Consider the following 72089-nt stretch of genomic DNA (forward strand, 5'->3'; position numbering starts at 1 on the left):
GAATGAATTATTAACAGTGGCAAATACAGGAGAGATCCCCTGATAACTAAACATATTTGTTTGACAATCAAGAGGCCTCTCTTTTATTTAAAGAGGGATGGGAACCAGATGGGAGATGAACAGGAAGTGAGGTGGTAAATGGAGAGGAAATGTACACAGAGTCTGGATGTGAATGGGAAAGGGAGACAGGTGCTGTTGTTATTAAGGGAGTTCCTTTTTTTCTGAAAGGATGGGAGAAACAGGAACATGTTTATTTATTGGCTGAGAAGAAAGGAATAGAAAGGGAGAGGTGGAAAGTAAGCGTTGTTTTTTCCCCAGGCTCAGAGATCTGCTAGAAATCTTGAGGCTATTCAGGAAGACCTAAATGAATTAAACCTGTAGTCAGTCCCTCAGAACAGCACCTCAGTACAATAGCTGATCCATGTGGGTAAAAACTATAGAACATCTTCTCTAGTTTAAATCAAAGAAGTAACAGCCCAGAAGGTAATTACAGAATTAAAAAAAAAAAAAGCAAGTCAGGATAACGGTGGTGGTGGTGGTTTAGTGGCTAAGTCATGTCTGACTCTTGCGACCCCATGGACTATAGCCTGCAAAGCTCCTCTGTCCATGGGATTCTCCAGGCAAGAATACTGGAATGGGTTGCCCTTTCCTTCTCCAGGGGATTTTCCCAATCCAGGAATCGAACCTGGGTCTCTTGCATTGCAGATTTCTTTACCAACTGAGCTATGAGGGAAGCCCTCAGGATAACAGTATATTTAATTATATTGTCAACTAAAGAAAGATGCTTTTTTTCTGGGGTGAAGATGTATCACTGTAAACCAAAATTATATTTTTCTGCAGAGATTATGCTATGAACTGGTAGAAAAGTCAATTGTCAGCTTACTCTACTCACCAAGAGGTCATGAGCCCTGAAGAGTGGTATAAGCCTTAGGTCCCTTGTTAATACACCCAGTAAGTCACCAAAAATTCTATATACCAGTGAGGTGAGGGGTCAACCAGCCCATGTGAGAGCATGCAAGGAAAATTCCTAATTACCAAGGACTCATTGTCATGTTAGTTTAAAATTTAAAATTTTGGTAAAGTTGTTAATTCAAATGATTCTAAAATTCCATTCAAGAATGTATTTCTCATTGCTGGAAGAACAAATAAGTATTTTAATACAATTTAATGGAATGAAGAACTGTGAATCAATTAAGATAGAGTTGTCTCTGGAGGGGGAACAAATTAGAGAAACTTCTGAATTAAATTAAAATGAGATGGGAAGAACCTGAAAAGAGGTGACTGATTTTAACTGGTGTGGAATGCTTCCAATGGTTTCTTTAAAAATGTAAATCTTAAAACATTAAAAACAACAAAAATTCAAGAAATGCATTTAAAGGTTGGAACACCTGGGACTAGTGGCAGTGAAAGGGATGTTGTGGCAAGCTACTAAATCCAAGAAATTCAAAATCTAGATTATTTCTTCCTTCTGTCCATTCATTGACTCAAATATTGCTTGAGCACCTGGTAAAGGACATTGACTCTGGCAACACACAGAGCACTTAAGCAAATTTTCAGTTGTCCACACCCGTCTGAACCCTTCCAGGAGGCTGAGCGCCTCCTCTTGCAGACTTGCCTGGGTCAGTGGTCTCTACTGCCTGATCCTTTGAGGTTCACACCCCTTCTCGTTGCTGCCTCCTGCTGACCTCCTGGCCCCTTCCCTTTGTTCCATGAGCACCTTGGCACCTTAGTTTTCCTCTCCACTACGACTCTGGATAATTATAATGTCTACCCATCAAACCCACTTATCTCTAGGTTTTATGACCTTGCTTTTGTCTCCAGTGATCTTTCTCTCACTTAGCCACTGCAAGGTCATTCCTTAGACTATACCACACCATAAACTTGCTCCTCTTAGATCAGGCGAGGGTTTTTTGTCCTTCCCGACTTGCTTAACAATTCCCAGTAGATCAGAGCTGCCATCAGACTCTACTGTCTTCACAACACTGTATGTTGCCTTCACATCCTTAACATATTCCATTTAGATACCACAGACCATTTTTCAACAACTCAATTTTAGTAATTATTCAATTATTATCCTTTGTTCTATCAGACTTAACTGGAAAAATCCCACGTTCTCTATTTTCTCTCTCTGTACCTAGGCACCAGGGTGTTACTAGGGAGAGGAACAAAAATAAAACCACCAGAGGCATATTTCACTGTAAGTTCTGTCACTATAGTTCTCCAGTACCTCTGGGCACTTGACTCTCCATAAGAATTGTTTTAAAACATCCATATTAATCTGCTCTGGTCTCAAACTTCAGAAAAAACCAAAGTCTGCGTACAGTCTGGTTTCTTCTCCTTTATCGTCTAGATTACAAACACTCCTAGACATCTAGTCAGTCTTTTCACCTGTGCTTTGGACTCCATGATCCTCCACCTTTTTTGGAACCCAATACCATACTGATGTTTTTAACTCTTTGGTCTTCAACTTTTCCCGCTTTCCCCCATCCTTCTCAGAGATAAAGTAGTAGCTACAAAGGGAAAGGGAGACATGCTGTTGCCTCATTTGCTCCTCCGCTATACATCCAGCACTCAGGAGTTGTGCAAGGTAGCTTCTTTCTGACCTCTACCTCCTCTACTACTGGGAGAGAATGTCTCTAAGCTGCCTATTGCTACCAGGTCAAATCCAGTAGCTGCTTTCACATCCCTCCCTGAACTTGATCTCTCAGTAGTATCCAACACCTGTGCAGGAAAATATCCCTCCCATGGGCTTTCATGACTTTCTCCTCCTGGCTTTAACCTCTTTAGCTACCGCTTGTCAGTCTCCTTTGCTGGCTCTTTGCTATCACTTAACTTTTGAGAATACTTATGCTTTTGCCCTAAAGCCCTCTTTTTTTTGTAGCAGAGATTCACGCATTTTTGTTTAAAGGGCCATACAATAAATTATTTTAGGCTTTGCAGGCCATAAAGCCTGTCACAACTAATCAACTCTGCCATTGTGGCATGAAAACAGCCATGAACAATAATTAATTGATGTGGTTGTGTTCCAATAAAACTTTATTTAGAAAACAGATGGTGGGCTGGATTTGACCTATAGCCTGTGGTTTGTTTATGCTATACTCTACACCCTGCCTAGAGACATATCCTCTTATGTCTCCACTGACCACCTATACATCAAATTCATGTCCAAATCTGTGTCTCCAACTACCTAAAACCCACATTTAAATGTCTGAGAGGGCATCTCAAATCTTATCTGACGAATTATGCTCTTTGCCCCCCAATCTGATCTCCCTCCAGTGTCTTTACTAAAAGGAACTGCCATATGCTACACAAGGTAGAAAGTAAGAGTCATCCTAGAAATTTCTCCCTCTTTCATTCTCTTAATTCTTTGAACTGGAAGAACACCTAAAAAAGATCTCTGGAAATGCCAGTATTTGAAGCACACAGTCAAATTTAACATTTCACTAATAGAGCTAAACTTTATTTCCATGTTTATTACATGTTTATCTTTGATGCTGAATACATATTAGATTGATTTAACATACAACTTGGGAGAAAAGCTGACGTTCTCCACTGAATGGGTTAAAAAGGAATGTAAAACTACAAAATACTTGTTTAAGTTTGAATTCTAAATTATGGCAAACAGAACAATAATTACCTTGCCGTTTTCTCTTTCTAGTTTTCCAAGATGGATTTCCTTATAAAATTTTCATAACAATTTATTTCAAGAAAAGAAATAAGGGATAATCATTAAAACCATTTTACTTTAAGTATAGAGTACAAATAAAGAGTCTTAATGCAGAACTCCTATCTTCTATTTAAAATACAAATACTTCATGATATTATGAATTGAGGGGGATTAACTGCTAACTGCAAATCTAATGATTTAGAGCAAACTCATACATGCCATTTGCTTTTGTCTGAAAGATTAGATTGATTTATGGGTTACACAACAGAGCTCTACTTGGTATCCATGTTAACCGGTTGCTTCTCAGAATGGAGATGGCCAAAATACTAAGTGCTTACGTGATGGAGATTTGGGATTAATCAATTCCAAGTGCCTGAAAGCTAACACAATTAATCATTCCATCCCCCCAATCATTGGCCATGTACAAATGTACAGATTTTACCATTCAGTGAAAAGTATTAAAATAAAACCCCTCTAGACACTCTGCAATTGCTGAAATTCAGTGTACAAAGACTGTTGTCTATAGTGTAATTCCAATGTTTAATAAAATCAAAATTACAAGTGGTTATCAAAGTTGTTATTGGTAAGTTTCCTTCCCTTTGCTGTAAGCCCCTTAGCACATTTTATGAAGAACTATGTGTTCTTCTTACTATTATTCTTCACTTGGATACATTTAAAAAATAGTAATCACTTTAAAATTATTTTCTACCAGGGATGGGATTACAGGATGAAAACTTCCTACAGTGGCTGATGCCTACTGTTCTCATTAGATGTGGTTAGAATCATCTGCAAAAACCCATCTTCTTAATAATGCTTATAAAAAGATGCTTAATAAAGATACCTCATCTCTAATTAGATTACTCTAGTGATAAAATACCTTCTCATGTAACTGTTTAGGACAAATAATATATGGCTTTTCAATTTGTAAAATTTCACTTTAATGTCATATTGTTAAAGCTTTTCTAATAGTCTTCTAATATCAGATTCTTAAAAGAAAAAAGAGAAGACAAAAGAGAAAAACTCTACATATCAAGGCACACTCTTTTTCTTACAACAGGGGTTAACATACTTTTCTATAAAGGGCCGGATAATAAACATTTCAGGCTTTGTGGGTTGTAGGATTACTATTGCAATGATTCAGCTTCTACTGTTGTTGTGAGAAAGCAGTCATAGACAATATGTATTTACAAAAAAATAGTCCGATTTCGGCCTGCTGGCCACAGCCTTGGAACAGAAAGGAATCTATAAAACCCTGGTCTCTAGTCAGGTGTGATGACTCACTCAGAATCTAGCAGTTTAATTATTCTAGAATATGTCAATGTTGAACACTTCAAATTCAGCCAAATTACCACTGTGGGTTCAGATTCTTCTTTCAAACTCATGTCATCTTATTTTTCATTTGGGATAATTTTTCTTCATTTAAGTACTTGCTTGAGCATTATTTATTGAGGGACTCAGTTTAAAATTAGTAAGTGATGTCCATAAAATTGAATATCCAATTTAATTTTTGAAAAACTTAATGAAAAATATAACAGTCAAAACATCTAAAATAAGTACACTCACTACCCATTCCACTAATTCGTTTCAGTCATAGCAACTATAGAATAGGAAAAATAAATTCAGAAGTGTAATTACTTTAAAATAACTACTTTCATATTTGTCAATATTTTACATTTATGTATATATTCTATAGTGTAAGCAGAAATTCTCTCTAAAAATCTCCTTAAAATCTTGAGGTGCAGAGCCACAGGCAATATCTGACATATAAAACTGCAGTACAGGCCTGTCAATTTGGCATTTCACTGGTACAATACATTGACCAACTTGTATAATCACTGTACAGTGCCTAGACACTCCAGTAAGAACCATTATCTTCTTTAATGTAGAATGATTAATACATAGTCTACAAGGGGCAGTGAGGTTTAGTAATTTCTGTTGGGTATGTCCTGACATAATTTCAAATTGTACAATAACACAAACAACTTTGTTAAGGCCATGTTTTATTTGCTGATTAATGGACAAAAGGCAATGTATTTTCAAGTATTTTCTTGAAAGTCTGTGCTCATAAAAATCATGAAAAGTTGGAAAGACTGTTAAATCACTGAAACTTTAAATATATCTTACACAATCTGTTTGTACAAAAATACAAGTTAAATATAAACATAAAGCAATCATGATAATTTTATGCAAATCTGTTTTTATGTGATCTTCAGTTATATATAAAAGTTTCTTGGTTGTTTGTGAAAAGATCAATACCAGATTGAATTACTATCTATTGGCAAAGGGCCCTAAAAAGCTTACTTTAGCAATTATCTTTTACATGGTTAAGAGCATTTCCTAATTTGAGATCACCTAAACACTGGAAAAAAGAAAAAATGAAAAGGGCAGTATGTCCATAAACCAACAAATAATTTGGCTGTAATGTATCATAAAACACAAAGAACCCCCACACATCTGTACAATAAACATTATGTATTACATACTCACACACACAGGGGTACACGTGTGTGCATGCACGTAAACACACACACACGCATACGCAGGCACACACACACACACCCAGTCATAAAACAAAGCCTAATGAGGTGCTGCTTCCAGTTCGATATTCAGCTGTGCATTTTTTCTTACTTCATCAAAAGAATAGCTTTTTGTCACCTTCCCATTCTTGAAGACTGTGTGAAGAAGATCCTGCACAAATATAACAATATTGAAATTTAATGGTTATATTAGGCTATCAAACAAAAATTTTCAGTAATGTTTAGATGAATTAGACTGAATAGTCAACTACAGAGATGCTGATAATGTTCAAATTATGAAATGATTTTATATACAAAGGATGCTGATGGAACAGGCAGACCCAGATCTAAAATGGAATGTAGACATGCTTAACTTTCTGAAAAGAAATGATGCAAGTATTAACATTCTTAAAACAGTTTTCCTTAAAGGCAAAACAAATCTAGTAGATGCTTACTGCTTTGGCTGTCCAGAAGCACTATGGCTGTTGCTGATAATCATGACGGACAGATCAGCAAGAAAATCCTGCCAGACCGTCCCTGTTTCTACCCAAGAGACTCAACACCGATTAAACTTATCAACCTGGAATTTACTGAACGTACTAATTAATCATAAGCTTTTGCCTTAAACAAAAAAAAGTCAACCCTAAAAATAAGAAACCAAATCCAAACAGAAACATTAATAGATACTGATTTCTTGACTAATACATAGTCACTGATTTTAAAGACTGTGTATATTCCAGAAGTAATCCATTTGACCCATGCAAGAATGACAAAGACAAATTAAGAGAATTAGGACTAAATTCCCTTTTGAGTCTGGCAAAGCATTCCTGTCTTAGTAAGGAATTATCTGCCTCTAGTTTTTCTTGAAAAATCCATAGAAGTAATCTATTGTGCCAAAGTTTTTCATCTCATCTGGGTGAGCACATAACATTATCTAATATTTTTGTCACTATGTTATTTTCTTTTTATCCTTTTCTATTGAAATATAGTTGATTTACAATATCAGTTTCAGGCGTACAATGTAATGATTTGATAGATTATAAACCATTTAAAATTATTATAAAATACCGGCTATATTCCCTGTGCTGAACAGTACGTCTTTGTACCTGATTTATTTTATACATAGAGGTTTGGACCTCCTACTCCCCTACCTTACCCCTCCCTGCTTCCCTCTCCCCACTGGTGAACACGAATTTGTTGTCTGTATCTGTGACACTACTTGTTTCATTATATTCATTTATTTTTTAGATTCCGTATGTAAGTAATAACATTCAGTATTTGTCTTTCTCTGACTTATTTCACATAGCATAATACCCTCCAGGTCCATCGATGTTATTTCAAGTGACAAAATTTCACTTTTAATGGCTGAGTAATATTTCATTGTGTGTGTGCACGCACATTTTCTTTACCCATTCATTTGTTGATGGACACTTAGGTTGCTTCCATATCTTGGATTACCGTAAATAATGGTGCTATTATTTCATGTGTGGGTTTATGATTTCATGCACATGTTTCAAATCAGTGTTTTCTTTGGATATATACCCAGAAATGGAACTGCTAAATCATATCATATCATAGTTCTATTTTTGGTTTCTGGAGGATCTCCATAGTGGCTGTACCTGTTAACATTCCCACCAACAGTGTATGAGGGTTCTCTTTTCTCCAAATCCTTTCCAACAGTTGTTATTTGTAGACTTTCGGATGACAGCCGTTATTCTGACAGGTGTGAGGTGATACCTTTTTGTGGTTCTGGTGTGCATTTCTCTAACAGTCAGTGATGTTGAGCATCTTTTCACATGGCTCTTAGCCATCTGTATGACTTCTTTGGAAAAAATGTCTATTCAGTTCTTCTGCCCATTTTTTGACTGTATTGTTTTTTGATATTAAGTTATATGAGCTTCTTGGGTATTTTGGATATTAACCCCTTGTTGGTCATATTTGCAAATACTTTCTTGTCCTGTAGGTTGTCTTTTTGTTTTGGTAGGTTTCCTTTGCTGTACAAAAGCTTTTGATTAGATTTCATTTGTTTATTTTTGCTTTTATTGATTTTGCCTTGGGAGACTGATCTAAGAAAACATTTCTATGATTTACATTGAGGAGTGTTTTTACATGTTCTTTTCTAGGAGTTTCATGGAATCATGTCTTACATTTAGGTTCATTACTGCTTTTGACATATTTTACATCTCATTTTGTGTATCACTGAATTGCTTATTGCAGATGTAGATGATTTTACTGTCTTTTAAACTTCCTTAGTAAATGCTTGATTTGCTACCTTTACTATACATTTGCCTTTACTGACAAGGTTTTTCCTTTTGTAATTATTATGTTTCTAGTCTCAGCATTTTTCTCCCCTGCTTAGATTACTCCTATTAACATTTCTTGTAAAGCTGGTTTGGTGATGCTGAACTTCAGCTCACTTTTTGGTCTCTTCATCAAATCTAAATGAAAGTTTTATCAGGTAGAATATTCTTGGTTGTAGGTTTTACTCTGTCATCACTTTAAATATATTGTGCCATCCCTCTCACCAGCAGAATTTCTGCTGAAAAGTCAGAGTACAACCTTAGGAGAGTTCCCGTGTATGTAAGTTGTTCCTTTTCCCACACTGCTTTTAATATTCTCTTTAATTTTTGCCATTTTAATTGCCGTATGTCTTGGTGTGGTCCCCTTTGAATTTGATTCTTTTGAGGCTCTCTGGAATGCAAGGCCCCCCCAGGTTGGAGAGGCTGAGGTGGGGCTCAGACCCCGTGTTTCTTTGGAAAACCTCTGTAATTATTCTCCTATGGGTTGCCCACTTGGGGATATGGGTCTTGACTGTATGGTGATTCTGCCCCTCCTATCTTGTCATAGTTCCTTCTTTATAGCTTTAGTTGTAGATCTTTCCTGGTAGATTCTGCTCTTTCTCATCAATATTTTTCTGTAAATAGTTATAATTTTGGCATGCCTATAAAGGAGTTGAGTTCATGGTCTTCCTACTCCACCATCTTGAAACAATCTTACCTATCTCTGTGTTGTTTCCAATCACACTGTTCTTGCTGTGGCATTTTCTTTATGAATTTATATTTAAATTTTAATAGTTAATCTATAGAGGGAAACACCCTTCCTCAATAGATTATATTTAAAGTTTCATAGTTAAATTCAAAATGTCTAGATGATCATAAATGGCTTACTGACTCAAATGTTCTAGAGTATCATCCACATACTCTTAAAACCAATGTCTTGTTGGGAAGGGAAGGGTTGTCATGTGTCTTTATGATTAAAACAACTGAATGAATAGTAGAAGACATTGAGAAAATCTCATTGAAGACAGAGTTAAATTAAGAGTGTGGCTAAGGACACATTAAGGCTGAAATGTCTTTTAGACACGTAAATAGGAAGGCTAAAGTAGATGGAAATGTGAGACTGAAGCTCAGGAAAAATGTTCAGGTGATAGATATTATTTATAACTAGTATATTTAAGTATATATGTAAGTAGTATGTTATAGCATATTATCTAGAGAATCCAAAGTTTTACTTTTGTATTGTTTTTTGTTACTATCTTTTTCCACCTCTATTAATATAACTTGTTCTGTGGCTTCACCTTCTTTTGGCCCTATTTACCTGCATGCTTATTCAACATCTTAAAAGTATTTATTGAATACCTGTTTTGAAAATGATTAAGAGGTCCAATAAGACTCTATCTTTCTGTATTCTTATGTTTAAAATAATGATGAATGGTTGAGTCACAGTTATGATCATGTCTAAAGTAACTTTTGTCCATCTGGGGTAAACTAATACAGCAAAGTCTCAGTAGCAGAAGAGTTAAATGAAGGCTGTGTAATAGGCTATATATAAACAAATCTAATTCTAAAAGTTTTAGGCACTTTTACATATTTCTCATTAAAGATAACAGGAAAACCTTACTGTAATAATTATGGCTTAAAATCTTAAAAGAATATAATAACATAAGCAGAATATATGTAGTATAAAGAATCAAAAGTTAAAAAAATAGAATCATTTTATTATATAATCAATAAAAATAAAATTTTTACAATTTTTATCAATTAAGAGCAGTTCTCTTCTAAAAAAAGAGTATTTTCTTGTTTAATCCAGTGGCTTATTAATAAAAACTAGAAGCTGAATATAAGTGTAATTTTCTATGTCAATGAGCATACAGACTACTTTAAGCATACTAGAAATATTTCTATCTTGGTTGACTTAAATCAGAAAACTTGGTTCATTTATTAGTTATAATCTGAATCAAGTCTCACTGTTTTTATATCTTACATATATATATGACATAATTTGCCTTTTTTGCCCATAGATGTTGTGGTGAGAATTAAATGAGGCTAAAGAAAACCATCTGAACTGGATTCTATTGTTTTGAAAAAATGGAATCATCTTTAACAACATCTTGGAATTTGGAAAGCCCTTCTTTTATCTACTAAAATTACCACGGTTTTACTGTAACATAAACAGCTATGAATAGTCTAAGACCAGCATCCTTTAAGTATTCCTAACTATTCCTGTTCAGAAATGATTCACTGCTAATTAGCAATAGGAGTAAGATCAGATACACTACTTATTGAAGCTCAATCACTCTCTTCTGGTAACTATATGGAATACCTTTTTTTTTTTTTCTTAGAAAAGATTTCATCCAATGTAAAGGTCTCATATTTATTATCTAGCCATTTCTTTTCATCTTATTTTGATAGGTTAGGTCAGAAATTGTAAACATTTTACAATAACACTCTTGTCCTCCAAGAAAATAACTTTTCTGAAAATAATTTGAAACACAAAAGCCTCCTTTCTTAATTTGAAAAGTGAACTTATTACCGTTTAAAAAACAAAACAAACCCCAATCAGCATAAATACATACATGACCATATTCTTCAAGGTCTCCTTTTCCTTCCTCAAGTGTCACAAAATTTCCTGCTGGTGTCCTATGTAAAGATAATCGGCCCTTTTTGGACCTTTTGTTGGGATCAGCAACTGGATCCTTGAAGACGTTAATCTGGAATCCAAATTAAAGTTAGAGAAATAGAAGACTAATCATCAGAAATGTTCATTCAACTTGCATTAAAAAAAGTATATATAAAATTTATATAAATTTTAAGGTACTTTGCAGGTATAACTAACCCAATTTGCATCTAGCTCTTAAGAGATATGACTCTAGCCTGTTGTGGAGGAGAGAGTCCTCTGTCAGGAAAAAGGTATGAACCAAATCCAACTTTTTGAAATCCTTTCTTATTAGTGCAGAATACTAATAACTCCATCTGTAGTAAGTCTTTGAGGTAAGTCTTGAGGTGACCCTTAAAGTATCTCCTTTCTATTAGGCATTGCCCTTAAACTGATCTAAGTACAGCACATGCATGTTACTGAAAAATAAATCCATGTCAACTCTATAATCTGTGGCAAGGGTACTAGGATTTTACTACAGTAAAGGCTTGCCCACTTCATAACTTTTTCCCTTTTGTTACTTTTTATTCTATTAGTGCTATCTTGTTACCATGAGAAGCAAAGACAACCTTGAGAATCTAGAGACCTAGAGCGCAGTGTTTTAGGATCAAAAAGGTAGAAGGTAACTGGAGAAGCAGAAGAAGCAAACCTAGAACTCGCCCAAGAATGATGGAGGTGAGCTAAGGTAGAGGAGCAACCCACGTGTCTTTAGGATCCCCTACACACATTATCGAAAAGAGAGAGAGTTCCAGAAAAACATCTATTTCTGCTTCATTGACTATGCCAAAACCTTTGTGTGGATCCCAACAAACTGGAAAATTATTCAAGAGATGGGAATGCCAGACCACATGACCTGCCTCCTGAGAAACCTGTACAGGTCAGGAAGCAACAGTTAGAAATGGACATGGAACAACAGACTGGTTCCAAATTGGGAAAGGAGTACATCAAGGCTGCATACTGTCAGCCTGCTTATTTAACTTATATGCAGAGTACATCATGAGAAATGCTGGGCTAGATGAAGCACAAGCTGGAATCGAGATTGCTGGGAGAAATATCAATAACCTCAGATAGGCATATGACACCACCCTTATGGCAGAAGGCGAAGAAGAACTAAAGAACCTCTTGATGAAAGTGAAAGAGGAGAATGAAAAAGTTGGCTAAACCTCAACATTCAGAAAACTAAGATCATGGCATCTGGGCCCATCACTTCATGGGAAATAGATGGGGAAACAGTGGAAACAGTGGCTGACTTTATTTTTTTGGGCTCCAAAATCAGTGCAGATGGTGACTGCAGCCAAAATTATAAGATGCTTGCTACTTGGAAGAAAAATTATGACCAATCTAGACAGGATAATAAAAAGCAGAGACATTACTTTGCCAACAAAGGTCTGTCTAGTCAAAGCTATGGTTTTTAGTAGTCATGTATGGATGTAAGAGGTGAACTATAAAGAAAGCTGAACACTGAAGAATTGATGCTTTTGAACTGTGGTGTTGGAGAAGACTCTTGAGAGTCCCTTGGACTGCAAGGAGATCCAACCAGTCCACCCTAGAGGAAATCAGTCCTGAATATTCATTGGAAGGACTGATGTTGAAGTTGAAACTCCAAAACTTGGCCACCCGATGCGAAGAACTGACTCATTTGAAAAGACCTTGATGCTGGGAAAGATTGAAGGCGGGAGAGAAGGGGACCACAGAGGACAAGATGGCATCACCGACTTGATGGACATTAGTTTGAGTAAGCTCTGGAAGTTGGTGATGGACAGGGAAGCCTGGTGTACTCAAGTCCATGGGGTCGCAAACAGTCGGACACGACTTTGTGACTGAACTGAACACACACGCTTTGATACAAAGACTTCCAAGAGCTTGTGAAGAGCTACTAGGGAGTTGGTTGTTCAGCTGTCTGCAGCTTGGGTTCCCCCTTCTAAGACTACCAGAAAATGATTCTAGTGTCACAACTTGAACCTCATAGTTCACCTTCCTAAAACATTGACAGTGTTTATATATTTGCTTTTCTTTAATGCATGATGGCTAGGTGAGCTGACGTGATTGTGTGTGCATGCTAAGTCGCTTCAGTCATGTCTGACTCTCTGTGACCCCATGGACTGTATAGTCTGCTAGGCTCCTCTGTCCATGGGGATTCTCCAGGCAAGAATACTGGAGTGGGTTGCCATGCCCTCCTCCAGGGGATCTTCCCGACCCAGGGATCAAACCCGAGTCTCTTCTATCTTCTGTATTGGCAGGCAGGTTCTTTACACTAGCGCCACCTGGGAAGCTCAGGTGAGCTGACATTCTCACTCAAATTTGCTCAACTTCTTGATTCTAAGGTATATACTGAAATAGGAGAAATGAATTGACCTGCATCATCTCTCTTAAATTATCTCTCACTTTTCCTCTTTTTTCTAAGTCTTTCTTCTTTTCTGAAGTCAAGTTATCACCTACTATCTCTTATTTTTCCCCTGTTTCTGAGTATTGTCAGGGGTACAATATAGTAACAGTTCAGGACCATATTATCCTTCGACTATTGCATTCAATACATGTATTCTAGGCATATTCTAGGCTTACACATAAAGAAGAAGTAACACAAGAGTAGAAGTTGAAGGACATACCCCAAGGCCATTGGTTACAACATAACTACATTTGAAGGAACAATTCAAGAGATCTCTTGTTAACTTCTGTAGCAAGGCTCCACCAGAACCAAAGGAAACATTTTCAATACTCCATTTTTTTTGCTTCATGCCTTCCACAATCTAGATTAAAGAAGGAAATAAAAAAAGGTCAGGTAATTTGGAAGTGGAAAGAAGTTGCTTTTCCATGGGCCATACTGATGAATAAACCATCTAAAGCTGTTTATAACACAGTAAATAATGAGCTAAGAATAAGGTCTACATGAAGTTACATCCCACTTTTTTTCTTTTAAAAGACCCACCCACCTCAAAGAGGGAAGCCCAAGGAATAAGTGTAGAAGGACGGGATTTTGTTCAAAGTTCCTGGATTTGTATTGTTATCAGTGACTGTGGTTTAGGTTGGGGGAATAAAGGGAATGAGAGGTAGAAAAAAGTGGCTATAAATACACAAGGTTACTTGAGTAAACTCTAATCTACCTCTTTAATTTACTGCACAGATGCCAGTAGCACAAGCAATGAGGCCCAGACATTTGCCCCAAATTACTAGATTCTGTGACTCTACTCATCATTAATAAATTTCAATACATGTTGTCACATGTCACAGTGCAAGTCATGTAATGGGGCACTTAAAATCAACAGATATTAGTCATTTAAAAAAAGTGTAAAATACTTCCTCTAATTTAAGAGTTGAGGCACTGGCAGTTGTCTGACTCTGGCTGGTACTCTAGCGCCATAAGCAAAACTATGAACTGACTGGGAGCTAAGATTTATCACTGGATCATTTTTTGGCAGAATGATTATCTAAAAAGTCAGAAAGAGACTGACATAAACACAGACTTCTAACAACTAGACTATTTCTTTCAAGGGACACATAATTTAAAATTTACATTAATTTATTACTCTATTATCAATCTCATTTGCATTTCTTTTTCCCAGGCAGGACTTAGTTAACTAGTATCTGTCTGCTTATATAACATACTCAATCACTTTTATGGTAGAAGGTAGCAGATAAAGTTTAATAACCATTCTTTTAATTTCATACTAGTCAAAAGGAAGTAATTAGAAAGTATGGGGTTTTTAAACAGAAATTTCAGATGTGATTAGAAAATCAAAATCAAGTTTAATAGGTTTATGTGAGTTATATCATACAGATTTGTCATATACTTCCCAATACCAAGAGTCTCAAACTGACCTCTTATCTAAATGAGGAATAGTTGCTGTTATTTATTCACTAAGTCGTGCATGACTTTTGCAACCCCCATGAACAGCAGCCCAACAGGTTTCTCTGCCCATGGGATTTCCCAGGCAAGAATACTGGAATAGGTTGCCATTTCCTTCTCCAGGGGATCTTCCTGATCCAGGGCTTGAACCCACTCCTCCTGCATTGGCAGGCAGATTCTTTAACACTGAGCCACCAGGGAAGCCCCATTTTCAACATTTTAAGATACAAATATATAAACTCCAAGGACTTACATCTTTTACTAAATTCACATTTAGAAATGCAACTTTCTTTTTAAATCTCAGTATAACACTCCTGCTGTATGTCAGGAATCAAGATGGAGACATATACAATTTACAATTTATTTTATTCTCATGTCTTTTTATTATTACACTTGAACTCAAAATACTCCATGGCCCTGATTTTTTTCACTGAACTAACTGTAAACCAAGTATAATAACTAAAACAATAACGAAAACCTTATAAAACTATGTGAAATTAAAGCTCTAATAAGTGAATTTCAACATAGAAGAAACACAAGGAGTAGAACAGAAAAATGGAGTAAAAGAAACGGAGACAGACAGACGGGGAGGAGATCTGGGTAAAATACAGAGAAAATAGTTTCAGACCTGTCACCTGATTTTAGGTACACTTCAGAAGCACAAGAATGAGGAATTCACAAAAAACAGTACCACCTAATGTCATATTCTGTCTTCTAGGACCAATTTCTTTAAGGTGTTCTTCCCATACAGCTTCACCATCACAAGTTGTGAAATTTAGACAATTTAAAATTTATGTGAATTTTTTCTATTAATGTTACTGGATGTTACAGAATTAGAAGACATATTACTTTTTAAAAAATGTTATACACACAAATTAAAAGGAAACCTTACTAGACAAAAAGTCTATATATATTCCTTTCCTTGCTTTTAAAAACTTATTTTGACCCACCTCCAATATGAAGAGAGAGCAGGTATTATCCTTTAGGGTAATGAGTGCATGTATTAACACAAACTACTCATTCTCTGACCCTTCTGTTTAAGGTTTTACCAATGCCAGAGAATATGTGTCTTGGGATTTAACTTTTTGTTTATGGAGTTATTTTTTAAAAAAAGGTTCAAGTTCTGAACTGATTCTCAACTTTAAAAATGCATATATATTTTCAAACTTTATTTAGAAAAAAAGAAAAAAAAAAGCCAAAGAGCTTCAGTTTTTAAAGAGAAGTTCAAATACCTGATGGAACAACCAAACTTAAAGAGCTGCCCCCAAGAACAAGGAAGGACAGGGATAAGCAATGGGAAGAGCACTGGGCTAGTAGATATTCTGTTATACAGCAGCTTGCCCAAGTTTCTTCATCTGAAAGGGACCTGCTAAAACGGAGGTTTGGGTACTAGTTCTTAACTGACACCAAGTCAGAAACCTTCAATTCAGCTGAGCTAGAAGACAACAGCAATTAAATATGCCAACTGAGATTTCTATATTCAGGTCCTCCTCTTTGCTGCAGACTTTTCTTCTATTTCTCCCTTTGTACATCAAAGCCCCTAATGCCCCAACACCAAATGTCTTAGACGAGCTGGGGAAGTTTCCACTTATCTTAGGCAAGGCGGTTTGGAAGAGCTGGTGGAAGCAACCTCATTTCTGTTATTTTAAGAGATCTATTTCAGACCTCATTTGGAACTCTAAATACATATCACCACAGAAGTACTGAGAGTTATATGCAATAGTTCTTTCTTTTAAATGAATCTTTAGAAAACAAACTGTTCATAACTGGAGTACTGACCTTCCTCTAACCACACCAACCCTTTCAACAGAAAATTCTTTTGGTAACTTGTGTTATACAAGTGGTTATCATCTGAAACTAGTATACGTTAAAATGTCAGTGCTTTATAATAGTTGACAATCTATATCATGGTATCAGTGATAGTCTTAATTGTTATGGAGTGCTTTAAGTATTAAAATTATAGTTCTTCAGAAACTTATTTGAGAAACAAAAGAGGAAAAAAGGTTTAAGATAATATAAAACTTACACTGTTTGGCTAACTCTAACAATAATAGTGATAACAGTCAATGCTAAATTTAGAGGAGGTAACAAATCATTCTATAAATCTGAAAAAGCACAGTATCAAAAAGACTAGTATCATTCAGGTTTCACATTATTACAGTATGTGAAGTTCCATTCTATTGAAACTGAGACCTATTTGTAGAGTGTTAAGATTTTTTGTTTTACATATAAAGAGTACTCTTCAGCATTTTCTTGTTTCCTAGTGACACTTCGTTGGGCTCATCATCCACGGTAGCCAATGAGGACTGGGAGTGTGCTTTGACTGGTACGTCTATATTTTAAGTTACTATTATCCATAAATTTTAAGCATTCAACAGAAAAGACATATACTATCTTACTAAAAGAATAACAACTGTACTTAAATTATTAATGTTATTGTTATCAAATTAGTAAACAGTTTAATTATAAGAATTACCTTATTGAAACTTTTTAATATAAAATACATACCTCTTGTAAGGTATTAATATCTACTCCATCTCCTTGAATAACTCTAAGATAAGGTGGTAGCAACTTGTAGCCCTTCGAGTTCTCAGTAACAGGAAACTTCTTACCTAAAATATCCAAAACCTGTTTGGAAAAATACACATGCAACACAAAATAACTAAGACTGAAAAAAAGTGTAAAAACTTTCCAAAGTTAAAAAGACTTTGCTAACAATCTTGAATATAAAAATTAAATTACTTAAATTTTATATTACCATGTATAAGCCTTCTAGAATTTCATCTCAATTCTATTTGATTTTTAGAACAGGCATGCAATTTTCTATCAAGCCAATTTATGCTGTAAAGTGGCTCAAAACCTAAGTATTTTTCCCTCACATTTTTCAAATTAGATTCAGGAAAAAAATCCTTTAACATTAGAAACTTACAATGGTAAATATAGTATTTTTAAAAAGTATATAAAACATCATTTAAAAAACTCACGATGATACTTTTGACTTGTATTTTTTTCTGCTTGTGCCAATAATTTAATTTGTCTCATGTAACTCAAATATGAATCCAGCTGAATTTTCTGAAGTCCTTCTCACTTAAAAATGACACCAATTTTTTTTAAGTTAAATTGCTTAATATGCAAGTTGTACAATTCATTCACTAACTATTGAAAGTTTGGTAGCAGCTGAAATACTTCAACACTGACTGAAAATTTATCAGAAAGCTTCCACAGAGATTCAAAAGTTCTACCCAACAATCACTCCCTTTTCATAAATAAACTGGTTTAATATTCTAACAATGACAAAATTAGATATGGTAACTCAGTTGATTCTTGAAACTAGGTTTGTATATTTTTATTAGGTAACAGAAAAAACATGAAACCTGTTCAGTTTGCTAAAACCAAATCAGTTCATATTTCAGGCTAAGATAAAACCATCAGACTGATCTATTACTTGACAGGAAATGAAAAGACCTCCTTGAGTCTACATCCCACTGTTTTAAAGGGTAATTCATCACCCAATCATCAGCTGGGAAACAGTGTGGTAAAGAGAGACGGTGGTAGTCATAAAGACCTATGTTGGCTACTTGGCTTATTTTATTACATGTTGTCTGACCTTGAGCAAGTGAATTTTAATCTAAGCTGGTTTCTTTGTCTATAAAAAAACAGTTGTAATACGGATCATAAGGTTTTCGGAGATTCAATGACACAATTAAGCAAAGCATGTAACACACTATTTTTCTAGTTCAGTTCAGTCGCTCAGTCGTGTCCGACTCTTTGCGACCCCATGAATCACAGCACGCAATAACCTGTTTCTATTAGTGCTTTTCAAAGAAGGTAAACCAAGTCCTAAAGACTTAAAAAAGAAAGGAAAAAAAGATAACAAGGCTACGCTGAGGACCGGTCGTATCACTAAAGAATCTCTACTTGAAAAGTATTTTTGAATTATTTTTTTCCACCTTACCTTGCACACACTTCTTTTGTACTAAAACCTTCAAAGGTACAGCAATAACTTGCAAAGGCAGAGAAAGAAACCACAAACTTGGTAACCAAATCACAGGACTAGTTAAAATGGTAATGGGATTTATCAATCTTCAAGGTAAGTAGAAAAGAAAATATCTATTCAACAGTCAACAGTATTTAATTGTCTATTTGACAGTTACATATTAATAACCCTTTACTCTGGAAACACTTTCTCTAGTTATTAATGTGTGACCTTGGGCAAATCTATTACTCTCTCTGGGCTGCACCTTTAAAATAAGGGGACTGGTCCAGACAGTTCTGAAATGGTGTGTGTATGAATGAAAAGTAGTGTTGATGCAGCTGGTCTGTTGGCACTTTTAATAATCAAGTTACATATTAAAATTTACCTTTAATACAGTGTCAAGAGGATTTCCAGAATCAGGTCTGATTATTAGTGGTGCCTCTGTACTTCTTGATACTATTAAATGTCTTAGATCTTCACCCCATGTTTTCTCACACGCATTATAAATGTCATAGCTATCGCTGACCACAGATACAGGCACTGATGAAAATTGTGTTACTATATGTTCAAAAGCATCTTTTTCATGGTCCTTCCCCCAAGCTGTTATGGTACTAGAAAACAAAACGAAAATACAGATTTACTTAGGCAGACACATTATCTGTTCCTGAATTATATCTCATGTTTACTATACTACACCATCAACAATGCAGAGAAGGTGAGTGATTTAGTTTAATGAATGCACATCAAGAGGTTAGTTGAATATTTGAGCCAAACCAAACCACCCTTTGGCCAATTTTTAAGACTACAAGTAATCTCTCCAATAGTTATTCAAACTCTTAAGTCATATTCAACCAAAGGATAAACTATGTTATTTTCTTTTTTAGTACTCCTGAACCTAACTTATTTAAAATGAGTGAGCTAAAAAAGCACCTGTTAAGTACACTCTCTATACATTATGCTGAGATGTTAGAATGAACACATACTCTCATTATTTCACTAAGCAATGAAGTTCCCTTTTGTGAATTTTCAAAACCATATACCAATAATAATAAGGACATATATTTTATCTTTCTTACTCTCCAAACCTTATAAAGACAATTACTTATACTATATCATACATATATATAGTCAGCTAACTTTTTACCTGTTGTATTCTTAATTGGCCTGTAACAGGCATTTATTTTACTTATAGATTATCTACTAACATATGCCCAGAAAGTAAGAATTACAATATTTAGTTTGAGCTAAACATAATTAAGATGGGAAATAGTATGAGAGTTTCTATTAGGCAAGAATAATAACAGTGATTTTTATATTGTCCACAATAATGGTGGTTCTTTTTGAACATATTAACAGCATTTAACTAAAATACTTGCTGGTTAACTAATATATAATATAAATAAATTCTTAATGAGAACCTAATAATTTTAGAATTGTTATGATTTTCTCATGCCCAGTAATTTTACTTTCTCCCTAATTTATTAGTTTTTGCCTCTACTTCATTTTCCAAAGTAAAATAATGGAAAGTGAAACAACCCATTCATTTAATCCCATGCAGATATATTTATCTCCATACTATTTTTGAAACTGTTTTCTTTTTTCCTTCAGGGATATAGACTTTACTATCCAGAACTACAGAAATGGAGAGAGAGCATATTTATATAAAATTTATTTTATAGTGAACAAGGTAGCTATGATGCCTACTCCCCACTTCATGCAAGCATCTGCAGGTTGAAAGGAAAATTAAGACATGGATAAAGAAAGCCCTTTCTTCAAATCAAGAATTGCTATGGTCTTCTCTGTAAGGGAGAGAATTAAGCTCAAAGAATACTAGCACTGGAGAGCTTTGCAATGTAAGAACCAACTCTTAAGAGGTTATTTCAATACAGCCATCTAACTCTGTGTGCATCACTTCCAGAAAACTTTAGTTTAGTCTTTATCTTACTTACTTTCTCTTTGGCATTTGAACTTTCCGGAAGCTTTATTTTCCAATGACTTCACTGATGTATCTCATGTTTTTATTTTTTCCCCCTATTTCTTTGGGACCTCTTCTGTTTCCCATAGATGCTGTGCTTGCCTTCCTCAGTATGACCTGGGCACTAGTCTCTCTCTATATACCTCCCTATGTGAAAACCCCTCAAAGCTTTAAAAAAATACCCTTATAGTGAGTTTCCAAAATCTGTACCTTAGCCCAGGTTTCCCTGCCCTCCCCACACTGCCCCCTACCAACTCCGCACACTCCAGATCCATTTTGTTGGGGAGGAAAATGAGTATCTTCATCTCATCATCCCATAGACATTTCCTAGAGCACCCTCCACATGATGCAATCATAATACCTATTTTATTTGGTATATAGAGATCATAAATATTTGGTCAATGACTTATACTACCATTCCAATTTTCAGCATCATATTTGATACATTTCCAAAGTTTGAGGAAGAGGTATATAATTGAATATTTCTAAGTCCAGATTCATATATTCTTTAAGAAAATATTTATAACAATAATGGCAATGTTCTAAATTGTAGCATTTTCTTATTTTAAAGTTATCTTAGATGTTAGTTCATTTTTCCTCAATGACCTTCTGATGTTGGAAATGCAAAAATTTTTGTTCCTCCTTTTGTTGGCTTGGATGGAGGAAATGAAGAACAACAGAGAGATAAATGACTTGCCCAAGGCCACCCAGTATGTCAGCTGTAAGGTCACTCATATTTCCCAATTTTCAGTCTAGAGCTCTTTTCACTATACTATGCTGTTGTTTAAAAAGACTTATCTATTTAAGAACAGCTGATATATTAAGGAATAAGATTTGTAGATGTAATAAATATTATGAGGCTATAAAAACACAGATTTTCACCCTGAATTAACATGAAAGTCCTAAAGAAAATATCTTTATTCTCAGATTTATAGTATCACACTCATGATGTTATTACTTTGAAACAAAACCATTAATAAAGAGTCTCATCTAGGAGTACTGTAAGTTTTTAAAAGGTATGCATGTATCTAAGACCAAAAATTAAAATACTGCAACCCTTAAATCTTGATCTGTTAATGTCACTCTTATTTTCCTAGTTTCACTAGTCTTGAAACTTACATGAAAAATATTCAAGTCCCTACTAAGAGAGCAATGCTAGTAAATGTTAGCTGAATCTACTTTCTATTGAGCCCCAGTTCAAGTCATCATTTCAACAATTTCATCTCCCAAGTCTCTGCTCATGTTTATCCCCTTCTTTTCATTTATTTAGCCACTTGGTTCTGAATCTCATCATCTCTCAAAATTATTGCAACAGTTTCCTATAAATCCTAACTTCTCATTTTTCTCTATTTTTCAATTCATAAGATAGCCCACTATCAAACTGATCTTTCTACAACATTTCTCTGACACTACTTTGCTCAAAAACTTCAATGCCCACCTTCATTTGAAAATGGAGTTAGAATAACCCAGCACATTCAATGTGAAAATACATTTGAGGGCTTCTACTTATTAACCTGTCTTTCCAGCCCACCTAACGTTCCCTACAAAATCTCCGTACAAAATACATTTCAGTCCTTATTCCTTACGCACATACATATTTGCCTCTTTCATGACAATGCTTAACACACGGTAGATATGTAATAAATATTTATTCAGGGAATAAAGAATCCCCTAATGTCTGCCATTAAATTTTACCAAACATTCAAGAAGTCAATAGTTACATACCATCTCTATAAAGCCTTTCTTGATCCTACTGGTGGAATATGACCCTTCTTCTTCTTCCTTTGCACTGCTGCAGTACTTTAATTGCATCATTTTAAGAGCACTTTAGCAGAGCAGAATGTTGCTAGTGTACTGTTTTTTTATCCAAAAGACAGGATTAATTTTTTATATCTTTCCATCCCTTGCAGCATCCAGTAGATTGCTGGGATCAAAGCTCAGCTTTACTCATTGCTGGTTTTAGCACCGTGCAATATTCAAGCAGGTGGGTAGAATTTAATAAGCCTCCTCCCCCAAACTAATTACATTATTTTTGTTGTATGAATCAGAAATAAGGATTAGCACACATTTAAAAAACTCCACTAATTTTCAGTAGAATTAACTCTAGAACCAGAGCAGCTATAGCCTGGATTATAATTGTTTTCTAGTTTAACTTGAATGGAGGAAACATAAGAATCTGAACACTCTTCCTTTCATCAAAAGGGCTAACTCGCTCATCTACAATTGAAGGTACTGGGTTCAGAAGATAATTTCCAGAACAAAGATAAGTGAAGTTATGTAGAAGAGCAGGGAAAGAGAGAACACTGACCAGGTTTCACAATGAGTGCTTCTAGACTTCAAGTATATGACCTATCTGCATATGGCAATAGAGAAGCTAAAATTTTTTAAACAATAAAACTTATAAAGCAATATAAAAGTTAGAAAAAGAACTCCTAAATTGTTTCTATTAGGACAGTTAAAAGTTTTGTCTACCTCCATGACACCAGTTTTTATACACAATATAAAGAAGATTTACTGTAGTACCTATCTGTGTAGTTAAACAAAACATGACTCAGTTACAAAAATGAAGAAGCTTATTAATGGAAAACCAATGTGAGATAATAGAAGGATGAAAACAGAAATTTTACCTGTGTTCTGCCGCTGGAACAGAATAGCCTGGAACAGGATCTTTTGTTCCATAGTATTTTTTAATTAAAGCAATTCCTGCTACTGTATCTGTTCCTTTGAAGTTAACCAAATGAGCAGACGCTCCTATGCCAGCAGTCTGCAAAATAAACCATAAACCAAAATCCAAAAAAAAGAAAAAGACCTATACTTGAAGTACAGAGCACAGCCCCCAAAGGAGTTACTGTCTTCAGTTATTTTTAAAGAGAAGTCAACTGTTACCTCTTCAAAGAGACCTACTTAATTAATACTGATTTACCCACACTTCCCATCATCCTCTTTTCCACTACTCTGTCTTGTGCTTCTCAGTAGTAGTATCTGACATCTGCCTTGTTTATTACATATATTTAGTCATCTGTCTATCTATCCATCAAATATATAAAGGAGAGAGATGTCTGCTGAAGACTATTATTTCAGGTATCTTTAACAGAGGCTGACACATATTAGGTATTTAATATCCTAGACTGAATTTCTGGAATTTCAAAATGTGACCTACTTCCCAAATAACTTCCTGAAACTTTACACTGGTAACCTAACCAACAATCTATATTTTATTAATTGAGGTTCCCTTCAGTTTCTTACCTCTTGGGAAGAGACTCCTCTGTAGCCAAAATCATGTAACTTGTATTCCAGACCATCTAAGTTACCAGACGTTTCTAACAAGTATTTGGCCAATATTTTCTTCTGCTCTCTAGAATTTGTGGCCACTGTGATTGGATACCAGGACTGAACAAGAATAGTCTGTAGTAATAAAATTAACCACAAACATTAATACATAAAAAATTGGATTCTTTCTGAGGAAAATCCTAGCTTTCTCTGGAGGTATGTCCTGGACTTCCATTCTAGTAGAAATACCAATTGGACATTTCAGCTGTATGGTGGGAAGCCTACCACATGTATTTCAGATACAGTGCCAAGCTCAGCTCTCAAATCTTCAATACGAAGGATAAGCAAACTAGGCCCTAAACAGTAGAGAATGTTGAATCACCTATTTTCCCATCCAAAGCTCCAAAGAAGCAAATATTTATGAAGACTATCTGTGATGAAGGACCGATGTATTTCTTTATTTCCAATCTATCATGGGTCAATAGTTTTATAAACTATATTCACACTTGGATGCTAAGGCAATTGCCATAAAAGTTTCTAAATGCTTATCCTTGATTTTTTTATTTCATGCAGACTTACATTGAAGAGTTCATGGACCAGCACTGGTCCATGGACTGCACCTTGAATAGTATATACATCTAGAGAAGTTATTTTTTCACTCCTCTAGGTAGTACTGGATCTAATTTTTCCTTGGATCTACTATGACTACTGGTAGGTTATGTATGTGAGATACTTTCGTGTGAAAATGAAGTCGCTCAGTCGTGTCCGACTCTTTGCGACCCCATGGACTGTAGCCTACCAGGCTCCTCTGTCCATGGGATTCTCCAGGCAAGAGTACTGGAGTGGGTTGCCGTTTCCTTCTCCAGGAGATCTTCCAACCCAGGGAAGATCTTTTGTTTAGTACTAGACAATTCCATTTACTGAGTTATGTTTTACTTCCTTGGCATTTATCAAAAGTCATTATAAAAGAGCCACATGAAACATTTCTGCATACGCTGTTTACTTCTGAGGTCCCTATTTTGTCTTGGTTTTCTCCCCTTTTCCTTGGCTTCCAGGCAACTCCAAAAAATGTCTAATCACAGCAACTATATTAATTATTATGACTTAAGACTATTCTTTTGTAAACCAGATAGACTGCTATTACAGCAGCTTCAAATTTTAGAAAGAGCTGCTAAGATGACGAGTCTGTGCTCACTCAAAAAGCTACTTACTTTCTAAATTTTACAAAACAAGCTTTTACTGAATACCAGCTAAGTGACCAATAAATAAAGTAAGTAAAAATAAAAAGATTATTTATTCTTGGACTTCCCAACTCAGTCCCCTATAAAGAAAAACTGCGTTAAGACTCTTGTGAATAACTATGGCTCCAAATTCTTTGTGGCTACTTCCATCAAGAGGTGTAATCTATCTCTTCATCCCTGATTCTGGGATGTTCCTATGATTTGCTTTGGACCAACAGAATGTAGCAGAAGCCATATTTATAACTTCCAAGCTTCTGTTTCAAGAGGTTTTATAGCTTCTACTCTCATTTTCTTAAAACCTCAAGACTGCCCTGTTGTAAAGAAGCCTAAATCAAGGAAACAGGTCCAGCAGTCCCAGTTACCTAAGCTGAGGTCCAGACATGGGAGTGAGGCCATTTCAGACACTCCCTTATCTGAGCTGAACCCCTACCTGAATGCAGACATGTAAGTCCAAGCAAGACCAGCAGAGAACCATTCAGTCAACCGCAGAATCATGAGAAATAACAGTCTTTTTTTGAGGGGGCGGAGGGTAGTTTGTTATATAACAGTAGAAAACTTATGCAACTCCTAACTTGAACTCTATGACAAGTCACCTCTTACCTAAGCATTCTGCTTCTGAAATTCTTCTTTCATAATTTGAGTGATTCCACTGCCCCAGCCTATGAGTATCCTACTTCTAACTAATCTTTAGCTTCTCTTCCTCTTTATACTGCAGCTGGTTATCTTTCTAAAGCAGAGTTTTATTCAGGTTGTGTCATTCCTTAAAATCCTTTAATGGCTATCTATTCCACAGAAGAAGAAGGCCAATTCATGTTGAAATCTGAGGCCTTTTGCAATCTTGCCTTATTTACCATCTAAAGGTTTATCCCTTATGATATATTACTCTCTTTTTGCTATAGTCTCCCTTGGGCTACTTGCCATCCAAAGAATACCTCAATTCTTCATTCTTTCATGAAGAATACCTTCATGAAATGGAAAAGGTTTTTTTTTTTTTCCATACACAGAATTCACTACTTCTGCTACCAATTTAGCATTCTTATTTGTATTAGTGTTTAGTTAAGAATAAATTGCTCCTCCTCCAAAGGCCGTTAAGTAACACATACCTTACTCTAATATTTGTGCCTAGCACTTCTGGGGTATATAACTAGTAATCGATATTCATTTTCTAATTTAATTCAATCAACTCATAATTTTAATTTAACTTAGAATGATATTATCTAGGAGTATGAGAAAGATAGAAAACATAATGTGAAAAACTCTAGTTGCGTTATAAAGGTAGAAGATTGACCTTACCCCTCGAAAAATGCCAGGGAAGGAGAGAAATAACTATGAGACACAGTGATCCTTCACATCACCATTTCCTTTCCATAGTCCAACAAAATCAGCTTAAATTATACTCTTAATAAAATCACTCCCCTTTAAAAAAGATCACTGTAGATGTAAGCAAGGGAAAAAAAGGCAAGTTAGTTTGGGTTAATCCAAGGTCTAATAAAATAGGCCTTGTTGGAAATTTCTCCAAAACAGCAATTTGCCCACACAAATCAAGGTAAAATTTTTAGCTGAAAACTAAGACTAAAGTAAAAGAACCTGCAAGATTTATTTAAGAAGTGTTCATTATATCATTACTGTGCAGAATAAAGAATTTCGAAGAATGAGAAATGGTGGTATAGTAGAAAGGGGACTGGACCTACTCTGTTAACTAGTCCCTTCACCCTTCAGGGCTCAATTTCCTCATCTGTGAAATGAGGGCATTTGATCACTGTAATAGTTTATAAAGTCATCTTTGATTTTTAACAGCAAAATATTGTTTTTTTTTTGGTTGGAAGAAACTGTTAAGTTTAGCCCAACATGCTCATTCTTCAGCCCCTCTTAAGTCTGAGATACCTCTACAGAACTCTTAAGCTCTCCTAAGTACGTTTTGAAATCTGATTTGAGAACTAAGATTTCTTCTAGCACTGATATTAAAATTGATAAAGCAATTCAGTAATTTTAGTGGGTTTTAAAATTCAGTATATGGTGAATTAAAGAATGTTATTAATAACTCTGCACAAGGACCCCTGGTGGTCCAACGGTTAGGACTTGGCACTTTGACTGCTCTGATTAAACTCCTGGTTGGGGAACTAAGATCCTGCAAACTGTGCAGAGAGGCCAAAAAATAAACACCACAAAAAAACAAACTTTGCACATACTGGGAGGGTGAAATGGAACGAATACTACTAAGCACTATTACTTTAAATGTTTTAAATTAAGGATTTCCTGAAGAAAATCTCAAGTTTTTAAATAACAAGCTTTTTGGATTTGGTAACAGATTGCATTTACAAAGTAGTAAACTTGGGTGGGAGATGGCTAAGGGAAAGATGAACCTCCTCTATCCTCTAACCCACAGAAGAGGCAAAGTCATTCTGAGAAAGTGTTTTCTGGAGACATGGTATTTAAACACAATTAAAAAAAAACACAGGATCTCTAAGAAAGGGATTGTTTCAGAACATATATTTTTGTGCCTTAGATAAAAATACATACCAAGGACTGAAATTATTTACATAATATATATTAGAAGGTAAACTTGATAAGCAGATGAAAATAGGGAACTTTTTTCCCTTCAAAATCTAAATCTCATATTGGATTTTATATTTAATAATCTTTTATTTTTATATTTGCTAACAAACTACTACTAAGATGTCCATAATTTATAAAAACATCAACTTTTCTATTTTTTTTTAGTGAAATACATCTAAATAAACAGGTACTTATAATTTTTTTCAAGGCTAGTATTTTTCACTTTCTAAAGAAAAACATACATGAAAAGCAAGGTAGACTTGGAACTAGTTCTGTGGCCATAAATATCTGCTTTATGAGACTCCAATTCAACACAGGGGAAGAGTACTTATTGACTAAATCCTCAACCAGAAAACTAAAAAGAAAAAAAGTGAAAAAAGGTGATTCATAAATGATTTTCAAAGTAAGATTTATCTGTTTGGGATCTTTTGGCACCGAAGGTAAAAGATAATACTAGATGATGTGGTTCTTTAAGAACTCTTCTACTCTTTTTTATAATTTCATCCCCTCAAAGTATCTGTCAGTAAAGGAGTATGAGAATTGTTAATATGTTTCCTTTTACTCTTGAGTTCACAATTCAGAGTTTTAACACAGAGCAGTTCAGTTCAGTCGCTCAGTCGTGTCTGACTCTTTGCAACCCCATGAATCACAGAATGTCAGGCCTCCCTGTCCATCACCAACTCCCGGAGTTCACTCAAACTCAAGACCATCGAGTCGGTGATGCCATCCAGCCATCCCATTCTCTGTCGTTCCCTTTTCCTCCCGCCCCCAATCCTTCCCAGCATCAGAGTCTTTTCCAGTGAGTCAACTCGTCGCGTGAGGTGGCCAAAGTACTGGAGTTTCAGCTTTAGCATCAGTCCTTCCAATGAACACCCAGGATTGATCTTCTTTAGAATGGACTGGTTGGATCTCCTTGCAGTCCAAGGCAGTAAACTATTTTAAATCTTTTAGTTAACTGTTCATTGTTTCAGAGCCTGCTAGGCTATTAAAAGTTTTTCTAAACTGTTTCTAGTCTTTATAAATGAATTCCAAATGTATTATTTTATAATGTAACAACAAATTAGTTTAACCAACAAACTAGTGAGATAAAGCATGTAAAGCACCAAGTAAATACCTCTCAGATAACAGGGTGAAATTTCTATAGTGAACCTTGCATGTATATAGATGAGAAATACCAGGTGGTAGAGTCTAGGCCCTAAACTGATTAGATAAGAATAAAGAAAACAATTACTAAAATGTCTTAAGTTACTAAAGATGCACCTGTGCTGTTTTTATAATCTTTCTCTATGGTGGTGTATATTTAGGATTGCAACAAATAAGAAGCAGCCCAGCTGAGCTTTAACTGTAATGATTCTTTACAATTTAAGATTAGATTTTACTGGAAGGTAATTTAAAGATTATTTAGTCCAATTGTCATTTTACAGGTGAGGAAACTGAGGCCTGGAAAGGTTCAGGAAGTGGTAGGAGGTTACATAACTTTATTAGAAGCAATTTTTAAACTAGAATCCCAGTTGAACGGTTTTTATGTCTACAATAATGTTAAGAATGAAAAGCAAAAAACAATTCACCTCAATCCAGTTTGTAAGCCAGTAACACTCTGGATCTGTGTTTTCCACTGTGAAGAGAACATTTCCTCTAGGAATGACAGAACCCTCGGGAACAGCTTTTACTTCTATTGGAAGATGCCCATCATATTTCTGGTAAAAGATAATGAAATTATTCATTCAACAGATGGTACACAATTACCTGTTTAAATAAGGTTCTTTATATTTTACAGAAGCTAATGTTACTAATTTTTAAAATTTTATGCTGTCAAAGTACTTTTGCTAAGAAAATTTATCACTTGAAGATAATTTAAAAACAAAGTTGTTTTCCTCTTCTTTCCCCTTCAAAGAATTTATTCCAACATATTCTAGGAGCACTATCTTTCTTCTAAGTAGTCTTCTTTTCCATAAAAGAAAGGCTAATGACTGGAAGATAAAATAATGAACTGCTGTTAGAGAGCAAAATGAACAAACTAAAAAAGAAAAGAACTCTCTGCCAGTAGAAGAATCTTGAATAGGTTTTCTCTATACTGGTAGTAGACTTGACACTATTTTAGTAGTAGACAGACTAATTGTAAGTATAGTTTCTAGAACTTTCGCAATCAACATCCAGGTGCAACAAGTCTCTCCCAGATTAGGCTGAGGTTATAGTGGCTATACGACATGTTACTAGATACTTAATTAAGCCTCCCCCTTTTTAAAGTTAAAAGCTGTGGTTAACTTTTGGATAGTAAGGTAGGATGTTTCAGAAATCCTAACAGTTTATGTGATTTGGGACAAGATAACTAGATTAAAAAAAAAAATTCACGATTCTTGAGGTCTCAGACTCTATGCTTGTAAAATCAGATTACGCAAGATTATTTCTAGAGAATCTATGAATCCCTAAGATTCTCTGAATATAAAAATGAAAGATTTACCACCTTGACGACTGAGAATTATATTACTAAGCACAGCATCTAACTTAACCATAACTGTTATCCTCAAAACAAATGAATTAAATGTGGTAGTTAGCCAACAGATTTTACTGACCTTACTTAAGATATGGAAAACTAACAGAGTGCTTACCCAACTTCAAGGAGCCAAAATGACCAAATAGTAAAATTCAGTATTACAATATAGGCATGAAAGTTAAAGCATTTCTTATCACTTTGTGTTTGGTAGTTTACAATGAAAAAGACATTCATTTTAGAGATAATTAACATGGAAAGATGTCAGTAGATCCCATTGTCCACTTATCTATGTAATAAAGAAAACGGCCAGGGGACAATTCAACTTATAACTTAATTTCCATGTCTTTGGATGCCCAAAAGTTTAAGCAAGGAATCCAACTGTGTTAGATAGGAATATTACAGTACAATAAAGAATGAAAATTCATTTCTCAGATCTGTACCAAACCATTCTAACTATTCAGTAAAGGAAATGTCCTAGAATTGTGTAGTGAGAGATTCACACCATCTATTTTCTTAGGTATTCTACCGTCCAGAAAATAGGCTTAAATTTTCAAGTTGCCCCATGCCCTTTCTTAATCATAATGTATTTTCAGATAAAGGATTAAATCACCTTTCTGATTTGTTAGTTATTTAAACTGTAATACATATTCTATCAAATTACTTAGACATGCTATAGACTCTTGATACTAATCATCAAGAATAACAATTAAAAGTATCTTTAACTTCTCACAAGAATATCTAAATATATATTAGTTATAGGTTCCCAGACAGACAAGAGTTGTAATTACAGCTGATCCTTGAACAGTGTGGGGGTTAGAGGCACCCCTTGCCAACAGTCAAAAATCCAGGTATTACTTACAGTCAGCCTCTGTCCGCAGTTCCTCTGTATCTGTGGTTCTGCATCTGCAGATTTAACCAACTGCAGGCTGTGTAGTACTGTAGTATTTACAACTGAAAGAAACTCCACATAGAAGTGGACCTGTGCAACTCAAACCCAGTTTTCAAAGATCAACTGTATAGCCTAATCTATTCAAATTCCATGGCGAGAAATTTTGAACTAAAAGTAAAACCAAAATACACAGATCAAAAATACACATTTTTTACCTCAAGAATGTAGTTCCATCCCTTTTCATTAAAGACATCATCTTGGAAATGCTCTCTGTATACCTCTTTGGCTTCTTGGATCTTCTCTTTGGTCACTACTTTACCTAAATAAATAAACATCTGTTTACATTTCTGAAGGCATGCTGTGAATTGCTGAGTTGTCATAGCATTAATGTCTCTAGCTATTTCACACATTCTATGGAGTGAAAAACAAGAACTGAGAGGTTCAATGATTTACCCAGAGTCAACAGCAGAGTCAGAAAAGGAGTCTGCACTTCCAACCACTCATAAGCAGAAGCATAAAATTTATTATGTGAAAAACAAATTTGCAGTAGAAGAGATTATTATATGTGTGTATGTATATATATTTTAAATCACAGTAACAAATTCACTTCTAGGGAGATTTTTAAAAAACCTGTGTTAATTTATACAGTCTTCAGATTTGAGAGTAAGCCTTTGATATGTGGTTTCCAGGTGAACCTGTTAACTTTATTCATAAAGTATATTTCTGGAGGCTGACAATCCAATAATTTTCACAGTTCCTAAATTGTTGCCCCGCCCCCAATACACCTTTAGCTAACTTTATCTATAAAATGAGGATGTGGTTACTTATAGCATGGTTATGAGAACTAAATGAGTTATGACATCTGAATAAAAGTTCTTAGAATTTTTATATGCTAGCCTATAACCATATATTTTAGCTGTAATTAATAATAAATAACACTTTATAAACCTTTTAAGCTGAAGGAGATTGAAGTGTAACATTAGTCTTTGGTAACTCTCTAAATAAGATCACTAGTAAACTTATTTAAAATATCTTGGGTAATTGTGTTGCAATGAAGTACTTTTGATATCCAAGTATATTTTCAATAGCATAACATATCTTAACTATCTGATCTAAAAACTGCCAATGTTATAGAAAAAATTATCTGCATAAAATTCAACTTAATCTGTATTCAATTCTGAGATTACTTTTATTTGAAAAGGTAAAAATGAAGTTTTCCAAAATGTATAGAAACCTTGGGAACTATTTCCCCACCCTCCAAATGGACTTCCAAATAATACAGTACAGAAATTAGTTTGGGGATTCTGCTTCTTTAAAATGCATTTGAGACTAAGTCTACAGTTACAAGTAGTTTTGAAAAATAGGCCTTTAAGGTAAAACTGACTAGCATAAAGATATTCTAATTATAACTGCTATCACAACTCAAAATGAGTTTCCAGGCAGGTCAGTAACAAATCCTTTATTTTGAATTAGTGACTAAAATCTACCAAAAAACCGATTACTCTCAGAAAATTATTCACTTCTCTAAATTTATTCCCAAACTTATTAGTTTCAGAAAATCTCCCTCATATTTAGAACACCAAGTACATATAAATTATAAAATTTAATGCTTTCAAATTAACAGATTTCTAAAAATTTCAAAAGAGCCCCAATGTAGTTAATATCAAAATTAGACTCTTCAAAAAGTTACTTCAAATAATAAAATATGACATAATAGAACAATTAGGAAGAGGTATATGAAAACAGTATTTTAAACATATTAGGAAAAGCAATACCTTTTAAATACTTATGCAGAATGTATTGCAATCCATAAAATACTGTTTCCTCATATTTCACCTTCCTTATTTTCGAGTTTTCTGTCTTCTTTTCACGGCATTCAAAGTAGGAATAAACTTTGCTTGTGTTGGGTGGGTACTGTTTATAGTGAGTAACCTATATGAAAGAGAAATACTTGAATTAGAAAATACCAGAAGAACAGAATGTAAATTACAACAAAAAGAACTTGAAATTATGTAAAAACTAGATAAAATATACTGATTTGCTATTGATGAGCTTCTTAGAATAAAAAGTAAGTATCTTGCTTATTGTTGTTGTTTAGCTGCTAAGTCACGTCCAACTCTTTTGCAACCCTATGGACTGTAGCCCACCAGGCTCCTTTGTCCATGGGATTTCCCAGGCAAGAATACTGGAGTGGGTTGCCATTTCCTTCTCCAGGGGATCTTCTCCATCCAGGGACTGAATCCATGTCTCCTGTATTGGCAGGTGGGTCCTTTAGCACTCAGCCACCAGGGAAGCCCCGTTATGATTAAGATACTTTTAATATTTTGGTATCTTAAATTCAAAGTCACAGGTGAGTATAAACTTTTATAAACAGACTGGATTGAAGGAAGTACATAGCTCTGGATACTTGGGGAGAAAAATACAAAAAAAGGTATCTCATTTACTCTTGGTGAACAGTCTTCATTTGGGAAAGAGAAGCAGCTGCCCGAGGGGACATACAACATAAAAGAGTGAACTGGTGGTGGGAGGGAGGGTTGGGAAGCTGGCTGGAGGTGGAGGTGGTGAAGTTTATAAATCTAATTAAAAATGAAGTTGCATTTCCATTTTCCAAAACCACCCATCCACCAGCGTACTGTATCACTAGACATTTTGTATGATTTTACTTTGCGACAGAAACCATTACATTTAAAAATTCATTACAGCAAGGTTAGTTAGACACATGATAGATGCAGCTTTAATCCTGCCATATATTATTACAGTTAAAATGTAAATGATGAAAAATATTTTGTGCTTATCAGCATTTATGTGGAAATGTGTTTTACAGTGATGTATGGTGTTATATTTCTATTATTGTGATGAAAAAGAAAGCAATACAAAAAGACGAAGTGTTTATTAAAACATGAAAAAAAAAAAAAAGAAATAAATGGTTTTGCATTACTGAAGAGATTATAGAAAGTAAATAAGCTAGATCAGACCTGTTTTATGTAGTAATTTTATAGTTTATTTTAATTATTTCAGTTGTAAAATATTGTTATACTGTTAATTAGTTCTGATTGTTCATATTAAACTATTGAAATGCAGAAAAATAAATAAATAAATAAAATTCAAAAAAAAAAAATAAAGACATTATATCTTAAAAAAAAAAAAAAAAAAAGAGTGAACTGAAAGCAGAATTTGGTACTGTTACTATTTAAGTGTGGAATGCTCAACAAGTCAATAGTCAATGACTTCTTAAGGCTCTCCATCTGTATAATGAGGTACTGGAAACGATCTCTTCTAGTCTTCATAGAGACACTGTGAAAACCTGGATGAAAGCAACAGCAGCAGCAGTGGAAAAAAATACCCTGTTCTGTAATCTTTTCTCAAACCACCTTTGAATTGCGAAATAAGTGTCTATACAATTGCAACATTAAATCCTTGTGGATTTAAAGATATGAAGAGGTATTATTACAAATTTCTTTTCCATGAATTTAGGTAAGAGCCACTGTTGAAAATTTGTTTTTGTTTTCTGTGTTCATTATAATCTGAATTTATTACATTTTAATATGATAACAATATTTTACCAATAAAAAACACTGGAAGAATAGTGTGTATTTTCCCATTTGAAAAAAGAGGAATAATAATGCCTTAAAGCTTACGGATAGGGTGATGAGTCAGGGTAATGGTGGAATAAATCTTTGCAGATGAGTTTCATGGACGACTGCTGTGGACATAAACCATTTTCCCTGTTTACTTCTGATCTCAAGTTTCAGAAAAACTAATGTTTTCCCTGTTTGGCTGCACTATCGCAATCCAAGTAAAACTTGGCTTTAACCTAAAGAATCTTTGTGGCTTAACACAAAACCTCTAAAATGAATACAGACAGAAAAAAAAGTCACAAATGTTTAAAAACTTTCCTTTCTAATGGAAGCAACTCACAACTCTGTCTAATAGCCCCCTGATGCTGCTTACAGGTAACCTTGGAGGTGAATCTTTATTGTTAATATGTGGTCTGTTGCCTAAGTCAGGTAAGAGTTGGAACTTTCTGTTTTGCTCATCTATGCTTCCCAGGTGATGCAGTGGTATAAAGAAACCCCTTGCCAACGCAGGAGCAGCAAGAGACGCAGGTTAGATTCCCAGATCAGGAAGATCCCCTGGAGATGGAAATGGCAACCGGCTCCAGTATTCCTACCTGGAAAATTCCATGGATAGAGGAGCCTGGCAGGCTCATGGAGTCACAGAGAGTTGGAATGAACACACACAGGCAGTTATCTATATATTAAAAGGTATATGGAGGCTTCATCAAAACCTAGCAGAGGGACTTCCCTGGAGATCCAGTGGTTAAGAATCTGTGCTTCCACCACAGGGGGCATGGGTTTGATCCCTGATCAGGGAACTAAGGTCCCTCATGCTGCATGTGTGTTAGTCACTCAGTCATGTCTGACTCTCTGCGATCCTATGGACCCCAGCCTGCCAGGCTCCTCTGTCCATGGACTTCTCCAGGCAAGAATACTGGGGTGTGGTGCCATTTCCTTCTCCAGGGATCTTCCCAAACCAGGGATTGAACCTGGGTCTCCTGCACTGCAGGCAGATTCTTTACCATCTGAGCCATCAGGAAAGCCCACATGCTGCACGGAGAGGCCAAAACAAAAGCAAAAAAACCTAGAGTACATGTCAGTTTTTTGAAGTCAGAACTCAGGGGCTGATGCCAGCATAAATTTAAGATTTAAAAAGTAGTTCAGTGAAGTAGCTAATACAGCTGCTGCTGCTGCTAAGTCGCTTCAGTCGTGTACAACTGTGAGACCCCATAGACGGCAGCCAACCAGGCTCCTCTGCCCCTGGGATTCTCCAGGCAAGAATACTGGAGTGGGTTGCCATTTCCTTCTCAGAGCTAATACAGAATCCAGAGCAATTAAGTCTATTAGCTAAGATATCACCACTTGAAAATGTACACAAGATGTATGTAAAAATGAAAATGTCCAGTTTACAATCTAAATAACTCCAATTTCCTTAGTGGGAATAAGCAGTGAGTTGGGAGAAAAGTCAGCTCTGATGAAGTAAAATTTGAACAAAGATTCACAGTTGTGACTCAGTAGTTATTTGACCTTCTTCACAGTTCACATACTTAATGGTGCACCTTTAAAAGTTTACTTTTTCTATATCAGATTTAAAAGTATTAGAAGGCAAATGAATTACTTTCTTCTTCTGAGTAGACCAGCAGTCAAAAGCTAAATGGAAATGTACCTAAGCTATTTAATTCCACCTTGGTCTAAAAGTATACTAAAGATTTTCCATCCTACAAACACAGTTCCTGTTATGGACAATAATGAAATATGTTTATATAATTTTAAAGCTTTACTTCAGTTGTGTTCGTTAATTATGGTACTTAAAACCTTTGCGAAAGTATTCAGAATGTCTCTCTGAAAACAAACATTAAAAATACAAAGTTGTCTAGGCTTAGTTAGTCATGAAATATGACTTCTAAAATCTTTGGAGAAACTTAAGAGAACTGTTTTAGAATTCAGCTAGAGTCAGCAAACTCTCTGGCAATTAACTATGTAACAATTTATTATCAACCACTTACTAACACCCAATATATTTGAAGAAGAATAAAATACAATAGTATATTCAGATCTGTTTATATACTGGCATATGCATTGTTTAAATGGGAAACAAATTTTAAGCAGAGCTTCTTAGTAAATATTTTCTAAAACAGCTGATTTTAGTTGTGCTAAGTTTACTGTCCTCTTCATTTTACTTTCTGCTAAACTTTTTACCCTGAGCCCCTTGGAACTTTTATCAGAAAATGAGATGATATAGCAGAAATTCAAATCAATACATTTTTATTTTATAAACAGTTCATTCATTCACAAATATACAGTCCACCTGCTGTATAATCAGGCACTGGTTCAGATGCTAAGGATGGGGAAGTAAAACAGACTGACATAGTCCCTAGTTTCACTGGGATAGTGAGGGCTGAGAGGTCATAAAATAATTTCAGAGCTAGATGGATGCTATGAAAAATTAAAATGATGGCCTAGAAGAGGCATGGGAGACTAAATAGGAGGCCAGAAAGGCTTCTCTTGAGATACTGACATGTGAACAAGATCTATTGAAGTGAAAGTGAAAGTGAAGTCACTCAGTCGTGTCTGACTCTTTGCGACCCCATGGACTGTAGCCCACCAGGCTCCTCCCTCCATGGGATTCTCCAAGCAAGAGTACTGGAGTGGGTTGCCATTTCCTTCTCCAGAACAAGATCTAAATGACAAGGAAATAGGAAATATTTTGACTTCAGGGTCAGAACAGAAATGAAGACCACTGTGGTTGGTGCTTAGAGAATGAGGAGGAGGAGGTTCATGAAGTCAGAGATGCAGGGACAAGATCACGTAAGACTCACAGGCTACCTCAAGTGGGGAAGCCACTAGTATGCTTTAGGTTAGAGTGATTATGATCTGTTTCACATTTGACAAGGATCAGCCTGGCAGAGGTGGAGAGTGGGTGACCACTCAGGGTGACCTGAGTGGATGTAGGAGCATCAGTTAAGAGGCTATTGCCAAAACTCAGATTAGGTGAGAGATGACTCAATATCTTTGAAGAAGTAGGCTGATAGATTAGATTTGGGAATAAAGAGGGGGAGAATTTAATGATGTCTCCTAGATTTTTGGCTTGAGCAACCGAGTGAATAATGGTGCCATTTGCTGAGACGAGGAAAGGCATGTAAGGACTGGGTAGGGAAATCAAGAGCTTAGTTTTAAGTATGGTAAGTAAACACTAACAAAAAGCTTCATAATATTCAAAATTAAGTGACCTGCCAAAAGAGCGCTCGTAAATCATATTGTTTTTCAGCAATACTTTGAACTTCTACCACTTGAGAAAATGGTTGTACAATAAATTTCAAATTATTTATAAGATGAGAAAATAACAAATTTCTCTTAATATCCTCCACAAAGACTACTCCTAAAAATGTTTCTTAAACTGACATAGCCTTCCTGCAACTAACAGAATCCCACCAGCACATAAATAAATGTGTGATGAAGAACAGAGACACAAGGGAAAAGGTAGCTCTTCCAATACATCTGAATTTCAGTTATGTAGTTGATTTTACTTCATGAAAAAATAAGCTTCTAAAAACTGCACTCCCAGTGTCAATTAACCATGTATAACAGTTCAAGAGAAATATGAGAAGTATTTCAGTTTCATAGTTTTTCTGTGAGAGCAAAGTATACTTTTCTCCTGAGCTTCTCTCGATTTCCTATAAGGTTGACATAATATATTTCTAACAGCTTTCCTCCCACATTGGTATCACATGACCAAAGGTAACTACTACTAACCTACTTTCACAGTTATAATCACTAAGAAATAATCACAAGCCAACATTTCAACACCACCATGTATATATAAAAGCATATGGAGTAACAGACTCAAAGTCACAAACTAAGCTACGTTACCTGTGTAATATCTAAGGGCATTCATAAGAGGCACTTATATTGGCTAAGACACTCTACCTTTTCAAAGGTAATGAGCCAGAAACAGCAAAAATTAGAACGGATTTTTTTCTTCTTTTCAATATTATTCAGGATTTCTCAAGCCCTGTCCTTCCGTTGCTCCAGAAAATGATTCATTGCTATTTGACTTTTGAAGCACTGCTAACATCAAAATACAATTTAAGGACTTGGGGATTATATTATTTTAGTAAAGGGGAGAAATTGTAAAACCAGCCATTATCATTATGCTGCCTCTTCCCTTGAATCTGGCAGAATTCCTAGGAACTTGCACCTTTTCTTGGCACACCTTTAAGAGAGATTTCATAAACTGACAAAAAGGCTATCAGTTTCTGGTATTCTTGTTTTGCAAGATACTCTACAATTATTACTGGCCTTATCCAGTCTTTCTATGAAGTATATTCATGATTTACATATAGGATTTTATTTCTGTTGCCTGGGTTTTTCCTGTAATTCATAATATAAAACTTACTGGGAAAACTCTATCCTAAGAATGCACAAGTGCTCTCTGACATACAAACTGCAGCAGGATCACACTTCTCACAGGGTTTAGGCTGCCACTGGAGCTGTTTTAACCATACTTCAGTGTCCAGAATTGGTGGAGAAGCAACTTTGAAAAACAGGGAACAGCTCAGAGGAAGACACTGGGTAGCTCAAGTCTGAGGCAGGACTAACTTACCCAATAAGAATGACTGTCATCTAGCCCCAAATCTTTAACCCCAAAATGCCCAAATAAGATTTGTTATTCTGTCACTCATGAGGAAGGAAGCTGTTTTTCAAAAAGCTACCTTGGGTGCTTAATCACCATATATAAATCATATAGCCTTTTGTAACTTTTCTAAAATCAACTTTCACCCATCTCAGATTGTAATGGACATCTTTTGTCTTTTATAATACCTCAGTTCAGTTCAGCTCCTCAGTCCTGTTCAACTCTGCGACTCCATGGACTGCAGCACACGAGGCCCACCTGTCCATCACTAACTCCCGGAGCTTACTCAAACTCATGTCCATTGAGTCTGTGATGCCATCCAACCATTTCATCCTCTGTTGTCCCCTTCTCCTCCCGCCTTCAATCTTTGCCAGGATCAGGGTCTTTTCAAATGAGTCAGCTCTCCACATCAGGTGGCCAAAGTACTGGAGTTTCAGCTTCAGCATCAGTCCTTTCAATGAATATTCAAGACTGATTTCCTTTAGGATGGACTGGTTGGACCTCATTTCAGTCCAAGGGACTCTCAAGAGTCTTCTCCAACACCACAATTCAAAAGCATCAATTCTTTGGCGTTCAGCTTTCTTTATAGCCCAACTCTCACATCCATACATATGACTACTGGAAAAACCATAGCTTTGACTGGACAGACATTTGTTGGCAAAGTAATATCTCTGCTTATTTAATATGCTGTCTAGTTTGGTTATAACTTTTCTTCCAAGGAGCAAGTGTCTTTTAATTTCATGGCTGCGGTCACCATTTGCAGTGATTTTGGAGCCCCCCAAAATAAAGTCTGTCACTGTTCCATTGCTTTCCCATCTATTTGCCATGAAGTGATGGGACCCATTATAATACCTAATGGGTCTCTAATATTTATTAAATTAACGGATGAAAATGTGCTGACTTCAAGATAACCAGTTTAAAATGACCTTTTGAGAGGCAACCCACACTGGCCAGCACATTTCATAACTTATGTGTCTGACATGGCTTAAACTGTAAATTGCTTAGAGCTTTCTTTCTTGCGCTGCATGTTATTTATTTTTTCCAACTAAGTCTGAATTGACAACATCTTCCATTTCAACCTGCTCACAAGTAGAATGTTCAGAAATGTTAAAACTACTCTCTGCTGTAGTTTGTTACAGGCATTATCTATATAGAAGGGGAAGAAGAATGGAATAGAAATTAATCTTTTATTGATTCATTTAGTTGGAAACTGATCAATGGCTAGCCTAGAAAAAGTGGGAAAAAAATGACTTATTTCCTTTACAAAAAAATGTTCCAAATACTTTTTTAGCACCGCAATGGCTAAGGCCAGCCCCAATGCACCTTTCTTTAGCTGGCTTATTAGCACAATGTAAATATAACCCAGTAGATAATTTTGCTTTAAACCATTTTGAAAATATAAGTGGTTAACACTTAAGATTAAGTGTCCTTTTCATTTGTAACAAGAACCCAGGATGAAAACAGAAAAAACAACCACATTCATCTATTTCCTTCATTCATCATTATGTATAACGAAGAGATTACAGAAATGAATATATATTTTAAATGCCCCTTTAGTCAAAATTGTCCTGAACTGTCTGGAAAGGATGCAAGCAAAAACAAAGTTTCTACATGTTGTCATGTGCTTGGACATTATTCTATCTACTTGCAAAATACCTTTCTAGAGTGCCTAGACAGCCAATTATCCTTACTTCAGTTCTCCCCCCCCCAAAAAACCAACAATTTAGTTTGTTCTGTTCCACCTATACAACCAAAGCTGCTAGCTCCCTACTTTAACTGGCCAACAGTATATAAGCACTGGTAGTTCAGTTCAGTTCAGTCTCTCAATCGTGTCCGACTCTTAGCGACCCCATGAACCACAGCACGCCAGGCCTCCCTGTCCATCACCAACTCCCGGAGTTCACTCAAACTCATGTCCATCGAGTCGGTGATACCATGCAGCCACCTCATTCTCTGTCTTCCCCGTCTCCTTCTACCCTCAATCGCTCCCAGCATCAGTCTTTTCCAGTGAGTCAACTCGTCGCATGAGGATGTGTATATAATCTTCTCAGGTAATTTCCAAATAAAAATGTAATTTCACTGCTTCTAGACTCAAGATTACCATTGCTGTCTCCTCTTCATCCAAGAAGATTAAAAAAAAAAAGATAAACAGGCTATAAACACCACCAAAAATGTAAGGAAAATGAAACTTAAAAACTGAATTGCAAGTGTAAAATACACAATTTATTTTACTGACTGCTGCAAACCACTGGTATAATAAAACATCAACCTGATTGAATCCTCTTGAGGGTTTTCTTGGGAGGGAGGGTGGGAAATGAAATATGTTAGTTACTAAGATGATAATCTTCTTAAAAGGTTTTATATTAGGAAGGGGATAAATACACCAACCAGTCTGACTTGAAATGGACAGGAATAAACTTTATTAAATAGGTACAAATTCTAACAGTGCTGTTAAGTATGCCTAGCTAGCAGATTAGAAAACTTTAGGGTAACCACTCTTAACCAGTTTCCCAGGAAACTGATGTTAAAGCAATTTTACATTCCTTATATATGATAGCTAGAGGAGCCACAAACTAACTAATGAAGCTTGCACACTGTTTTGTTTTTAAAAGTTAAAATTTATCTTTCTTGTTATTAATACATTAAAAAAGTTGAAAATTATTTTAAAGATTTAGTTAAGGAAATAAAGTTTTAGAAAACTGTGAATGAGACCATTCTAAAATCACTATTAGAAACACTCAAAATACCATGAACTAAGTAACCACAAGAGAAGTAAACCATCCTTGATAGCACTATGATCTCCTTGCAATTGTGTAGATTTCCATTTTAAAGTTCCATTTAAAAGACCACTCCTTAAAGAAACTTGGTTCTACTTTAAATAATAACGCACCTTAATTATCAAAAGTAGACTCTTAAACCAGCTAGGAAAAAAAGTTCAACAGAGAACTTAAGTAAAATGGGATTCTCCAAAATACTTCACTGGAATATTTAAGAGGAAAAACTAAAAGCAACATCAACAAAAGATCTGAAAACATTATGCTTTAATCGGTATACTCCAAACGACCATGCTGCTCAAGTAAAAACTGAAACTTATTTTGTGAAAGTGGAGTTTTCAGTCTGACATGTCATTTTTTGGGTGTCCTGGATAACAAAGCTTGTTAGCAAAGTATAATCCAGCTTACTTCATATAATTTGGAAACTGAGGGAGGGGATATTTCCTAAATTTCCCTTTAATCACTCTTCACTTTATTAATGTATGTGAGTTTCAAGTAAAACTATCGGGACACCTATACATGCAAGCGTCCAATAGCCATAGTAACAGAACGCTGTGTCCTCTCAAGTTCTCTAGGTTCACTACAGTTTTTTTTAAACTTCTTGTGTTTCACTTTCCTTTTCACAGAAATCACAAAGTGGTTCTAATGGAATAAAGGCAGATCAGCCTTTGCAACAGGGGACGAGGAGTGTGAGTGATCACCAGAGGCAAAGGAGTTTGAAAGCGAGCCCAATGGAGTGGGACGGGGGCATCGAGCAGGGCTCCCCGGAACAGACAGATAAGGGTCCTCCGCACCCGGGCCACCGACAGAGGAACGTGGCTGGCTGCGCCGGCAGCCCTACTAGACTTCGCCCACCCCTTCCTCGAGGAGGGACACATCTGCCGACTAAGGGGTGAGCTTGCTTTACTCAGCTCCGCGGGGGAAACCCCACTTTCCAAACCTGACTCCCTCTTTCCGCGGCGGAATCCCAGGGGCCGTTACCTAACCGACCTGCTCTCCTCAGGCAAGCCCTAACCAAGGCCGGCCCTGCCCGGCCCAGGGCCAAAAGGCCGCACTCCTGGGGAAGGCGTGAGCTCACCCAGCGACGCCCCGGCCGCCGGCCCGCCGAGCTGCCGGGAGCCCCGGGCGGCGAGTGCGGGGAACAGGTCCGGGCCCGTCTCAGCCCCTCGCCGCACCGCCCCACCGCGCACCCCCCAGGCCCCGCCTCCTGCCGTCCATCCCTCCATCCCTGCTCCCTCAGCCTCCTCCCCAACTGCGGCGCCAGCCTCACCTGCCCCATCCCGCCCGCCGCCGCCGCCGCGCCGTCCCTCGGGGGTTCCCCAGCGCCACGACCCCAGCCCGGCCGCCCCCGCCCCGCAGCCTCGCGCTGGCCGCCGACGCGCCCTCTTCCTCCCCGAGCCTCTACCTTGTAGGAGTCGGTGGCCAGGAGGATATTGAACTCGGCTTCTGCCGCAGCATTCATCTCGGGCGGGAGTGTGGGGGCCGCGCGCCGCGGAGTGCCCAGCGCGGCTGCGAGGAGGAGAAAAATGGGCTTCACCGCGCTCCGTTGCTTAAGTCACCGATCGGTCGGAGGGGGAGGGTAAGAGGAGGGGGAAAGGGAGCGAGGAGGAGGGGCCAGAGGAGGGCGGTCCCGGGAGCCGTGACGCGGCGAGGGGAGCGGCGGCGGAGGCGGAGCGCGCTGGCAATCGAGGGACTCCCGGCGGCCTCCTCACCCCGGCTGCCCGCCCCCGGCCCATCGCTCCGCCGGGGACGCGAGGGGCGGGGTGAGGCCGCGCGTGCGCAGATAGCAGGGGGCGGCTGGGGAGGACGTGAGGCACGCGCTGTCCTCGGAGACACCCACCCCGGGAAGCCGGGGGCTGAGGGGCCGCCCCGGCCCGTGACCCTTGCGCCCGCTTGGCTTTCGTTTCCCGGGCCTAAGCAGCGGGGCGGGGGCGGGGCCGGGAGCGGGGCGTGCCCAGCCTCGCCACTCCTGCGGTTAGCCGGTTCGCCCGCCCCGCTGGCACCTTCCTATCCTCACCCAGTCCCGGCCCGTTTTCTGAGTCCTCCTGAAGTCACGCCACTGGCTGGGGGCTGAGGAGCCTCCCTCTGTCCGTCTCCCCGTCCCCCCTCGCGCAGTTCCTCACCTTTGTCTCTGGCTCGGATTCAGGATCGAGCCTTTTGCCTTCATCCCTCGTGTCTCTCTGGTCCTCCTAACCCTCTTTAAAACCTGAAGAGCTGCGCTGAGGAACAAGGGCTGAGGGGTTTGCTTAACCTGACTCATCGACTCCACTTTCCTCCACCTCTGTGACTGAGCTCTTTGATCCTTTGAGGATGTTTTGACTTTTCCTGAGAAAATAGCCTGCGCCCAAATTCGGGTGTTGAATTTAGTGCTGACAGATAATCAGAGGGCAAGACCCAGTTGAGTCTAGTTTGCCGAGGAGTAGTCGGCAACGGGCCACAGTCTTTGACAGGGTGCGAGACTGACTTCTGTCATCGCTGTGATCGCTCAGTCTTGGGAAACGGGTTGGCAACCTGGAAATACAAAAGCAAATGGAACGACGTGGGATGGCTTCAGCCAAACGTGGACCATCCATTTGCGTAGTTCTCATACGTGGTTGCATTTTTGCGTAAAACTGATTTCTTTTTTCCCCATGATTAAGTTTTTTTTTTTAAGATTTAGGTTTTACAAGACACAGGTTACCAGGGGAAAACCAACTTAATGAAAACTGGTACATGAACTTTGCAATTGTCATTCAAATTAGTGGACGTCTCATTTTATGGAGGGTGGAGGTGGAGGCTGTTGAGAGAGATTCATCGTCCGAATACTGAGGCTTTTTCAGTTAAAAGCAGCTTCAGTCCAGACTATGTCTCGGAGTTAGTACAGATTCCTGACAGTCGCCTCCATCTATAGGGAGATTCAGTAAAGGCAAAGATTACAGACGTGGTGAGATATCCCCTAGGCACTCACCAAGGTAATGAGTAATACTAATGCATTTAGAATTATTTCAACAACAGGCTTTAAAATAAACGAGGCTTCTTTTGGTCGACCTAACTTATGTTTACAAGGGAAAATTACTTTCAAAACTAAATTAATATTAAAATACTAAAAATTTTATTTGGGGAGATTATGTTATTAATACATTAAAGAGTACAAATCAAAGAAGAAAAATGATCCGTTTTGCTCTTAATTTGGACCTTTTTTCCTTCCTTCATTTAAAATTTCTATAACCTTTTTTACTTAAATGACAAATGCTTTTTGCTTAGCTTCCTGGAATCCGTGTATGTATAACTGACCATTGTTCTATGTGTGTGTGTGTGTGTGTGTGTGTGTGTGGGGTGGGGAATAGAATTCTGATTACAAAGTGGGCTTTGTTTATGGTAGCATGAAATTTAAGCTTCAGCCTTTGAATTGAATTTACAGTTTTAAGGTGAAAAGGTTTAATATCAGTGCAAGTAAATATGCTACTAACATTGCTTGTTAAATGCAGAAACAGTCATAAGACCTGCACTCATAGCAGCAACTTGAACACAGAGCAGTCTCCAGAGGATAAGAGGAAAATGAAGTCACGTTACCAATAGAAAAATCTTCATTTGTCTAAGGTAGAATTAGGCATCAGCAGTATCAGACTGCTAATGCAGGAAATGTGGGTTCAGTCCCTGGGTCGGAAAGATCCCCTGGAAAAGGAAACGGCAACCCACTCCAGTATTCTTGCCTGGGAAATCCCATGGATTTGCAGAGGAATCCCAGAGGAACCTGGTGGGCTACAGTCCCTGGGGTCACAAAGAGTCGGACACAACTTAGCTACTAAACAACAACAAATATGTAACTGCATGATTAAGCAGGACCAATCTTTAGTTAATTAGGATTTAGAACTATGAAATTATCACCAAATACAAAGTAGAGATTTCATTTTCAAGTGGGTTTCCTTGAAAGACAGTTTAATAGCTAGCATTTAGTATATTTATCAAGTAGCATCAGTCAGTTAGTTCAGTCACTCAGTCATGTCCGACTCTTTGCGACCCCATGAACCTCAGCACACCAGGCCTCCCTGTCCATCATCGACTCCCGGAGTCCACCCAAACCCATGTCCATTGTGTCTGTGATGACATCCAACCATCTCATCCTTGTCGTCCCCTTCTCCTCCTGCCTTCAATCTTTCCCAGCATCAGGATCTTTTCAAATGAGTCAGCTCTCCACATCAGGTGGCCAAAGTATTGGAGTTTCAGCTTCAACATCAGTCCCTCCAATGAACACCCAGGACTGATCTCCTTTAGAGTGGACTGGTTGAATCTCCTTGCAGTTCAAGGGACTCTCAAGAGTCTTCTCCAACACCACAGTTCAAAAGCATCAATTCTTCGGCACTCAGCTTTCTTTATAGTCCAACTCTCACATCCATGCATGACTACTGGAAAAACCTTAGCCTTGACTAGACGGACCTTTGTTGGCAAAGTAATGTCTTTGCTTTTTAATATGCTATCTAGGTTGGTCATAACTTTCCTTCCAAGGAGCAAGCATCTTTTAATTTCATGGCTGCAATCACCATCCGCAGTGATTTTGGAGCCCAGAAGAATAAAGTCTGACACTGTTTCCACTGTTTCCCCATATATTTGCCATGAAGTGATGGGACCTGGATGCCATGAACCTGGTTTTCTGAATGTTGAGCTTTAAGCCAACTTTTTCACTCTCCTCTTTCACTTTCATCAAGAGACTCTTTAATTCTTCACTTTCTGCTATAAGGGTGGTGTCATCTGCATATCTGAGGTTATTGATATTTCTTCCGGCAATCTTGATTCCAGCTTGTGCTTCTTCCAGCCCAGTGTTTCTCATGATGTACTCTGCATATAAGTTAAATAAGCAGGGTGACAATATACAGCCTTGACGTACTCCTTTTCCTATTTGGAACCAGTCTGTTGTTCCATGTCCAGTTCTAACTGTTGCTTCCTGACCTGCGTACAGGTTTCTCAAGAGGCAGTTCAGGTGGTCTGGTATTCCCATCTCTTTCATCTCTAGATGGTCAACACTGAAATCAGATTGATTATATCCTTTGCAGCCAAAGATGGAGAAGCTCTATACAGTCAGCAAAAATAAGACCAAGAGCTGACTGTGGATCAGATCATGAACTCCTTATTGCCAAATTCAGACTTAAATTGAAGAAAGTGGGGAAAACCACTAGACAATTCATGTATGACCTAAGTCAAATCAAGTAGCATAGGAGATCTGAAAAACTGTTTCTCATAGGTCTCCACAATATGACAAATAATGATAAAAGCAAAGACTCAAATTGGGCCCCTGACTTTGTTCAAAACCCAGGATTAATCTACTATTCCTACCACCTAGCTAGTTGAAGCAGGGTAAATGCAGTTCCTTGTTTATTTCCTTCTGAATGTTATAAAAGGCCTGCAACTCATCCATTTGATCAAGGTGGTTGTTCCTGCACCACTCCTATTTCCACACACCCCTCCATTCAACTTTGGCACACTTTTGTATTTCAAAGTTGCCTAAGGTATTCTAATCAGACCTGAGTTCACCTCAGTAAAAGAGTGAAGTAGGTGTGGGATGCACCCGCCTGCAACTCCTGACAATGGTTATCCATCACGCTTCATAACTTTCTCCAGCCTTACAAGCCACAACAGTTGTTAAAAATGTTAAAGATGAAATTTTAAGTTAAACTTAGCACTTTTCTTATTCAAACTTCTGTGGCCCTTTGGGGACACCTCAGAGTTCTAATTTCATAAGGAAAATGCATTATCTACAGAAACACATGGGTTTTCATGAATCTGATTATCAGTTCTGTCAACTCCTGAAGCACTCTTTAATGGCTCAGTTTGTTGGATCTGCTACAATCACATAAAGACACATACAAAGCTGCTGAGTCTTAGTCTACAAGAATAGAAATGATAAGAGTAAGTGTAACTCATGTACAAGAAGAATTAACACACATACATAGATTGTTCATAGGCCTTCCATTACAAAGTGTACTGGTATTCTTTCTATTGTATGCTTGTGATCTCACTGTACTACACTCTGATAACTATTTGCCTGGACAAAGCAAGGAAAATGTGTACATGTTATAATACTACGTGTGTGAATTTGGATATCATAACTACTTATAAATTTTGCTGATGGTCACTTTCAGACTCAATGGCCAAAATCAATGACTGAGAGAATAAAAATGTTAGAATTAGACTGTTGAGATCTTTTCATGCAGCACTTTCCTAAGAAAGGTTTATCACTGATGGTAATATCAGGTGCATATTAGTGGTAATCAGATATGTATTTTATGTCAATTATTATGTATTTATTTTTAATGAGTTTTAGCAGAATATAACTGCTTCTGCTGCTGCTAAGTCGCTTCAGTCGTGTCTGACTCTGTGCGAACGCATAGATGGCAGCCCACCAGGCTCCCCCATCCCTGGGATTCTCCAGGCAAGAACACTGGAGTGGGTTGCCATTTCCTAGTACATAGTAATAGTACTAGTATAACTCAGTTTGTTTCTTGGAAGTTATTACTTCCGTTCTGTTCCGTCGCTCAGTCGTTTCCGACTCTATGCGACCCCGTGGACTGTAGCTTACCAGGCTTCTCCGTCCATGGGATTCTCCAGGCAAGAATACTGGAGTGGGTTACCGTTTCCTTCTCCAGGGGATCTTCCCGACCCAGAAGCTAAAGTCAATAAGCACTTGGACTGGTGAAATTTGTTTTGTTATTTTTCTTGCCTTTCTTAACCTATCAGCTGTTTTCATATATAAGGTTTTCTTGACGTTAAATGTGAAAGGCTACATACGATATGATTTCATTTATATAAAACTCTAGGAAAGGCAAAACTAGTGTGAAAGAAAGCAGATCAGTTCTTGTCAGAGCCTGAGGCTAAAGGAAGTCAACTGCAAAGGGGCATGAGGAAACTTTTTGGGGTGAAGGAAATGACATGTGTGGTAATAATTATATAGCTGTTAACGTATGTCAGCATTAATTGAATTCTGTGATGAATTAATTGAATTCATCATAAAAGTGATGAATTTTATTGTTTATAAATTGTATCTCAAGTAAACTAAAGACAGGTTTTCTTGAAGTCATTTAAAATATTTCCTCTCTTTTTCCCATTTTGTTTTCTTATGTTTCTATTTCCATGTTCCCATTTTACTTTACAGGATTGGGAGATAATCACCATTTTGTTCTTCTTAGAGAAAGGATAGTTGTTAGGACAAACAAATTCAGAATTTGTCTGGAAACACAAAAGACCCAAATAGCCAAAGCAATGTTAAAAAGAAAAACAGAGTGGGAGGAATAAGGTATCCTGCTTTCAGACTATATTACAAAGCTGTAGTAAAACATTATGGTACTGGCACAAAAACAGAAACATAGATCAATGTAATAGGAGAGAAAGTCCAGAGATAAACCCATGCACCTATGGTCAACTAATCTATAACAAAGGAAGTGAGAATATACAATGGAGAAAAGAACAGTCTCTTTAATAAGTGGTGCTGGGAAAAATGGACAGCTACACGTAGAAGAATGAAAGTAGAACGTTCTCTAACACCATAGACAAAAATAAACACAAAATGGATTAAAGACCTAAATGTAAGACTGGACACTATAAAACTCCTAGAGGAAAAAATAAAATATTCTCTCATGTAAATCACAGCAATATCATTTTTGATCCACCTCCTAGAATAATGCAAATAAAACCAAAAATAAACAAATGGAACCTAATTAAACTTGAAAAGTTTTGTACAGCAAAGGAAACCATAAAAGGACAACCCACAGCATGGGAGAAAATATTTACAAATGAAATGACAAACAGAGGATTAATCTCCAAAATATACAAACATCTTATGCAGCTCAATATAAAAAACAAGCAACCCAATCAAAAAGTGGGCAGAAGTAGACATTTCTCCAAAGAAGACATACAGATGGCCAAAAAGCCCATGAAAGCTCAAGAAAAAAAATAGCCAAAAAGCTCAGCGCCACTAATTATTAGAGAAATGCAAATCAAAATTGCAATAAAGTACCACATTATACCAGTCAGAATGGCCATCATCAAAAATATCTATGAACAATAAACACTGGAGAGGGTAAAGAAAAGGGAACTCTCCTACAGTGTTGGTGGGCATGTAAATTGGTACAACCACTAAGGGGAACAGTATGGATGGATATTCCTTAAAAAACTACATAAAGAACTGCCATATGATCTAGCAATCTCAATCTTGGGCATATACCTGGAGAAATCCATAATTTGAAAGGATACATGTACCTCAATATTCATTGCAGCACTATTTATAATAGCCAAGACACAGAAGCAACCTAAATGTCTATGGACAGAGGAATGGATAAAGAAGATGTGGTATATACATACAATTAAATATTAGTCATAAAAAAGAATGAAATAATGGCACTTGCAGCAACATGGATGGACCTAGATATTATCACACTGAGTGAAGGAAGTCAGACAAACACAAATAACATATGATATCACTTATATGTGGTTTCTTAAAAAAATTGTATAAAGAAATCTATTTACAAAACAGCAGTAGAGTCACAGACTTAGAAAATAAACTCATGGTAACTGGGGGGAAAGGAGGAGGGAGGGATAAATTGGGAGTTTGGAATAGACATAGTCATACTACTATATATATAAAATGGATAATCAATAAAGGCCTACTGTGTAGCACAGGGAACTCTAGTCAATACTCTGTAATGACCTACATGGGGAAAGAATCTATAAAAGAGTGAACATATGTATACGTATAACTGATTCACTTTGCTGTACACCTGAAGCTAACACAACATTGTAAATCAGCTATACTCCAATAAAAACTTTTTTAAAATAAAGAAAGGATAGTTGTTGAATTTGCTAAACATTTATAGAAACTTGATGTCAAAAGGAGTTTTTCGCTATTGAGTAGGAAGCAGGAAAAGGAATCAGTTCCAATATGATTAAGTTAAATAAGAATATATAAACACTAGGCTTCCCTGATGGCTCAGTTGCTTAGGAATCCGCCTGCAATGCTGGAGACCTGGGTTCGATCCCTGGGTTGGGAAGATCCCCTGGAGGAGGGCATGGCAACCCACTCCAGTATTCTTGCCTGGACAATCCCCATGGACAGATGAGCCTGGCAGCCTACAGTCCATGGGGTCACAAAGAGCTGGACACGACTGAGCGACTAAGCACAGCATGTATACATAGTTATGTACAAAGAAGTATGAAGACTTCAAAATTAAATGTCACATTTTCCTTTGTTCTTTTCCAAAGCAGCTATGAAATGACTGGGTTTTGGAGCTGGTGGAAATGAAACAATATAGGTAGTTAATTCATTATCCCCAGTATATTAAGCATTGGATTGTTATATCAAGATAAAACTGCCTATAGATATGACTCTTAAGTGCAGGAACAATTTCTGGGGAACAATGAAGTCCTGGATAAAGATCAACCAGCCCCATAGCTGAGTCACTTTGCTGAACAGCAGAAACTAACACAACATTGTAAACCAACTATACTCCAATTAAAAAAAAGAAAGAGGCCCATTTAGCCATCACACTAAAATGTCTAAAAAAAAAAAAAAAAAATCAACTGGCCCCAAACCAATTTTCACACCCTGGACTTTTTCTGTACCAAGAACTACTCCACCTGTGAAACCTTAAGTTGCAGCCTTGTTTCCTCTGGTCAGTATCTCTTGCCTTTCTAGTTCACTCACTCATCCTCCTCCTAGAGTTTGTTGCCCAGCATTTGCCCAAAAGGACTTCACTTTCCTCCTTATCTAGACCTAGGCCCATTCCTTCTACTGTCAATATCATCTCCAGCTCCCTTATTTCCTAGCTGGCCCCCAGAACCTTACTGTTTTTGCCCTTAGAGTATTCAGGCTGCTGAGCACCAATAGGAAACATCACACCACCATGACTCTGTCATCCAGAACAGGACAATGTGATGCTGCCTGACAATCCTTTTATTCCCCCCATTCAGCATTCTTTCCCATTTGGCTCAGCATTTTTGGAAATGTTTACCTCTCTCCTCAAACTCCTTAACCCCAAACAACTCTCTCCCTCTTAGCAGATGATAGAGTCCCCTGTGTAAGAAAAACCGAGCCATCAGTTGGAACTCCCTATACTATAATAGCTTTTAAGAGAAGAGGTCTGTTTTATTTTAGGGGTCTATTCTCAGAGCCACGTGTAGTGCCAGGCACATAGCAGGGATTTAGTAAATAGTTATTGACTGAGTGGAGCTATTTCTATTACCAACAAAAGCAGGATGGATGGGGTGGTCGATTATATCGCTTGCCCATGTTCAGAGCCCCTTGCTGTTGCATTGTTCACCCTTATTTAAAGTCCCTCTTCTTTGTTCTTCTTTGTTTAATAGCATGCTATTAAACTCAGTCATGACCAAAGGAGTTTTTAGCCATGAAATGTGGACTGAGCTGATGCGCACCACTTCCCTGCAGAAGCTTTAAGAACTCAGATGTGGTTGCCATTCTCTCTTTTCTTTCTGCCACAAATACTGCAGGATTCCAGACAGGCACTGAGCCACAAGCCTAAATCCTGAAATGTGAGTGACACAGAACCAAATCAGAGCGTTCGCTCTGGATGTGTAGTGGGAATGAGAAGTCATTTTCTCTTTGTAAACCCGTGATGATTTTGGAGGCTGTTACTGAAGCATAACTAGGTTGATCCTGACAGACATAAGCTTCCACACATCTTTTCTTTCTTCTCCAGGCTCGAGAAAAGAGGTGCCTCTCGTACCCCAGGTTAATCTCCCTAACCTGTGCTCTGGACCCAACCCCTTCCCCCCTCACCACCCCGCCCCCCATCTCCTTAGGTCCCATTCCTGTTAGTCATCACCCTTTCTCTCTTCTAAACTTTCAAATGCTTCCTTTCTGCCGACTTCTTAGCATGCAAACCTAATTCAGTACCTTCTATTTTAAAACTAAACCAAAAAGACCAACTTCCTTTTCCAGAAAAACAGATCTACACCTCCCATCTCTACTTTGTTTAGTCTGTGTGGCACTGACACCTCGACCAGATACACTGTAAGACCCGACGGTCACATTTCACAAATGTTGGCTAGTAACACCAGTAAAAACAGATTTAGTTTCTTTTCTTCATTAATCATTAACCCTCTTGTTTTTCCCCATGACACCAGAGTGAGAGTGTTTTCTCCAAAGAAAGTCCGAATCTATTATTTCACAGTTCCTTCTGCCTTGGAACAGGAAGAAACCACCTGTTATCTACCTTAAAGTTTATCTGAGTCTGGATTAGTTACCTCTTTCTTTCCCAAAGGTGAATTTTCCATTCACCTACAGCACCTGTTAATCAGAGGCTAGGAAACATTTTGGACTCCATCTTTGTCCAGGATGTTTAGTTCAGTTCAGTGGCTCAGTCATGTCTGACTCTTTGTGACCCCATGGACTACAGCACGACAGGCTTCCCTGTCCATCACCAACTCCCACAGCTTGCTCAAGCTCATGCCCATTGAGTCGGTGATGCCATCCAACCATCTCATCCTCTGTCACCCCCTTCTCCTCCCGCCTTCAATCTTTCCAGCATCATGGTCTTTTCCAATGAGTTAGGTTTTTGCATCAGGTGGCTAAAGTATTGGAGTTTCATTTTCAGCATCAGTCCTTCCAATGAATATTCAAGACTGATTTCCTTTAGGATTGACTGATTTGATCTCCTTGCAGTTCAAGTGACTCTCAAGTGTTTTCTTCACCACCACAGTTCAAAAGCATTAATTTTTTGGTGCTCAGCTTTCTTTAGGGTCCAACTCTCACATCCATACATGACTCCCGGAAAAACCATAGCTTTGACTAGATGGACCTTTATTGACAAAGTAATATCTCTGCTTTTTAATACACTGTCTAGGTTTGTCATACCTTTTCTTCCGAGCAGCAAATGTCTTAATTTCATGGCTGCAGTCACCATCTGCTTCCGGGGTCCAGCCTCGGCAGAGTCCAGGGCTACCCTCAGGATGAGCGGCGTCGGCGAGAAAAGAAAGAAAAAAAAAGCGAGTCGAGTCTTGGTAGAGTGCAGGATCAAGACTGCTTTATTTTTTACATCAGTGCTTATATACCCTAAAACCGGCAGTACTAAAAAGGGAGAAGGGATTGTCTTGATACAATTGTGCTAGGAATGCCGTCATAGACCATCTTCTAGAACAGTCAGCACCTTCACGCATAACTCTCAAACAATGGGCTTTTAAGACATCAAGGCCACAAGGCATGAGAAAATGGCTTTATCTGTGTAGCAGTTAGTCAATTGTAAAAACTATTAACAAGCCTTATCTTGGGAGCCTCAGTTCTGCGCAAACTTTGTGACTCTCTAGGAAGCATGGTATCGGTTTTTGGGCTTTACCCCCATATCTCTGCAGAAACAATTTTTTACACTAACACTATATATTGTCACCCTGCTTATTTAACTTCTGTGCAGAGTACATCATGAGGAACACTGGGCTGGAAGAAGCACAAGCTGGAATCAAGATTGCCGGGAGAAATATCAATAACCTCAGATATGCAGATGACACCACCCTTACTGCAGAAAGTGAAGAAGAACTAAAAAGCCTCTTGATGAAAGTGAAAGAGGAGAGTGAAAACTTTGGCCTGAAGCTCAACACTCAGAAAATGAAGATCATGGCATCTGGTCCCATCACTTCATGGGAAATAGATGGGGAAACAGTGGAAACAGTGTCAGACTTTATTTTTTTGGGCTCCAAAATCACTGCAGATGCTGATTGCAGACAGGAAATTACAAGACGCTTACTCCATGGAAGGAAAGTTATGACCAACCTAGATAGCATATTAAAAAGCAGAGACATTACTTTGTCAACCAAGGTCCGTCTAGTCAAGGCTATGGTTTTTCCCGTGGTCATGTATGGATGTGAGAGTTGGAATGTGAAGAAAGCTGATCGCCGAAGAATTGATGCTTTTGAACTGTGGTGTTGGAGAAGACTCTTGAGAGTCCCTTGGACTGCAAGGAGGTCCAACCAGTCCATTCTAAAGGAGATCAATCCTGGGTGTTCATTGGAAGGACTGATGCCGAAGCTGAAACTCCAATACTTTGGCCACCTCATGGGATGAGTTGACTCACTGGAAAAGAGTCTGATGCTGGGAGGGATTGGGGGTGGGAGGAGACGGGGACGACAGAGAATGAGATGGCTGGATGGTATCACCGACTCGATGGACATGAGTTTGAGTGAACTCCGGGAGTTGGTGATGGACAGGGAAGCCTGGTGTGCTGTGATTCATGGGGTCGCAAAGAGTCGGAAACGACTGAGCGACTGAACTGAACACTGTATGCTTATTCATTTTGTTATAAACCTTTATATCTATGTATTCCTTTTAGTGTACTCCCAGGTACACCATGGACAGGGGCAGGGAGACATATCAGCAAGCACTGGTATGTGACCTTGAAGGCCAAGAGTCTCATGAGCTCCCTCTGGATCTCGCTTTAAGGGGCCCTTCTAAACTAATGAAAGGCTTTGTATCTATTTTGCTTGTGAAATGCTTAGGCCTATTGTTAGCGGACTTAGTGTTATGCTGGGGGCGCTTTGTGCAGTCCTGAGCATTCCAAATTCTAAATTGACAATTAAAACCCCAATAGGGCCAGAAGGATTAGGATGTTCTGTGTAAAAATATTTTCTTCATTCCTGGCCAGTTTATAGGGCCCATACACCCTCAGGGAATGTATTGCTGCCATGCAAAGGCTTCAAGGGGGATATTTGAGCAGGAGTCAGAATTCTTAGAAAGCACAGAGAACTACCAAGCATCAGAAGAAGAGCCGAAGGCCTGGGAGTAGATGATGGGGCGGCCCCGAGAAATTCCCGGAGGTCTGAAAGGCCTTGTGTGCCAGCTCCTCAAGCCAAGACCTTGTCATGGGCGGGGTCTCTCTTGCCAGCTCTAGACAATCTGCAGTATTTTGGAGCCAAGAAAATAATGTGTCACTGTTTCCATTTTTTCCCCATCTATTTGCCATGAAGTGATGGGACTGGATGCCATGATTTTAGTTCTTTTAATGTTGAATTTTAAGCCAGTTTTTTCACTCTCTTTCACTTTCATCAAGAGGCTCTTTGAACTAAAGAACTAAATGAACTGTTCAGGATGTTAATCCTGGGGCAAATAACAGTCCCAGAGTCCGTCCCCATTTTTCATTGTGATCTGCTCTAAAACCTAAAATTCTGAATTGGGTGCATGGACTGAATTCCCCACAGATATTTCATACTCTCAGTTGCATAAAAGGAAATTGATCCGCTCTTCAAATTCATCTAGACTCAGTAAGAATGAACAGGGGTGCTACCCTGAAAACTGAGCAGCATGTCTCTATATGTTATTTAATTAAAGTAATCCAATTTAATTAAAGCCCATGGCTCTTGCCAAGACTTTTAAATGTTCTGTTCTGCTGAACCACACCTATGATACAATGGACACTTGTATAATAAGTCCTTGTTCTAGATTTCCTTTTGTTTTTCCAAGTCACACCAACCTTGTGGGATAATTGACAACTTAAGAAACAAAATGGTTTAGCATTTACAGTCTTCTCTTCCCCTTCCAAATTATCCCAGCTCCTCCCTTCCCAAGGTTTCAAAGAGACTCATTTCATTGCGCTGATCACTCTTGGATTTGGGGGTCATTCTCTCTACTCTTTGCTCTGATGAATAGTAGCCTCTTCCAGCCTGCTTATTACCTTTCTGTAGCCACATGTCCTGCAGTTGTGCTCATGTGATGGCTTTGTACTTCCAAAAATGGTAGTATGGGGTTAGGCTATGGTCCACTATTGATTACAACTTGTAATATGCTTTTAAGAAGAACTCTGGCTTTCATCATTCTCTCATCTCAGATACTTGGAACAACTTTCCAAGGGTTTACCTAGAGGATGCTGGCATGGTACCATCCTGTTTTAATAAAAAGACCTGCCCTCACTTTTCTCAGATAGGGTACTTTAGGTTGCAGGAGTGACACAATTGCTTTAAAGGTGGCTTAAGAAATAGGGGTTTAATTTCATCTGCAACAAGAAGTCTTGGGGTAGGTATTTTTTAGAGTGGGTTCAGTAACTCAACAATATAGAGATTGCTAGCTCTTTCTTCCCCTCCCCTTTATCCTCAATGTTATTAAAGAAGTGTTTGTGTCACACAAGTCATGTGATGATTACCACAGCTCTAAGTATCATGCTGCTGCTGCTAAGTCACTTCAGTCGTGTCCAACTCTGTGTGACCCCATAGACAGCAGCCCACCAGGCTCCCCCGTCCCTGGGATTCTCCAGGCAAGAACACTGGAGTAGGTTGCCATTTCCTTCTCCAACGCATGAAAGTGAAAAGTGAAAGTGAAGTCGCTCATTCGTGTCCGACCCTCAGCGACCCCATGGACTGCAGCCTTCCAGGCTCCTCCGTCCATGGGATTTTCCAGGCAAGAGTACTGGAGTGGGGTGCCATTGCCTAAGTATCACGACCTCATGCAAAAACATGCAGATAGAAGAAGAGAAAGTGGGGTTTTGTTTCATGTGTACCTCTCTCTTATTAGATGGGAAAACCTTTCCAAGGAACCTCCAAAAGACTTTCCGTGGGCCCTACTGGCCAGAGTTGTTATATGCCCAGGCTCTAGCTGCAAGGGAGAATACAAAGGTAAGAATGTTGGCATATTCAGTTTCTGGAATAGGAAGAAAGCTCCACTATCAAGAAAGAATAGAAATGGAACTGTCATATGATCCAGCAATCCCACTCCTGGGCATATATCTGGAGAAAGTTCAGTTCAGTTCAGTCACTCAGTCGTGTCCAACTCTGCGACCCCATGGAGCATGCCAGGCCTCCCTGTTCATCGCCAACTGCTGGAGTTTACTCAAACTCATGTCCATTGAGTCAGTGACGCCATCCAACCATCTCATCCTCTGTCATCCCCTTCTCCTCCTGCCTTCAATCTTTCCCAGCATCAGGGTCTTTTCCAATGAGTCAGTTCTTTGCATTAGGTGACCAAAGTATTGGAGTTTCAGCTTCAGCATCAGTCCTTCCAATGAACACTCAGGGCTGATATCCTTTAGGATGGACTGGTTGGATCTCCTTGCAGTCCAAGGGACCCTCAAGAGTCTTCTCCAACACCACTGTTCAAAAGCATCAATTCTTTGGCACTCAGCTTTCTTTATAATCCAACTCTCACATCCATACCTGACTACTGGAAAAGCCATAGCCTTGACTAGACAGACCTTTGTTGGCAAAGTAATGTCTCTGCTTTTTAATATGCTCTCTAGGTTGGTCATAACTTTCCTTCCAAGGAGTAAGCGTCTTTTAATTTCATGGCTGCAGTCACCACCTACTGTGGAGCCCAGAAAAATAAAGTCTGACACTATTTCCACTGTTTCTCCATCTATTTGCCATGAAGTGATGGGACCGGATGTCATGATCTTAGTTTTCTGAATGTTGAGCTTTAAGCCAACTTTTTCACTCTCCTCTTTCACTTTCATCAAGAGGTTTTTGAGTTCCTCTTCACTTTCTGCTATAACGGTGATGTCAACTGCATATCTGAGGTTATTGATATTTCTCCCGGCAATCTTGATTCCAGCTCGTGCTTCATCCAGCGCAGCATTCCTTATGATGTACTCTGCATAGAAGTTAAATAAGCAGGGTGACAATATACAGCCTTGACGTACTCCTTTTCCTATTTGGAACCAGTCTGTTGTTCCATGTCCAGTTGCAACTGTTGCTTTCTGGAGAAAACCATAATAGAAAAGATATGTGCACCCCAATGTTCATTAGAGCACTGTTCACAATAGCCCAGAAAGGGAAGCAACCTAACTGTCCATCAACAGATGACTGAAGAAGATGTGGTACACATATACAATGGTATATTACTCAGCCATAATAAGAAAGATATAATGCCATTTTTTGCAAATGGATGGACCTGGAGATTATCATACTAAGGGAAATGAGTGAGAAAGAGAAAGACAAATATCATATGATATCACTCATATGTGAAATCTAATTTTAAAAATGGTACAAATGAACTTATTTACAAAACAGAGACAGATTTACAGGTATCAAAAACAAACTTATGGTTACCAAAGGGGACATGTAGTGGGGGAGGAATAAATCAGGAGCTTGGGGTTAACATACACACACTATATAAGACAGATAAGCAACAAGGCCTTACTCCATAGCACAGGAAACCCTACTCAATATTCTGTGAAAACCTATATGAGAAAAGAATCTGAAAACATAATGGATAAATGTATTTATGTGTATAATGAATCATTCTGCTGTACACCTGAACCTAACACAACATTGTATATCAACTACATGCCAATAAATTGTTTTTAAAATGACTGTTGCATGAGTGAAGATTCGCATCAGGTACCTCAGGGGTCTCCTGTATGAGAAAGAATTCATTCTCTGTCTACATGAAGGAATTTGTACCTAGACTTGGCCTCTTTTGTCTCTTTTCTTACTAGGGGGTAATAATGTCACCATTCCAGGTAGTTCTATCATTCCCAAAGTTCTTTTCATAATTTCTTCCAATAGCTTGAGGCAATCTTAAGTAAAAAGAATTCTTAGTTGCCATACTGGTACTCAGAATCAACCTGAGCAGGATAGGCAGGTTAAAGTCCTGTTTCTGCCACCCTTCCTCCCATCCTTCCCCCACCTTCCCTAACTTTGCTACTTTAATGCGAAAAAAGGCCATGTTTACTTCCTTTTCTGTCTCATAAAATTTGTGGGGCAGCAAAAGCGGCACAGTGGTAAAGAATCCGTCTGCTAATGTAGGAGGATTAAGAGACGCAGGTTTGATCCCTGGTTCAGGAAGATCCATGGAGTAGGAAATGGCAACCCACTCTAGTATTCTTGCCTGGAGAATTCCATGGACAGAGGAGCCTGGCAGAGGCTACAGTCCACAGGGTTGGAAAGAGTGGGACAAAACTGAGCACAGCACAGCAAAAACGTTTATACTTTTTCCCATAGTGATCACTAATATCTATGAGGAGTAATCACTGTACAATGACTTCTGTCATCTACATTCATTCATCTACTCTCCAATCATCATCGTACCTTACCTGCTCACTGTGTCATTTTTCTGAATCTAACACAGTATTGGCTCTTGTATCGTCACTAATAGTTTTCAGGTGCCATCTAGATGCTTTTTAATGCATTAATGCCCAGACTTTAAAAAATTAAGAGCTTCTGCTCAATAAATTGTTAGTACTATCATTTAAAACATTTATTAAGCACTGCATTTCTTGTAGTACTATTCTAGCTGCTATATAAAAAGATGCAATACCTTTTGCCTAGGGGTTTAATATTAAATATAGGAATTATAATTGAGTTAAACACTCATAATTTTCACTGACAAAGAGGGAGGCCAAGCTCAGCCTGGGCTCAAAGGTTTGTCTGCATCTTAGAAAGGCTTTTATTCAATTTCATTAACATTTCCTGAGCATACATTTAACATTTCGTAACTGTACTCAAGATCTTGTTGGGCTTACAGAGAATTGTATGATAGAATCTCTGCCTATTAGGGGCAAACAATGTTAGGGGGAAACCCAAGAACTATTTTTCCCTCCTTCTGAAGTACATTTCATGTCCCTTCAGAAACTGTATTTTGGCCTTGCTCTTCTAGCATCTCACTGTGAATCACTGCTTACCTGCTGTTCTTAGAACCCAGGATATACAGGCTACAGTCCCCTGTGGGCTGACAGTACCCCATCTACAGGGGCCACCATGGAAGACAGAGAAACGCTGGACAGACATTACCTCTCTTAAAACAGTGTCCTATGTTCAAGTACATTATTTCACATAAAATCTGTATTAGGATGCAGTTAGCTTAGTTGACGGAGAAGGCAATGGCAAGCCACTCCAGTACTATTGCCTAGAAAATCCCATGGATGGAGGAGCCTGGTAGGCTGCAGTCTGTGGGGTCGCTAAGGGTCGGACACGACGAAGCGACTTCACTTTCATTTTTCACACATTGGAGAAGGAAATGGCAACCCACTCCAGTGTTCTTGCCTGGAGAATCCCAGGGACAGGGGAGCCTGGTGGGCTTCCGTCTATGGGGTCACACAGAGTCGGACACGACTGAAATGACTTAGCAGCAGCAGCAGCTTAGTTGACTGTAACAAGAAGCAAACAAACAAAAATATAATGGCCTAAATAATATTTAAGTTTACTTCTTTCTCTGAGAATAAGCAGTGCTGAAATTAGGTAATGGTTCAGGAATTCATGCTCTATTTGCTTTGTCATCCTTGACATGAGGCTTTGATCCTATGGTCTCAATTAGCTGTCTCAACTATGCTCATCAACTTGGCATTGAATGGTTTCTGCATGCAGAATAGACTGTAAGAGGTAAGAGAGTAAGTGGGGAACCCAGCTAAACAACCCCTGTGGTCCATGTGAGAGGTGGGAGTATTAATAGCTTGGACTAAGATGGCAGGAGTGGAAAGAGAAAGAAATGAGCAGATCGGAGATATCTGGAAATAGAGTTAACAGGCCTTGTCGAGACATAAGATGTGTGTGCAAGAGAGGAGGAGCTTCTTAAGGGTTGTATGGAGAAGAGTAGGATCGGTGATGATTCTTAGACTTTGGTTTTCACTGCTGGGTGGTTCCATTAATGAATTGTGGACAACTTCAGAAAAAGAGTTTTGGGGTATCAAATTAATGAATTCAATTTGGGCAGTTTAAGCTTGAGATTAGACAATTATGGGGCTTCCCTGGTTGCTCAGATGGTAAAGAATCTGTCTGCAATGCAGGAGACCTGAGTTTGATTCCTGGATCAGGAAGATCCACTGGAGAAGGGAATGGCAACCCACTCCAGTATTCTTGCCTGGAAAATACCATGGACAGAGGAGTCTGGTGGGCTATAGTCCATAGGGTTGCAAAGAATTGGACACAACCGAGTGACTAGCACACACAGAAAATTATAAGATGACCTTCTTGATACTGAATTTTGACTACTTTCTGGATTTCTCTTTCCTGTGTCCTGATGCCTGCAAGGATACTTGGTCCCCAAATGCTTCCATAATTAGAAAAAAATTGTGTTGCTATCCATTCTTCAGTTTTGTTTCTGAGATTTCCTGGCCATTTTTTTCAGACCAGTCTTTGTAGCTTTCGGTTTCCCTAGCTTCATCCTGTCTGGTTTCCTGTCCTCAGAGTGAGTTCTGATCCTCTGTTTCTACAGTCACAGGATAACTTGGGATGAAGTCTACACAAATCAAACTGTTGGGAATAGACAAATCATTTTTTCAAATGGAACAATTTCTTTCCATTCTTACAAAGGTGTCTTTTATAATTTTTTCCTTTTGGTGTTGTCCATTTATTGGGATACACAAAGAAATAAAATGCATTTTGAGAAAATGGCCAAACACTAAATAAATATTCAGTTCAGTTGCTCAGTTCTGTCTGACTCTTTGCAACCCCATGGACTGAAGTACGCCAGGCCTCCCTGTCCATTACCAACTCCCAGAGTTGACTCAAACTCATGTCCATTGAGTCGGTGATGCTATCCAACCATCTCACTCTCTGTCATCCCCTTCTCCTCCTGCCTTCAATCTTTCCCTGTATCAGGGTCTTTTCCAATGAGTCAGTTCTTTGCATCAGGTGGTCAAAGCATTGGAGTTTCAGCTTCAATATCAGTCCTTCCAATGAACACTCAGGGCTGGTCTCCTTTAGGATGGACTGATTGGATCTCCTTGCAGTCCAAGGGACCCTCAAGAGTCTTCTCCAACACCACAGTTCAAAAGCATCAATTCTTTGGCACTCAGCTTTCTTTATATTCCAATTCTCACATCCATACATGACCACTGGAAAAACCATAGCCTTGACTAGATGGACCTTTGTTGGCAAAGTAATGTCTCTGGTTTTAATATGCTGTCTGCTGCCTCTGCTGCTGCTAAGTCACTTCAGTCGTGTCCGACTCTGTGTGACCCCATAGACGGCAGCCCACCAGGCTCCCCTGTCCCTGGGATTCTCTAGGCAAGAACACTGGAGTGGGTTGCCATTTCCTTCTCCAATGTGTGAAAGTGAAAAGTAAAAGTGAAGTCGCTCAGTCGTGTCTGACCCTTAGCGACCCCACGGACTGCAACCTACCAGGCTCCTCCATCCATGGGATTTTCTAGGCAATAGTACTGGAGTGGCTTGCCATTGCCTTCTCCGAATATGCTGGCTAGATTGGTCGTAACTTTCCTTCCAAAGAGTAAGCATCTTTTAATTTTATGGCTGCAGTCACCATCTGCAGTGATTTTGGAGCCCCCCAAAATAAAGTCTCTCACTGTTTCCATTGTTTCCCCATCTATTTGCCATGAAGTGATGGGACCAGATGCCACGATCTTAGTTTTCTGAATGTTGAGCTTTAAGCCAACTTTTTCACTCTCCTCTTTCAGTTTCATCAAGAGGCTCTTTAGTTCCTCTTCACTTTCTGCCATAAGGGTGGTATAATTTGCATATCTGAGGTTATTGATATTTCTCCTGGCGATCTTGATTCCAGCTTGTGCTTCCTCCAGCCCAGCGTTCCTCATGATGTACTCTGCATATAAGTTAAATGAGCAGGGTGACAATATACAGCCTTGACATATTCCTTTTCCTATTTGGAACCAGTCTGTTGTTCCATGTCCAGTTCTAACTGTTGCTTCCTGACCTGCATACAGATTTCTCAAGAGGCAGGTCAGGTGGTCTGGTATTCCCCTCTCTTTCAGAATTCTCCATAGTTTATTGTGATCCACACAGTCAAAGGCTTAAATAAATATTAGTAAGCTGGATATTTATTATTGATTTTCTTTTTGAGAATATATATCTATTGCAAATTAAAAGAGAGGCAAAAGAGAAGCTACTATTTTCATGTGAAAAATAGCTTACAGGTATCTCCATGGTGTTAACACTAGAGCTGGTCCAGAAATAGTACCATCAGGCTTCTCAAAGAAGATCAACCCACAGAGGACTGTGAAATACTAACTAAACTGAGAAACAATAGATTGGTCTCCTCAAGGGAAAATTTAACAAAGTGCCATATGAAATAAACCTGACTTGCCAATGGGATCCTATTATCTGTATAGTAGTTTCCCTCTGAAAACCAGTTTATATATTTATAATATTGATACAGAATAGGACACAGAATGTTAGAAGCTCTCAAAAGATGTCTCCATTAAGTCATCTATGTCTGGGGCAGTAGCTTTTTTTATTCTGGGGATATTTTTTTATCCAGATTAGAGCATTTGGTTTTCTAGAATCAACGCAGTCTCCTCTTGGAGAGAATCAGAAAACAGTGACAAATTCCACAGGTACCATTTCAATGTGCCAGGCAAGGTACAATGCCACTGGAGAGAAAGAACAGTTTAATTTTACATTAGTGGCATTTGAACCATGTCTTTCTGACAGAGATTGGACATTTTCCAATTCTACCAATAGCACATTTGTAAGCTGTCTCTTCAGCTATTGTGTTATAATAACATTCTATTTTCACTTTTAGAAGGTGACTTTTTCCATATTCTACTTACACATTCTGGTTATTGAAGTGTAGACCTTCATGTGCCAACAGCATTTAAGTTTTAAGAATGACTTTAAAGCTGTGTGCCAGAACCATTACATTTACTACTAAGAATTCACAAGGTTCATCTCAATGAAATCATTCAAACTAATTAATGATGTGTGTGAATCTACTGAAATATGATGACTTACATAATCTGGGAGGGTATACATGTCCCATGGTCCTTGAATTCCAATTAGTATATGGATATGTGTTAAAAATAAAATAGGAAGTAAATTTATACAGATCATACTTATTTATCTAATTGAAGTTCATATTATTTCTGGTCTTGCATCAAAGGCTGTGTTGCTAGAAATATAAAAGTGGAGAGCTGGAAAATTATGTCATAAATTTGATCATGTAACTTTTGTACATGACAAACTTTTAAAAATCAAACAAGTATTGAACACATGAGTGATCTTAAACATTTATAGAATTCAGAAGTATCTAGTGTAAAAAGTGTAAGTTGATTTTTATGTTCTGGTTTGCTATAAACTTGTTTTTTTAACATGAATGAGCATTGACTTTTCTAAAATAATATTTTCTCCTTTAATCTTTCAGTGCTATAAATTACACAGAGTGATTTCTCAATGTTGAACTGACCACGTTTACCTAGAATAAACCCTAGCGTGCTCATGCTGCATTATTCTTTAATACGCTGCCATATTCAAGTTGCCACTGTTACATGTGTATTTTCTTTCACTACGCGTGACTTTCACCTGTATGTTCAGGAATGATATTAGCCTAGAGTTTTCTTTTTTAATACTATATCCTTGTCTGCTTCTTATAGAGTTTTACTTGTCTCCAAGGAGTTCAGAAGCTTTGCATCTTTTCTGATGTTCTAGAAAATTTATAAAACATAATAGTTTCCTGTTAGAATTCTTCTGTGAAAGGACTTGGCCTGGTGCATTTTCATTGTTGTGTTTTTTTTTAATAACTTTTGTATTATGGAGAAATTCAAACATAAAAAAGTAGAGAGGATGACATATTGAAACTTGATGCTCCCATCACCCAGCTTTAACAATTGTCAACTGAGGGTCAATCTCGTTAAATCTAGTATAGTATACTTCAGGGATACTGTAGGTTCCATTCCAGATCACAGCAATAAGGTAAGTCATGTGAATATTTTGGTTTTCTAATACATATAAAAGTTACGTTCATACTATATAGTGGTTCCTCAAGTGTGCAGTAGCATTCTACCTAAAAAAAAGTATGTACCTTAATTTAAAAATACTGAATTGTTAAAAATGCTAATCATTTAACAACACAGGGTTGTCACAAATCTTTGATTTTCAAAAGGTTTTGTGAATTTCAACAAAACAGAGGGCAAAAAATGAAGTATGTTTGAATTTTAAATATTCTTTCAAAGTAAATTCAAGATGCTAAATGATTTCATGTATAAATATTCCAATATGAATTACTAAGAGATTAAAAACTCTTTATGAAAACATACCACAGTACCTTAATCAAACAAAATATAACAATTCTTTGAATATATTCCCTGAATATTCCAAGGAATATTATTCTTTGAATAACAATAATGCCTTGACTATTTGAATACATTCCTTAATATAATTAAAACAGTGCTCATATTTCCAATTGTCTCATATCACATTTCACAGTTTGCCTGTTTTAATCACAAATAAGGTCCACATCTATACTACAAAACTGCAGTCATCAAAACAGTATACTACTGGCATAAAACAGAAATACAGATCAAAGGAGCAGGATACAAAAACAAGAAATAAACCCACCCAACTATGGTCAGTTAATCTACAACAATCCTTTGATAAGACTAAATGGAGAAAAGACAGTCTCTTCAATAAATGGTGCTGGGAAAACTGGACTGCTACTGCTGCTGCCAAGTCGCTTTAGTCGTGTCCGACACTTCAGTCGTGTCCGACACTTCAGTCGTGTGCTTCCCCATAGACAGCTGCCCACCAGGCTCCCCCATCCCTGGAATTCTCCAGGCAAGAACTTTGGAGTGGGTTGCCATTTCCTTCTCCAGTGCGTGAAAGGAAAAGTGAAAGTGAAGTCGCTCAGTTGTGTCCAACTCTTAGCGACCCCATGGACTGCAGCCTACCAGGCTCCTCCGTCCATGGGATTTTCCAGGCAAAAGAGTACTGGAGTGGGGTGCCATTGCCTTCTCCCCTATAATACCATACATAAAGATAAACTCAAAATAGTTTAAATACCTGAATGTAAAATCTGAACTATAAAACTCATAGAGGAAAACATATGAAGAACACTCTTTGACATATTGCAGAAATATCTTTATTGATCTGTCTCCTAGAGTAATGAAAATAAAAACAAAAATAAACAAATAGGACCTAATTAAACTCAACATTTTTTGCACAGCAAAGGATACCAAAAACAAAATGAAAAGACAATCCACAGAATGGGAGAAAATATTCTCAAACAAGGTGACCAACAATGGATTTGTCTCTAAAATCTACAAACAGCTCAAATAGCTCAGTATCAAAATAATAAACAACCCAATCAAAAAATGGGCAGAAGACCTAAATAGACATTTCTCCAAAATATACATATAAAGGGCCAAAAGGCACCTGAAAAGATGCTCAACATTGCTAATTTTTAGAGAACTGCGAATCAAAACTATAATGAGATATTACCTCATACCACCTAGAACGGCCATCATCAAAAAGTCTACAGACAATAAATGCAGGAGAGGGAGTGGAGAAAAGGGAACCCTCCTACACTGATTGTGGGAATGTAAATTAGTACAACTGCTATGGAGAACAGTATGGAGATTCTTTAAAAGAGAGCTACCGTATGATTCAGCAATCCCACTTCTGGGCATATATCCAGAGTAAACGATGGTTTGGAAGGATACACGTACTTCTATATTCATTGAAACACTGTTTACAATAGTCAAGACAGGGCTTCCCTGGTTGTCCAGTGGTTAAGAATCCACGTGGCAATGCAGGAGACATGGGTTTGATCCCTGGTCTGGGAACATCCCACGTGCTGGGAGGCAACTAAGCCAGTGCACCACAGTTACTGAAGCTTGTGCTCCCTTGAGCCCATGCTGTACAACAAGAGAAGCCACCATAATAAGAAGCCAATGGGCCACAACTAGAGAAGGCCCAAACACAGCAAAGAAGACCCAGCACAGTAAAAAGCAAACAAACAAAAAACCCACAATAGTCAAGACATGGAAGCAACCTAAATGTCCATTGACAGATGAATGGATAAAGAAGACATAGTACATATGTATATATGTCATATACAATAAAATACTACTCAGCCATTAAAAAGAAGGAAATAATGCCATTGGCAGCAACATGGATGGACCTGGAGATCATCATACTAAGTCAAAGACAAAGACAAATATCATATGATATCGCAGACTTATGATTCATAGACTTGGAAGACAAGCTTATGGTTACCAAAGGGCAAGGAGACAGAGAAGGGATAAATTGGGAGTTTGGGACTGACATATACGCATTTCTATATTTAAAATAGATAATCAACAAGAACCTATTGTAGAGCACAGGGAACTCTGCTCAATATTCTGTAATAACCTAAATGGGAAAAGAATTTGAAAAAGAATACATGTATAAGTCAATCACTTTGCTGTACACCTGAAACTAAGACAATATTGTCAATCAACTATACTCCAACAAAAAATTAAAAATAAAAGTATACCCGGGGCAGATTCATGTCAATGTATGGCAAAACCAATACGATAATGTAAAGTAATTAGCCTCCAATTAAAATAAATAAATTAAAAAAAATAAAAGTAACAAATAAAGTCCACATGTTGCAATTGTCTGATATATTTTCAAAGTCTGTTTTAATCTTATTTTATTTTTACATCTTTTTTCCTTTCAACTTGCTTGTTGAGGAAATTAGACTGTCATATAGTTTCCTGTGGTCTGAATGGATAAAGAAGACATAGTACATATATACAATAAAATACTACTCAGCCATTAAAAAGAAGGAAATAATGCCATTTGCAGCAACATGGGTGGACCTGGAGATCATCATACTAAGTGAATTAAGTCAGACAAAGACAAATATCAAATGATATTGCAGACTTATGATTCACAGAAATAAATCATAACAGAAATAAACAGAATAATAAATAAACAGAACATTTATATCCAACAGAAATAAAATGAGATGCACAAGTGTAACTTGTAATTTTCCAGAAGCTACAATAGGAAAGAGGCAAAATATTTTAAAATAAAAGATTTTATTTAATCTATCTAAAATATTATTTCAACATGTAATCAATATAAAATTATTAATTATTTTACGTTCTTACTTGTGACACAAATTCAATGTTGTATTTTACACTTATGTCACTTCTTAATTTGCACTTAATTGCTCCAGTGTCACGTGTGACTTATAGCAACAGCATTGGACATCACAGGTCTGGCTTTTGCAGAATGTTTTCCTGTGATGTAGGTTTCTGTCTTTCTCCAGACTCTGTATTTCCTGTCAGTTGGTTGTCCCTTTAAATCTTAGGTGTTTTATTTAGTGTCTTGACAAGATTACCTCATAGGTGGCATGTTCTTCCATGAGGAGGTACATATGTCTCACTGTCACTCCTTTTGTGAGGCTGATAGTCATTGAAGCTTCAGTTCAGTTTCAGTTCAGTCGCTCAGTCATGTCCGACTCTCCGCGACCCCATGAATTGCAGCACGCCAGGCCTCCCTGTCCATCACCAACTCCCGGAGTTCACTCAAACTCATGTCCACAGAGTTGGTGATGCCATCCAGCCATCTCATTCTCTCTTGTCCCCTTTTCCTCCCGCCCCCAACCTTTCCCAGCATCAGAGTCTTTTCCAGTGAGTCAACTCTTCGCATGAGGTGGCCAAAGTATTGCAGTTTCAGCTTTAGCATCAGTCCTCCCAATGAACACCCAGGATTGATCTCCTTTAGAATGGACTGGCTGGATCTACTTGCAGTCCAAGGGACTCTCAAGAGTCTTCTCCAACACCACAGTTCAAAAGAATCAATTCTTCGGCGATCAGCTTTCTTCACAGTCCAACTCTCACATCCAAACATGACCACGGGAAAAACCATAGCCTTGACTAGATGGACCTTTGTTGGCAAAGTAATGTCTCTGCTTTTTAATATGCTATCAAGCTTAATGTTTACATTAGCTAATTCCTTTGGGGGTCATTTATTGTATTAATTCATTCAATCACTCTTTTTCATCTCTTAGCAGAAATATGTCTATAGAGGGAAACTGCCCATCATAAACTATTTGGGTATCTGGATATATAGTTCACATAAGAAAAACAGAATAAGTTCTTCATTCTCTTTTATTTACTAGTTTTCAAAATAATGAGTTGATTTTCTAATATCCTCCAACTTAGATCAATATTAAGTTGATTATCTGTTCTAGTTATCCTATTGTTGCATTAGAAAAATCAGTCTTGAGCTTTAAAAAATGTTCTCTGTTTCTGTGGGTCAGGAATTCAGGAAGGAGTTAGGCTGTGTGCTCTTGGCTTAGGGTCTCAGATGGTGGCTGGAGCAGAATCAGTGAAGGGCTGGAGCAGTTGAGGATGACTGGGCATTTCTTGCTTTTCTGTATCTTAAAGGCCTTTTCATGTGGTCCCTCTGCAGGCACTAGGTTGGCAACTTTCATGTGTCAGCCTTAAGGCAGACTGCCTATATGGTGGCTGAAGCTTCCAGAGTATTTTAGTGAGTGAAGTAACGGCTGCGTTGCCTTTTAAGACCTAGCCTTGGAAGTCACACACCATCACTTCCACCATCCCCTCCCTCATAAGAGTGATGATTAGTGTTCTGGTTGTGAATTATTTATCTATTGCATAATGATATTTCCACAGGTTTAGCAGCTGAAAACAGCATGCATCTATTAGCTCACAGTTTTTTGTGAGTGAGAAGTCTGGACATGGTTTAGCCAGGTCCCCAGCTTCGTGGTCTCTCATGCTATATTCAAGGAATTGGTCAGGGTTTCAGTTTCACAGGAGGTTCAACTGAGGAAGGATCCACTTTCAAGTTCCTATGCCTGTTGACAGCTGTCCATTTTCATTGACAAACGGAGGGTTTCAGTTTCTTTTTTTTTCCCCCAGTTAGGACAATTTTTTAATCAAAATTATTTATTCATGTAGAGAAATTCTTTACACAATATTTTTTGCCTGTGAGTTATTCAGTGAGAACTTTTCTCATGTAAATTCTGCAAAATCAGTTGTTAAATAAACCAATGGTGAAGTTTGAAGTGTTAGTTGCTCAATTGTGGTTATGTCTGCCTCTTTTGTGACCCCATGTGTTGTAACCTACTAGGCTTCTCTGTCCACCGGAATCCCCAAGCAAGAGCACTGGGGTGGGTTGCCATTTCCTTCTCCAGGGGATCTTCCTGACCCAGGGACTGAACCCAGGTCTCCTGCATTGCAGGCAGATTCTTTACCATATGAGCCACCAGGGAAGCCCAAACGGTGAAATTAGGTCCAAACAACAGAAATTTAAGAAGATATTTTACAATTATGGAGTATAATTGTCATACAAATCACATAATTCTTTGTTTTGACACCCAGATTAGCTCCTTAAGCTGTCTACATCGATATAAAAAGTGGTTGTGTTAATTCTCCTCTTCACCTTATATTGTTGCAAAGAGAAAAAAAAAAGATATCCAAAGCAGTGAGTTCAATTAATTCAAACTATAAAGAATCATGTTTTTAATGCTGAGATTTTTTTTTTCTATTGAAGTATAACTGACTTAAAGTATTGTGTTACTTTCAGGTATAAAACATATGATTCAGTATTTTTTATACATTATGAGATAACCATGATAAGTCTACTTACCATCTGTCACCATACAGAGGTATTACCAATATTATTGTCTATATTTGTTATGCTGTACATAATATTCCAATGGCTTTATTTTATAACTTTTAAACTATTTATAATAGGAAGTTTGTACCTCTTAATCCAATTCCCCTTTCTCACCACCCCCACAGCCCTCCCCTCTGGTGACCACCAGTTTGATCTCTAGGATTTCAGCTTTTTATTGGCTATTGGCTGGAAGCTACCCTTATTTCCTGTCCCTTATACCTTTGTTCCCAATATGGCTACTTGCTTCTTCAAAGTCAGCAGGGAGAGAGACTCTCCTACACCATGATGGTTTGTACAGTAATCTTATGGAATGAAATCAGCACATGTAATCAGGTCCATCTTTGTTACCTTTGCCACGTTCTACAAGTTGGAAGCAAGCCTAGTTCCCACCCACATTCAAGAGATGGGGATCACACAGGGCATTTCGGCTTTCTGTCAGTTCCCAGAATATATCATGATCTGTTCTGTCTCAGGGTATTTGTATA

At 37.8% G+C, this 72089-nt stretch overlaps 1 protein-coding gene across 1 annotated transcript; it reads right to left on the bottom strand.

Annotated features, from left to right (window-relative positions):
• Window positions 1-3431: 3431 nt before the first annotated feature.
• On the bottom strand, window positions 3432-43914 carry NAMPT (nicotinamide phosphoribosyltransferase). Its single transcript, XM_055420760.2, has 11 exons — window positions 43733-43914; window positions 33139-33295; window positions 31579-31682; window positions 29549-29677; window positions 24160-24318; window positions 23541-23677; window positions 19324-19549; window positions 17471-17590; window positions 13725-13865; window positions 11039-11173; window positions 3432-6355 (listed from the first exon to the last, which is right to left on the bottom strand). The coding sequence occupies exons 1-11, from the start codon at window positions 43787-43789 to the stop codon at window positions 6245-6247; spliced, it is 1476 nt and encodes a 491-aa protein (XP_055276735.1). The 5' UTR covers window positions 43790-43914; the 3' UTR covers window positions 3432-6244.
• Window positions 43915-72089: the final 28175 nt, after the last annotated feature.

Source organism: Moschus berezovskii, chromosome 3 (assembly GCF_049115385.1).
Source record: "Moschus berezovskii isolate FMDL1 chromosome 3, NW_MosBer_1.0, whole genome shotgun sequence".
Lineage (NCBI taxonomy): Eukaryota > Metazoa > Chordata > Mammalia > Artiodactyla > Moschidae > Moschus > Moschus berezovskii.

Bases quoted from the DNA above. Each gene is read 5' to 3' on its own strand.
- NAMPT (XM_055420760.2), bottom strand. From the start codon at position 43,789: ATGAATGCTGCGGCAGAAGCCGAGTTCAATATCCTCCTGGCCACCGAC. The intron at 23,678-24,159 runs GTAAGAAACTGA...TTTATTTTGCAG, and splicing joins GAGGAGTCTCTTCCCAAGAG to ACTGCTGGCATAGGAGCGTC. The intron at 11,174-13,724 runs GTATGTCCTTCA...TTTGGATTCCAG, and splicing joins TTGTAACCAATGGCCTTGGG to ATTAACGTCTTCAAGGATCC.